We start from the raw sequence: 72,089 nt of genomic DNA, 5'->3' as shown, positions 1-72,089 counted from the left end.
CATCTGCCTCGCCCCGCCCTCGCTGTCGCCTGTTTGGCACGCTGAGGTAGTATTCTATAACTACTTGTGCAGCTTTTCAGAACGCCCCCCTGGTCACACACCCTTTTGAGTTACGTGCTAGTAGAGTTAGGTGCCAGGCCTTATATAATAGCATGCAGCCAGTTGTGCGAGGAAATTTTAATGAGTGCCAATTAACATCAATAAAGGTTGTTAGCACCCAATTATTGATAATTAGGGACTCATTACGCAATTAAGTTGTGCACGGGTCACGGCAGTGTGCCTAAATTTGGGGACCCTATATAGACTCTGGGGGGGGGGGGGGTACTGTGCAAGGATAGAGCATAAACGCTTTATATAACAAGGCTCTGGATTTTAGTGTGACTCACATGATAAGTTAGTCCTGGCAGTGTATCTTGTACTCTGTCAGATGCTAGCACTGATCAGTGCAAACAGAGCCCAGAGCCTGCAGTCTTTGTGCTGGTGTACAGAGAAAGGGAACGTCGATTTCCTGGGGTTCTTGCAGCCTTGCCAAAGGCACGGTACACTGTGACAGGATCTTAGATCTAACTGGAATGTTCCAGTTCTCTGGCAGCTGACTGCTGGCTCCTTCTAACTAGCCCTCCCCACCCCGCACTCATCGTGCTATTTTTCAAGACATTTATAATTTTACCTGCTCTCAGAATCTCAGGATCTTGCAGATACTCCTCAGCTTTATTTCTTTATTATCTTCCTACGAAGAAAAGAGTTCATACTATAGCCTAAAATAACACCGTCTTCCAAAATCATTTATAGTAAAGAGAATTGAAAGCCTGTTACAGGAGATAAGTCAACTTATTTAGATTAGTTACATGTGGTAAAGGCGGTTAGCTTAGCGGGGTTTTAAAAAACGTTTGGACGGCTTCCTAAAGGAAAAGTCCATAGACCATTATTAAAATGGACTTGGGGAAAATCCACTGCTTATTTCTGGGATAAGCAGCATAAAATGTGTTGACGTTTTTTGGGATCTTGCCAGGTATTTGTGACCTGGATTGGCCAGTGTTGGAAACAGGATGCTGGGCTTGATGGACCTTTGGTCTGTCCCAGTGTGGCAATACTTATGTACTATGTAAAGCACAGAATGCTTCCGAGAGTTTGAAAAAAAAAAAGTTGATTGAAAAGCATAACCTAGTGGTTAGAGCATTAGGCTGATCACCAGGCAAGCCAGAGTTCAAATCCCACTGAAGCTCATTGGGAAAGATTCTATACATGGCGTCTAAAAAATCCAAGGAGAAAACCATTGCAATGGTGGAAGTGCACTGAACCCCTACATAAGTCAGTCAAGCAAAAAAGGAGGGTTGATGTTCGCTTGTAAAAGATTGTAAATACAAAAATGAATCTAATGCTACAAATCCAGAGTTTCAATATACTTCTACGGTCCACTGAAGGGCTTTTCGTACTTCATTTGGTGGACCTTAAATCGAAACTCTGGATTCGCAGCATTAGATTCGTTTTTGTATTACAAGCGAACATGAATCCGCTATATTGTAAGACTCCTGAAGCAGGTGCTTAGGCGCCGAAAAACAGCAGCTGTGTTGAGTCGTTTTAATAAAGATTTTGGACCGCATATATGTCTCCTTTATTGTTTGGAAAGAGCCAGCTCACCCTACTCCTTCTTTTTCGCTCGTCTAAAAAAATCCATGCAGTAAAGATTTCCGCCTAAGCGTATTCTATAAGCGGTGCCTAGATTTAGGCGAGGAATATAGAATACGATTAGGTGGAATTCACTGGGCCATATTCTATAACTGTGCATGTAAATTTTGGAATGTCCCTGAAACACCCTTTTCCCCGCCCATAGCCACGCCCCTTTTGAACTGCATGCATTAGAATTTAGGCACACTGTGTTACGCACTGGCGTAACTGCTCGCAAGTAAATTTAGTCACATGGACGGGTGCTCAACATATTCTATTAACCGCACAAAAATTTAGGCTTAGTCGTATTCCGTTTCTGTGCCAATTTTTTAGGCGTGATATATAGAATCTAGCCCCATATGTAGAATCCACGGGTAAGAGATTACAGCAGTAAAAAAAAAATTTCAAATAACAGTACACATTATGACAATGTCAACACAATATATACTTAGGAAAACTCCATCTTTCGTAAGCACATAGGTGATAAGGATGAAAAAGCCTCGAGGAGCTCCTCTTCAATCCACAACTGTGTTAAGAGAGCTAGGACTTCTTCATCATGGGCAAAATACCACCTAATTGTTTATATATAATATATGGTCTCATTCACCGCATTATTAAAGTTCAAGTGAAACCAATTTCAATCGGCACTTAGCTTAAAGAGTTGAATCACAGCTCTGGATGCCTTTAAAAAATATCTAATTGAAATATTGAAATATTCTTCAGAGTCATTGCCTCCAGTTAATAAAATATATTATATAAGGAATAAAAGTTTTCCTGAAGGTGTGTCTACAACTGATAAACCTATAAATGAGGTGGGAAGAACAACTTTAAATCTATCCGAATTGCTGGAAGTGACATTATCAGAACACTCAGAAAGAATGACTTTAATGGTGCAGTTCGTATTTCAGCAAGATGTTGAAGCTATAAAAAGATTGTGTTTTCGGAAAATGAATGATTTATTCTATGGTAAAACAATACGTATATTTCAGGACGTTACAAAACAAACACAAGAGATTAGGAAAAAGTTTTTGACTATGAGAAAAGAGACCCAGGAGCTTGGAGCCTCTTTCTTTTTGAACTATCCAAGTAAATGTGTAGTGAAATATGAAGGGTTAAAATATATATTTTTCCATCCGGAACAGTTAAGAATGTTCATTGATTCAAGAAAGGTATAAAAGTCCACGCTCTAGCAATTGGTTCAAATTGAATATTATAGGATAGATATTGTGTGCGAAGCCTGTTCTTCGGTTATTTTTGCTTGATGTATTCCCCATATACTTTAGTAATGCCCCCCTCTTTTTTGTGATATAAAAAAGACATTAATGTTTTCTTAATTAATGTATCTAAGGGATGATGTAAATCCATTGAATTTTTCTGTCTGATTTTCTGAAACAAGATTTCTTGTATATGTTATGTTATTGGAAATTAATTTTAAAAAATAAATAAATAAAGAGTTGAATCACGCCGTTGTTCTGTCTCTTCTATCTCTTCTATTTTAATGACCGTGGTCAACGTTGGCCACCGTTTTGCCAATCTGCGTCAGAACCAGTAGTCAGATTGTTGAAGTCCGTTCAGTATGCCGATGGTCGCATTCTGAATGGACTTCGACAATTAGAAATGGTGGCCAACGTTGACCATGGTCATTAAAATAGAAGAGATAGAAGAGACAGAACAACGGCGTGATTCAACTCTTTATTTATTTATTTATTTTTAATTAATTTCCAATAACATAACATATACAAGAAATCTTGTTTCAGAAAATCAGACAGAAAAATTCAATGGATTTACATCATCCCTTAGATACATTAATTAAGAAAACATTAATGTCTTTTTTATATCACAAAAAAGAGGGGGGCATTACTAAAGTATATGGGGAATACATCAAGCAAAAATAACCGAAGAACAGGCTTCGCACACAATATCTATCCTATAATATTCAATTTGAACCAATTGCTAGAGCGTGGACTTTTATACCTTTCTTGAATCAATGAACATTCTTAACTGTTCCAGCTGGAAAAATATATATTTTAACCCTTCATATTTCACTACACATTTACTTGGATAGTTCAAAAAGAAAGAGGCTCCAAGCTCCTGGGTCTCTTTTCTCATAGTCAAAAACTTTTTCCTAATCTCTTGTGTTTGTTTTGTAACGTCCTGAAATATACGTATTGTTTTACCATAGAATAAATCATTCATTTTCCGAAAACACAATCTTTTTATAGCTTCAACATCTTGCTGAAATACGAACTGCACCATTAAAGTCATTCTTTCTGAGTGTTCTGATAATGTCACTTCCAGCAATTCGGATAGATTTAAAGTTGTTCTTCCCACCTCATTTATAGGTTTATCAGTTGTAGACACACCTTCAGGAAAACTTTTATTCCTTATATAATATATTTTATTAACTGGAGGCAATGACTCTGAAGAATATTTCAATATTTCAATTAGATATTTTTTAAAGGCATCCAGAGCTGTGATTCAACTCTTTAAGCTAAGTGCCTATTGAAATTGGTTTCACTTGAACTTTAATAATGCGGTGAATGAGACCATATATTATATATAAACAATTAGGAGGTGTTTTGCCCATGATGAAGAAGTCCTAGCTCTCTTAACACAGTTGTGGATTGAAGAGGAGCTTCTCCAGGCTTTTTCCCCCTTATCACCTATGTGCTTACGATAGATGGAGTTTTCCTAAGTATATATTTTGTGGTTACCTTTAGAGGATACTCAGCCCCCTAGTGAATATTTAATGTCAACACAATACACATTAAAACATGTTTTTGTGAAGTTTAGTGCTTTTGACGTCTCGCTTCAGCTTTCTTTCGCAGTCCTGTTTTTTCTTTGCTACCCCATTTGATGCATCAGTATTCTGTTCGGCTTAGTATATTGACCGTGGGCACCTGATACAGGCTACAATGCCGAAACACGAACCGTGCCGTGTCCTCCACAGCAACTGAATACCATTTATTTTAATAGCGGAAATTTTAAGAACTTCATTTGCACACTGTATTGTGTTGTTTAACGGTTGTCTCCATTGTTTGGTGCTTTTTGTGGAGATTGGTTCTTCTTTCTCTTTTCTGTTTGTGACAGAAAATAATATTATAGTGATACTAATAAGACCAAAAGACATTCAGTATCCATTGCTTTGCTACACTTGCTTAGTATGGAATGCTATTCCAAACTGAAGTAACACCACGTCTCTCCTTTTGGACTTACAAAAATGACGTATTTAACCTTAGTCATGTAAGAATAGCCCATGTGGAAATTATTTCATTTTTATGACACAGAAGACATTTCAACTTGATCAGTAATGAGCTTCCTTTACTTTATTTTCATTCTAAGTCTTCCTGGTTGTAGAATGGTTTTACTATAGCGACCATAAATCATTCAGGCAATTCGGAAGCATTTGATGGTTATTGTGGGTTAATGAGTCACTATCTGATGAGGTCTTAGCATCTGGCAGATTACATCAGAGCAGGAAGTCACCCGGAAAATGAGGGCTTTCTGAAAGTGTCCTATCAGCCTTGGATAGTCACAGATAAGTCAGGAAAGAGGAACCTGTGGTACAGGCAAACTAGAGAAATCAGAACTGCTCCTTGCTGCACATTTGTTAAAATAAGCTTCCCACAATAATTCAGGCATAATACAGAAGAAAAAACATGTAGGATAAACAGAACCGTGAACTACGTGGAGGGGCATAATCGAACGAAAACGTCTATCTCCATGGGCGTTTATCTCCGAGAATGGGTCCGTGAAGGGGCGGACCGAACCGTATTTTCGAAAAACATGGACGTTTATCTTTTTTTGAGCTGGGCGTTTTTGTTTTTCAGCGATAATGGAAACCGAAAGCGCCCAGCTCAAAAACGAATAACTCCAAGACATTTATTCGTGGGAGGGGCCAGGATTCGTAGTGCACTGGTCCCCCTCACATGCCAGGACACCAACCGGGCACCCTAGGGGGCACTTTTACAAAAACAAAAAAAAGGTAAAAGAGCTCCCAGGTGCATAGCACCCTACCCTTGTGTGTTGAGCTCCCCAAATCCCCCTCAAAACCCACTGCCCACAAGTCTACACCATTATTATAGCCCTAAGGGGTGAAGGGGGGCACCTACATGTGGGTACAGTGGGTTTGGGGGGGTTGGACGACTAATAAGCATTAAGCAGCACAATTGTAACAGGTCGGGGGGGATGGGCCTGGGTCCACCTGCCTGAAGTCCACTGCACCCCCTAACAACTGCTCCAGGGACCTGCATACTGCTGCCAGGGAGGTGGGTATGACATTTGAGGGTGAAAATAAAAAGTTGTGAAACGGCATATTTTGTGGTGGGAGGGGGTTTGTGACCACTGGGAGAGTCAGGGGAGGTCATCCCCCATTCCCTCCAGTGGTCATCTGGTCATTTAGGGCACTTTTTGGGGCCTTATTCGTGGAAAAACAGGGTCCAGGAAAAGTGCCCTAAATTCTCGCTAAAAACGCATATTGTTTTTCCATTATCGGCGAAAGGCGCCCATCTCTGATCGGCCAATAACCACGCCCCAGTTCCGCCTTCACCACGCTTTTGACACGCCCCCATCAACTTTGTCCGCATCCGCGACGGAGTGCAGTTGAAAACGTCCAAATTCGGCTTTTGATTATACCGCTTTATTCGTTTTTGTGAGATAAACGTCTATCTCCCGATTTGGGTCACAATATAGGCGTTTTTCTATTTTGATTATAAGCAGGATAGTGTTCTCTATAGTGCGACGTTTTTTCATATATAAATGAGCAATCCAGATTCAGGAAATTATATTGGCATGAAAACTTGTACTTGTGTTGATTAAAAAGAAAAAAAAAAAAGAATGCATTGGCTTTATATGTGGCCCATTATGTAAATTGTAGAACAAAACAGGTGAAAAAAAAAAAAACCAGAACGAAAAGTACAGTGAGATAAAAACAGGAAAAGCCAAGGAGTTGAATAGATTTATTTATTTATTTAACACATTTATATCCCACATTTTCCCACTTAGATGCAGGCTCAATGTGGCTTACACAATACCGGAGAGGCAGGCTCCGGTTTGATAAAATACAAATACACAATTAACAGGGGCGTAGCTACGGGTGGGCCTGGGTGGGCCCAGGCCCACCCAATCTTGGCTCAGGCCCGCCCGCCCGCCTGCCAAGTCTGCGATGATCCTCCGCTCTGCCGCTACCGCCACCGCTGCGTCTCTGTGAGCAGCCTCGGCAAAAGAAGAAAATGAAGCGCGGGGCCGCAGCAGCCTTCAGGCATGCGCTGTCGGCTCCGCCATTCTCTGCCCCCGCTGACGTCAATTTCCTGTTCCGAGGGCTGAGGACCGGCAGACCAACAGCGCATGCCTGAAGGCTGCTGCGGCGGCAGCCCTGCGCTTCACTTTCTTCTTTTGTTGAGGGCGGCTGCTCACAGTGGCAGCGTGTCGAAGGGATGCAGTTGAGCTCCCTGGTGAGCTCAGCAGCCGTTTGGGTGCCTGGGGAACTAAGGTAAAGCTTCTTTTTATCCACATTGGGTTGGGTGTGTTAATCTACAGCAGTATTCATGGATCTCTCAAGCACATGGCATTATTTTTCTGGGTGGAGGAGCATAGAAAAAATATTTTGTTTGGAAGGGGAGGAGGAAGAAAGTGTGTCAGGGTGTATGTTGCATGGTGGAGGGGTGGGGAGAGAGACCAAAGATGTTGGCTGGGGACAGAAAAAGGGGAGACACTGGATGAAAGGAGGAAGAGAAAGGAGATGGATGAAAGGAGGGAGACACTGGACAGAAGGTGGAGAGCGAGGGGAGATGTTGGTGGAAGGGAGAGAGAGAGAAAGGGGACATGCTGGATGGAGGTGAGAGGGGAGAAGCTGGATGGAAAGAAAGAAGAGTTGGGATGCTGGATAGAAGAGGGGTACAGAGAGAAAGATGGTGGGAGAAAGAGGGGACATGGAAAAGGGCAGGGGAGAGACAAGCTGTTGGGGAGAAGGAAGGGGAGCAAGGGGGAGACCCTGGTTGGTCAGATGGAGAGAGAAACAGGAGAAATGCTGGATGAAAGGAGGGAGAGAGAAGAAAAATGCTAGAAGTAGGGCACACTACTCATGCCTATATATATATATTAGTGCCCACCCATATTAGCTCTGGGCCCAGCCAAAATGTCAGGTCTGGCTACGCCACTGACACAATATAGTAATCAAAATGGAAGAAACATAAGCATAGAGCAACAAAGATATAGAGAGGGGGCTGTTGATAGAAGTCCAATACGGTGCATAGTTTTTCTGTGTCGCAGGAGTAGAAAGTTAATTTGGGTCAGGGGGATAGGCCTTCTTAAACAAGATGGTTTTCAGTAATTTCCTGAAGTTGTGATGGCTATGAATAGATCTCAAGGTTTTGGGTAGAGCGTTCCACAGTTGTGTACTTCTGTAATTAGTTACATTCATTTTATTCATCAGTCTAAGTCAGATGAAAAAAAAGTCCAGGCATCCAAAGGCATTTAAAGAAAACACAACAACTGGAGAACAAGACTCGACATGGCTGTGTTTCGGCGATGGTGCCTGCGTCAGGAGTCAATTATTCCCATTAGGTGTTACGTTAAGCATGGGTGGCGGAGCTGGTGGTTGGGAGACGGGGAGAGTGCTAGGCAGACTTGTACGGTCTGTGCCCTGAAAATGACAGTTACAAATCAAGGTGAGATATACACAAAAAGTAGCACATATGAGTTTGTTTTGTTGGGCAGACTGGATGGACCATGCAGGTTTTTTTCTGCCGTCATCTACTATGTTACAATATGTTACTATGTTACTATGTGCATGAATCTCAGTGTGAACAAATCAATGATGTTTCCTAATGTCATAGAGACAAATTTACTCCTCTACAGAGCATGTAACAAACTTGAGTCTAGCGATGTGAAAAAACAAAACAAAACACCATACCCATTCTGTTAGATCCTGGGATGCACAATTTTATAAATAAATACGTGTATGCATAAAATCGATAACAGGAAAATAAAAGCCTATTCTGTCTCCCCACGGTTGACTGGCTCAGCATCTGCAATTTCATGGAAACTCTTTGCTTTAGACCCTGTGCAAGGGGTATCCCACTTTCTCAAGGACTCCGTGTTTCCATTCCATAGTCTGTTCACTTCTGTACATTCGCTGAGTTGTTACAGAAAGTTGTGCAACGTGTGATTAGGAAAATATGTGAAACCACAGCCAGTGTTTCTGTGGAGAAATGACCTGTCTAATACAGAACATGGGGTGATGCAGAGGAGAAGTCTGTCTGCCTGGGAGATGATGGATTTCACAGAAGGATTAGGTTTTCTGTACAATTCACAGTATTCTTGTTTCCTGTGGATGTGCCCTAGTATTCAAGGAATGGTGAAGTAAATTATATTTATTACTGTTTGTATTATACTTTTTTATGTGTTATGCTCAGCTAAGGCACTCTCGCCGTACATCCTGTTTAGAAAAAACGGTGTCTATTGGGGATGGGCTGTCATTTGCATTGTCCAACAGAGTAGGGAAGGGACGCAGGACATCCAAACCAGGCAGGTCTCCAGAGATAGGTGGATAAAAATCTTTATTACCCAACACCAGATACAATGGACTCGACACGGTCCCGTGTTTCGGCAAAAATATGCCTGCTTCGGGAGTCAAGAGTACCTACATACACAAATACCTAAAAACATAAAAATGGATACATGATGTAGGAGTACAAACACTCTTAAAAAGAAACATGCTTAATAAATGAGCCAGTACGTTTACCGTAGCGAATCCTTCCTTGTTGTGTATTGCTGTCATTTGCAATGACATATCCCATATCATACATCATTAACAATGAAAACAAGCAGAAAAGCCTCCCAAAAACCCCACATTATGTATTTTTTCATTTGCCAATAATAATAATGTGAACTCTTTCTCAATAGTGTGCAAATGTGTGAATAGTCATGGACGCAAAAATAGCGCGTGAATGGACGCAATGCCGGGAAAGTGGTCACGGTGGACTGGAGAAGGGCGGATGTGGTTCCTTTGCACGAGTGGAAGTAAGGAGGAGGTTGGGAATTACAGACCTGTGTTATGTTCCTCCACCTGGTTCCAGGCCTGCGCGGCCGATTCGCCGGCGAGGTGCGGTCCGGCTGAGATAGCCGGCTAGTTTGGATGTGGTTTCTCCAGGATGGGTCTGTTTCTGTTTCCTGTTTCTGGCAGCCGTCATCTTGGTTGGATCAAGGACAGCAGCCATCTTGGCTAGCTCAGGAGGGGGCAGCCATCTTGGAGTAACGAGGTCAGGAAGGAAGCCCATATTTGGACGTAGGCACCTCTGCTGATGGGGGCAGCCATCTTGAATCAGCTGCACATGCTTGAGCCTAATTCCTCCACTACTTAAGGCCCTGCCTTCAGTCCTTCGTTGCTTTGGCCTCAATTGTGTTTGAGGTCCACGCTGATGCTCCTTGCTTTCAGTTCCAGTGTTCCAGACCTCGGCTTGTTTCCCAGACCTCGCTTGTTTTGCTGCCTGCCTTGACCTTGGACTGTTTTTGACTACTCTTTGCCATACAGATTTACCTGGCTTTTGGACTGTGTCTGTTTGCCTGCCTGTCTGGTCAGTGGTCGTGCAACCCCGCCTGTTCCAGAAGTCCTGGTGGCTGCCCATACCTGGGGGCTCAACTCCCAGGGAACGGCGGTCGCTCCCCAGGTGAAGCTAGGGGTTGTCTGGCTGCCTGACTGAGTGCGGTGTCACTCCATCCTAGCCGTGCTCAGTCAGGGCACAAGGGCTCACATTTCTCCAGTCATAACACCTGTCAGTCTGACCTCCGTGGTGAGTAAGCTAATGGAAATGCTTCTAAAGAGGAGGATTGTGACATTTCTTGAACTACATGGAATGCGGGACCCCAGGCAGCATGGCTTCACTAGTAGCAGGTCGTGTCAGACGAATCTGACTGTCTTCTTCGACTGGGTGACCAAACAGTTGGATGTGGGAGGGGCGCTTGATCTGGTATACTTGGATTTCAGCAAAGCCTTTGACACGGTTCCGCACAGGCGACTGATAAATAAATTGAGTGCCCTCGGTGCGGGACCTAGAGTAATTGATTGGGTTAAAAATTGGTTGAATGGTAGGAGACAGAGGGTAGTGGTAAATGGAGCTTGCTCTGAAGAAAAGGAGGTCGTCAGTGGGGAAATTAGTAAGCGGTCTTGAATGCAAAAATTATAGGGACAGGCTTATGAAATTCAACATGTATACGCTGGAAGAGAGGAGGGAGAGAGGAAACATGATAGAAACGTTTAAATATCTCAAGAGCATTTATGTACAGGAAGAGAGCCTTTTTCAAATGAAGGAGAGCTCTGGAATGAGGGGGCATATGACAAGGTTAAGAGGGAATAGGCTTAGGAGTAACCTAAGGAAGTATTATTTCACAGAAAGGGTGGTGGAGGCGTGGAATGGCCTCCCGGTGGAGGTGGTGGAGTTGAGGACTGTTCCAGAATTTAAAAAGGCATGGGATAAGCATGTGGGATCCCTTAGGAACAAGAAGAATTAGGGGTTAAAGAGGATGGGCAGACTGGATGGGTTATATGGCCTTTATCTGCCGTCATGTTTCTATGTTCTAAAGAGTGCACATTATTCTGCAAATAGCATACACTCTCGATGACATCGGTCCTGCAACAACATACAGGGGACGCAAGAAGGTATAAATCAATATTCCCGGAAACGACATGCGAAATAATACAAAACAAAGCCTCTCTAGCGTCCATGGGCTCCTTTTACGAAGCAGCGCTACCGATTATCATCGTGCTGAAAGCAAAAAAAAACTATTCAGTTCCCATGGGATTTGTCACATTCAGTGTCCACTAATCGGTAGCGTCACTTTGTAAAAGGAGCCCAATATGTTGTACACAGATTTATTCTGGGGGTGTTTTACTAAGCAGTGGTAGCGTTTTTAGCTCGTGGTAGAAATCAGTTGGCGGTAAATGCAGAGAGGACCATAGGGATATAATGGACATCTCGGCATTGACCACCAGCTGATTTCTACCAGGAGCTCAAAACGCTAACGCGGCTTAGTAAAAGATCCCCTCAGTTTTTCATTCTTTTTAATATTTTGCCTACAACCTCTCCACAATCCTTCATATCTTTTTGAAGGAAGAACAGCAGGCTGAGAAGCAGGGGAACCAGTGTTCAAATCCCACCGCTGTTCCTTCTGACCTTGGGCAAGTCACTTAACCCTCTATTTATTTATTTAGATTTTGCTCACACCTTTTTCAGTAGTAGCTGAAAGTCATTCAGGTGCACTGGATATTTCTTTGTCCCAGGAGGGCTCACAATCTAAGTTTGTACCTGAGGCAATGGAGGGTTAAGTGACTTGCCCAAGATCACAAGGAGCAGCAGTGGGATTTGAACTGGCCACCTCTGGATTGCAAGACCAGTGCTCTAACCACTAGGCCACTCCTCCATTGTCGCAGGTACAAAGTTAGGGGTTCTTTTATTAAGGTGCACTAATGAAATACTGTGCGTTAAGTGCCATGCATCCCACAGGTAAACAATGGACTGTGCAACATTTACAATGCACTAATTATTAACACGCACTAAATGCATTGATGCACCTTAGTAAAAGGACCCCTTAGATTATAAACCCTCTGAAGACAGTAAAACACCTCGTGTGCCTGAATGGAACTCACTTTGAGTTATCAATGGAAATAAGTGAGCTACTATTTGATTATGTCCTTAATCCAAATAAATAGTCTCAAAAATTATATTACATTCATATTTTTCCATAATTTATACTGAGTCACATTTCCCCAATGTATATTTCCTACACACCGAGGCCTCTAACCAGCCCTCTAACCCACATAACGTTAGGACAGAAAAAAAAGGCTGATCTGACTTTATGTGGTGAATATGAACGGGCAGGTGCTCCAAATAACAGCTGGTGCCTGGTTACCTTCCAGGTGGCAGCTCCAGCTGCCCTTCCTGATCCCTCCTCCTACCACCCCCCCCCCCCCCCCAGAATGGATACAATCCTCCACTGGCCCGATCCACCCCTCCCACCACCCCCTGAAGATACAAGAAGGTAAGCCTAGGCCCACCCTTGGGTCTACCTTGAAGAACCCCTGGTGGTCCAGTGTAGGGTTACCATATTTTGTCCTCCAAAAAGGAGGACCCATGCTCCGCCCCGTCACATTTTCCCCTCCCCCTGTCACATACCCCGTCGCCCCCCCCCCCCCCCCCGTCACTCCCCTCCCCTTACCTTACTACTGCCCTGGTGGTCTAGTGACCTCTTCGGGGCAGGAAAGAGCCCCCTCTTTCCTGCCCGGAGCGCTGCCCTGTATGCATCCTTCCTGTTGGTGATCTCGGCGCCGATTCAAAATGGCCGCCGAGAGTTGAAGTCTCTCAAGGCCACTTCAACTCTCGGCGGCCATTTTGAATCGGTGCCGAAGATCACCAACAGGAAGGATGCATGCAGGGCAGCGCTCCGGGCAGGAAAGAGGGGGCTCTTTCCTGCCCCGAAGGCAGAAGAGGTCACTAGACCACCAGGGCACTAGTAAGTAAGGGGAGGGGAGGTTAGCAATCCTATAGGACGGCCCACCCACCAGCCTGCCCATTTGTCCAGAAATCCGGACAAACGGGCAGATTGGCAAAATCCGCCCGGTTGCCCGGACAAATCCCTCAAAAGGAGGACATGTCCAGGTAAATACAGACAATGGCAGGAATGATGCCCACTCGATCTGACCCATATCCAAGGCCACTGCAAAATGGCTACCGCAACACCTAGTGGAAGTTATCCGGGAGCGAACTCATATTCAAACTCGTGCCTGGGTAAGAAAGCTAATAAAGGGACCATTTTACTAAAGGGTGTTATGTCCTTAATGCAGCATTAGCGCAGGAAAACAGGTCACCGCAACACGGGTTAAAGTGTTTTGCAGAATTTTGCCCTGTTTGCGTGCGCTACCTCATACATTATGTATTTGTTTAAAATATTTTTGGGAGTGGGTGTGTCATGGGCGGAGAGTGAACATTGCCACATTATCCAGCTAGCACATTAGGATTACCACACGCTAACTGGAAAATGCAGGGTTAACGTGGGAGTACTTAGCCCCTCCTAAATGGAAGGCGTTAAGGGTTCCCACATTATTTTTTTGTAGGAACCACATGCTAATGGGAACATTAGAACACAACCTTAAAAAAAATATATGAAAAGCCTAAATTTAATGCTGCCCAGATTTTACCACACCTTAGTGAAAGGCCTCCAAACTTAGGACAGTCTTTTTGCTGTCCTAACTTTTGCTGGCTTGCTGTCCAGTTAGTGGTCTGAATATGATGGCTAACCAAATAATCTCTGGCTCTGCCTGACTCTACCCATGAATCACCCCAGCACTGATGGACAGTGCCACAGTGGTCTCCCCAGATCTTCAGCGCTCCATTTTGTTATATGCTGCTGAAAATTCGGAGATAACCAGTTTGGAGTCTTCCTTCCCAGTTATTTCTCTCAGAATATTGGCCCAATAGGTTTTACTGATGTATCTGTCGCTTTAAGCATTGTTACAGATAATGAAAACGTCTTTTAGACTTGGGACATATCTATAAAAAAAAAAATACAAACATTTCTGAGCCAGGAATTGCCAAGCCAGCAGTTAACATTTTCAATTAGAATGATGCTTCTTTTTCTTCAAATGTCAAGTGTTTTATTCTAATGGAATTACCCTGCCGTGAAGTGGATGACATCACTAGTGACCTACCTTTGCCAAATGAGCGATTGCATACGACCTTTTCATCTACATCCAGATAACTAATGGCATGCTGAAGCAAACAAGGTCAAGACAGGACGTTGGGAGGTGCAGAAGTGCACATAGCCTAAAACTTAATTTAGTAATTCAATCTCTCCATGTTACGTTGGCACGAGGAAGGTCATCTTTGTGGCGAGATGACCCGTAAAGATCAACTTTATCAACCATATGCAGAAATCGAGCTAGGAGGCCATTTTTTTCTCTCTTCCTTATCTTACTCATCTAAGTCAAGTCAATTCTAAGGTCCTACTTGAGGGCCCATGTTGTAACATTATCTCTTTTATTACATTAGGGCATTGGTTTGGACTTCTGAAGATAAAATTATGGAAAGATGAAGTGCAGGCATTTCTCTGCCAAACGCTAGATTCTGTTCCTTGTTGTTTTGCTCACATATTTCCATGAGCTAACAGTTTGAACAGAAGAACATTTTTTCCATTCAGAGGATTGAGAGAATCAAAACAAAGGTAGATTCAGTGCTCTGTTTTAAGGGAATTATATACAAAATGTGGTTTACATTATTAAAAAAAAAAGCACAAAAATAAATTCTAATAAAGCCAGGACTCGGGAGAAAACAGGATGTAGCCTCAGTGTAATTTCAAAACCTGCTTCTGTACGAGAGTCAAGATATGTATTCCAGAATTATTCTGTAACTAAGGGGCCTTGTTTACTAAGGCGCAATAGCAATTTTAATGCGCCTACAATTAGCGCATGCCGTAACTGTGTAGGCACATATAGAGATATTGTAGGCGCGTACACAGTTAATGCACGTACATGGTTAACCCGCGTTAAAGATCCTAACGCGCCTATAACGCTGCTTCGTAAACAGGGCCCTGAAAATGTTCTTCAGAGGACACTATAAGAACTACAGTCGGAAGAGGCTGTTTTGGAGCACTGAAGGGGAAGGGAAATGGGACTTGATATACCGCCTTTCTGAGGTTTTTGCAACTACATTCAAAGCGGTTTACATATATTCAGGTACTTATTTTGTACCAGGGGCAATGGAGGGTTAAGTGACTTGCCCAGAGTCACAAGGAGCTGCGGTGGGATTTGAACCTAGTTCCCCAGGATCAAAGTCCACTGCACTAATCACTAGGCTACTCCTCCACTCATTCCACCAATAAGAGCCAACCTCATCAGTGATGTCACAATGGCTTGATTGCCCAATACTTGGCTCACTTCTGATATTGTGATGTCATAAGGGAAAGGGGGAAAGGGAAATGGGACTTGATATACCGCCTTTCTGAGGTTTTTGCAACTACATTCAAATCAGTTTACATACATTCAGGTACTTATTTTGTACCAGAGGCAATGGAGGGTTAAGTGACTTGCCCAGAGTCACAAGGAGCTGCAGTGGGAATCAAACTTAGTTCCCCAGGATCAAAGTCCACTGCACTAACCACTAGGCTATTCCTCCACTAGCAACAGTCCATGTAGAAGCCTGCCCTTGCAGATCACACACAATATAGTTCTTTTCCCTTTATATAGTGTAATAGTTAAGAACAAATATGTTATCTGTATACCTACTTGTGTAAAAAGTTATAAATTGAAGGTACATGAGCAATTACGGAAGAGAAGAGTAATTAAACAACGTCGTACAACATGATTAGATAAGAATGGGAATGAATGTTGTATGAATGAGGTCAGGTTTGGATTATTGCATTGTATAGATTGAATAGCTGATAATAGTGATTACGTGGTTCATATAATGAATATGCATGAGATACATCTGCATATAATGGAGGTAGTATCCATACAGCGCAAATTGGAACAGCTCGAAAATATAACTTGGACACAGTTTGCATTTTGTACATTTTCCTAGAGCTTCATTTGTTAATACATCACTTAATGTATTGAAGAATTTGTAGCAGAAATTTTTTTTTATTCCCTTCGGGTGATTCTTTAATGCTGTCTGCATTAATGTCTGCCTCATTTGCATTTCATTACCACCTGTCATTAATAAAGGGGTTAAACATAGCATCAAGTGCCAACGTTAGCACAGCTTAAGGCACGGATCCTGGCGCTAAGTATTATTCTATAAATGACCATCTTAGGGGGTCTTTTGCAAAGGTGCAGTAGTGTTTTTAGCGTACGCTAGACACTAGAGACACCCATAGGAATATATGGGCATCTGTAGCATTTAGCATACGCTTATTTTTAGCATGCGCTAAAAACGCACTCACCTTTGTAAAAGGACCACTGGGTTGAGTCCTATCTACTTCTACGTGCCTTTACAATCTAGGTGTCCCAATTTAAATAACCTTCCATATGGGATTAATTATTATTATTATTATTATTATTTATTACATTTGTACCCTGCGCTTTCCCACATATGGCAGGCTCAATGCGGCTTACATAGTAACAATAAAAATTACAAGTCATATGAAGTAGAAGGCATATGGCGGAGTTCTGAAGAGGTTGTAACTTTCTTAAACGTGAACGTGGACAGCCGAAATAGAATGATATTGAAATAATCCATTCTAGAAGTAAGGAGAGAAACGATAAGAGAGTGAAGGGAGTCATGGTCAAAATATTGTCTAATAGAGCGTAACGTGATAACATAGTAAATGACGGCAGATTTTAAAGACCTGAACGGTCCATCCAGTCTGCCCAAGAAGATAAACTCATTATACATGGTATCGAAACTTTAAATGTATACCCGAGTTTGATTTGCCAGGATAACACAATGAACGACGCTCAATTGCTCAGTAATATTTCCCTTGAGTTAGCTTCATTTAAAGTGCGGCTTCCTGCTAAAAGCGTTCAGAACCCATTTAATGCAACGACTTTATATTCCTAACAGCCTGTACCAGTCCATCAAAGCTTTATTGGTACATAGGATGCATTTAGTGGCTAAAAGGCAGCTTCAATAATGTGTCATGAAGGCTTTCATCCATTTACTAATTTATTTGCCTGTGGTCTCTTTGCAGGTTTTGCATTTTTCCAGAAAATAGAATGTCAGTATATTACAACAGGACACCTTTAAAAATGACCCAAAACAAGCTTATTTTATTAAAAAAAAACATCCAGAAACCAACTCCGCACACACAAAAAAATATAGATAGATAGATAGATCCTTGAGACAGCAGGGGTGAAACATTAATCAAGTCACGTAATCTTTCCCCGACCTGCTATTATACTAATGCATCATTCCGATAAGTAATTTATTGAAATATTATTGATGGTGTAAAGAAAGTTTGGAAGTATTGTTACTCTAGGAAGTTTGGTTTAAATATAAAAAGATTAAAAAAAAAGGGAAAAGAAATGATTTGTTCTGGCCAATGAAGAGGTGGATTTGTAGTTTATGTGATGGTTGAGATAACAGATCAGCAGCAAGTGTCACCACTGAGGTCAACAGAATGATATGTGTAATATTTACGGAGTTGGTTTCTGGATGTTTGCATAATTCCAAAGAGAGAGAGAGAGACTGCCAATAGTTATTATTTTATAAAAAAGCATCCATACCTATGTTTCTTTATAAAGTACATATCTACAGTGGTGTACAAATTGTCTCGCAAAATTTATACCTTGCCCTGAGGGGGGGGGGGGGGGTGGTACTATTCACATCATTATGCATATGCAATGAATCTCTCTGATATTACCCCTGAGGCCAGTGTACAATTGTGGAGGAGTGGCCTAGTGGTTAGAGTGGCGGACTTTGGTCCTGAGAAACTGAGTTCGATTCCCACTTCAGGCACAGGCAGCTCCTTGTGACTCTGGGCAAGTCACTTAACCCTCCATTGCCCCATGTAAGCTGCTTTGAGCCAGCCATGAGTGGGAAAGTGCGGGGTACAAATGTAACAAAAATAAAATAGATACTATTGGAGATTCTACATGGAATGTTGCTACTATTGGAGATTCTACATGGAATGTTGCTATTCCACTAGCAACATTCCATGTAGAAGGCTGCGCAGGCTTCTGTTTCTGTGAGTCTGACGTCCTGCACGTATGTGCAGGACGTCGGACTCACAGAAGCAGAAGCCTGCGCGGCCACATTGGTGATCTGCAAGGGCCAACTTCTACATGGAATGTTGCTAGTGGAATAGCAACATTCCATGTAGAATCTCAAATAGTAGCAACAGTGGAGGAGTGGCCTAGTGGTTAGGGTGGTGGAATCTGGTCCTGGGGAACTGAGGAACTGAGTTGGATTCCCACTTCAGGCACAGGCAGCTCCTTGTGACTCTGGGCAAGTCACTTAACCCTCCATTGCCCCATGCAAGCCGCATTGAGCCTGCCATGAGTGGGAAAGCGCAGGGTACAAATGTAACAAAAAAAAAATTTAGGGAGTCTTTTACAAAACGTAGTCTTGAAAACTACATACGATCACCTAAACTTCCGGAAAACACTAAAAACTAACCTGTTTAAAAAGGCATACCCTACCGATCCAACATAAATGCCTGATCTCTGCAACACAACAAAACTAAAGAACGTAATGGACATAACACAACTCTTCCGTTCTCCGATTCCCTAATGTGGCTGTGCCTCATGAACTTAATCTTACCACAACATCACCCTGTATTTGTTTACACCGGAATCTGCAGATGCCTCTCTGGTACTATGTAAGCCACATTGAGCCTACAAATAGGTGGGAAAATGTGGGATACAAATGTAACAAATAAATAAATAAATAAATAGCATGTTACCTGCCACAAGAGCCATTTTATTCCCATAAACCCTGTTGCAAATATACCTTACTTATTTATTTGTGACATTCATATCCCACATTATCCCAAACAAGTTTGAGTTCAATGTGGTTTACAATAAACAGTAGAGGATACATAACAAAGAATAATGCATAAGAAAGTAATTTGTTGTGAATCCAATTTTACAACAATATCATAAACGTATTGGGATAACTATGGAAGTTTAACGTTTAGAAAATCTATTATGAATGACACATTGTACATGAAGCAAAGAGAAATGTAATGCTAAATAGAGTAATAACCAATTCAGGTAATAATTAATTGTTTGAGATATGGTTGTTTTTTGTGAGGGTTTGTTTGAATAGGAACAATTTGAGGATTTTGTGGAATCTAGTAATCCACTCCAATTCACCCAAACTTCATTCGTCTGCACACAGTTTAATGCATTGGTTCCCAAACCTGGTCCTGAAGGCACCACAGCCAGTCAGGATTTTAGGATACCTACAATGAAGATTCATAAGAGAGATTTGCATTCAGATCTCTCTCATGAATATTCATTGTGGGTATCCTGAAAACCTGACTGGCTGGGGTTCCTTCAGGACCAGGTTTGGGAACCGCTGGATTAATGGCAGGTTTAAATGTAATATTAAGTTGGCACAGTATATCGAGGGCAACAATGATAAATGGGAGATGATTCTTAATTATAATAACATTTGCATTTATTGAGCTCTCCAATAATGTACAAAAATAGGGATAAGAAAACAATGAGGCAAATAATCCCTAAAAACGAAGTGAAGTAGAAGTGTTCATGGATTGGTAACCCTTTGGTCTCCTCTGAGCAGAGTTCTCTGCTTCAAACTCCTGCATCGTCTATGAGAAAGGAGGAAGATGTTGAACACCCTGTGCAGCGGCAAAGAGGATTTGGAAGTGATACAGGTGGTGGTGTCGGACCGTTTCCCAATCAAGATTTCTCAGTGGCTTTTGCACAGAAACTGTAGTCACTTCTCTGACTTCACAAGTTAGACTGCTCATGCTTCCCTCTGCAGGACCAGCACCCCTCCCTCTTCCTGGCACCTCTCTGCTTTCTTTTCCTTTCCTCCCCAAGTCCAGCACCTCTTTCCTTCTCCGTTGCCCCTCTCTTCGTCACCCCCCTCATTGGATCTCTCTTTTTTTTTCTACCTGACTCTCCTGTCCAGCACCTATCTCCCTCATTGGTCCCCCACAATGCAGCACCTCTCTCTCTCATTGCCCCCTCCCATGATGCAGCACTTTTCTCTCTCATTGCCCCCCTCCCATGATGCAGCATCTTTCTCCCTCATTCCCCTTCAACAATGCAGCACCTGTCTCGTTCCTTGCCCTCATCATGATGCAGAACCTCTCTCCCTCTTTGTCCTCCCCTCCCCCCCCCCAATCGATTCTCTTCTTGGTGCAATTAATCTGTGTCTGCAGTGCCAGCACCATCACCAATAGCCAACTGCTTCAGCCAAATCCGGGAGCCCTTCCTTCAACAAAGACGGGACACAGTACGTTTTTTGTTTTTTTTGTTACATTTGTACCCCGCGCTTTCCCACTCATGGCAGGCTCAATGCGGCTTACATGGGGCAATGGAGGGTTAAGTGACTTGCCCAGAGTCACAAGGAGCTGCCTGTGCCTGAAGTGGGAATCGAACTCAGTTCCTCAGTTCCCCAGGACCAAAGTCCACCACCCTAACCACTAGGCCACTCCTCCACTGTTGCTACTATTTGAGATTCTACATGGAATGTTGCTATTCCACTAGCAATAGAAGTCAGCCCTTGCAGATCACCAATGTGGCCGCGCAGGCTTCTGCTTCTGTGAGTCTGACGTCCTGTGCAGGACGTCAGACTCACAGAAACAGAAGCCTGCGCAGCCTTCTACATGGAATGTTGCTAGTGGAATAGCAACATTCCATGTAGAATCTCCAATAGTAGCAACATTCCATGTAGAATCTCCAATAGTAGCAACAGAATCTCCAATAGTAGCAACATTCCATGTAGAATCTCCAATAGTAGCAACATTCCATGTAGAATCTCCAATAGTATCTATTTTATTTTTGTTACATTTGTACCCTGCGCTTTCCCACTCATGGCAGGCTCAATGCGGCTTACATGGGGCAATGGAGGGTTAAGTGACTTGCCCAGAGTCACAAGGAGCTGCCTGTGCCTGAAGTGGGAATCGAACTCAGTTCCTCAGTTCCCCAGGACCAAAGTCCACCACCCTGACCACTAGGCCACTCCTCCATTCCAGCACCTTAGTGAGGAGTCTATTGACTTTTCCTCCAGGAATTTGTCCAAACTTTTTTTTTAACCTCAGCTACGTGAACTGTGCAGCTTAACTATGCATAGAATGGAAAAATAGCTTCTCAAATTGTCTCATTTTTGCATGGCTTTAACAATGCAGACTTATCACTGTGCAGTTCATATCAACTGATTTGATATTATTTTTGTACGGCTCAGGCATAATTGTGTGAGGTCCTAGGAATACGTTTTCCTGTTTTACTTACATACATTATCTAGAAACGTCAACATGAATATCTAGTTTTCAAGCATCCTGCCCAAAGCTACACAAAACCCAGTGCAGCAGAGTTTAATATATTAATAGAACAGGTGCTCACGGGATGGAATTTGTTTTTCTGTTGACCCAAGCAAAGGTCATCGCATGCTGTGAACAGACGATAATGATCCGTGGAAACTGGCATCTGTCTTCAAGTCTTGCTTTTTTTTTTTTTTTAGGTATAACAGGGTCCTTTTATTATTAAGAATAATATGTTCCTCACTAAGAAATTACCATCCTTATACTTAAAATAGTCACAAGTATTATAACCTGGGCAGCTGCTTCTAATTGTACTGTCAGAAGTCAGCATTACATGGTCTCTATTATTCTTGGAATTCAAGTATTTTGTTTGATCTAAATCGATTCGAGATAGGTGAGTGGGTTTTATAGCAGTTCTGATCCTGCCTCTGATGGACTTATTCCAGCTCAGACTCATCCTTGCCCGAGTTTCAAGTGCCATTTTCAAACAATGACAGTGGGTCTTGGCTACAGAGGCTGACAAATTTTAAGTTTCGGTTATAGCACCAGTAGAGTGGTGTGGTAGCCATATTAGTCCACTCTTAAGGTCATCAATAGAAATCAAACAAAATAAAACATGGAAAAGAAAATAAGATGATACCTTTTTTATTGGACATAACTTAATACATTTCTTGATTAGCTTTCGAAGGTTGCCCTTCTTCTACATGGAATCTTGCTAGTCTTTGAGATTCTACATGGAATCTTGCTACTCTTTGGGATTCTACATGGAATGTTGCTACTCTTTGGGGTTCTACATGTTAAATAGAGAGGTGTGGTAGCCGTGTTAGTCCACTCCTAAGGTTATCAATAGAAATCAAACAAAATAAAACATGGAAAAGAAAATAAGATGAGACCTTTTTTATTGGACATAACTTAATACATTTCTTGATTGGCTTTCGAAGGTTGCCCTTCTTCGTCAGATCGGGTTCTACATGGAACGTTGCTACTCTTTGAGATTCTGCCTGGAATCTTGTTACTCTTTAGGGTTCCAGAATCTTGCTATTCTTTGGAGTTCTACATGTAGAGAGGTGTGGTAGCCATGTTAGTCCACTCTTAAGGTTATCAATAGAAATCAAACAAAATAAAACATGGAAAAGAAAATAAGATGATACCTTTTTTATTGGACATAACTTAATACATTTCTTGATTAGCTTTCGAAGGTTGCCCTTCTTCGTCAGATCGGAAATAAGCAAATGTTGGTGATGACAGTATATATAAGAAAAACTTCCAAGCATTTCATTGACAGTCTAACAGGGTGGGGATGGGTAGGAGGTATGCATGGGAACATCAAAGCATTTCAGAGATAGTCTAACAGTCTGACAAAGAAGGGCAACCTTCGAAAGCTAATCAAGAAATGTATTATGTCCAATAAAAAAGGTATCATCTTATTTTCTTTTCCATGTTTTATTTTGTTTGGTTATAGCACCAAAAACCAGCCCAGAATCTTTTTTTTCTGCTCGGTTTCAATTTTGGCTAAAAGGTTACTTAAACTTTGGTCAAGAATGACCATTTTCAAAGCCCTTAGACTTACAAAGTTCTATAGGTTACTATTACGGAGCTCATTTTCAAAAGAGAAAAAAATGTCCAAAAATGACATATAAATCTGCATTTCGACGTTTTTCCTCACAAAACCAAGTTTTTCTATGAAGTCCGTCAGAAGCGCATTCAAATCAGAAGAGGGCGTATCTGGGCATTCTTATTATTTATTTATTTATTTGTTACATTTGTACCCCCGCACTTTCCCACTCATAGCAGGTTCAATGCGGCTTACATAGTAGCAGCATTACAAAGGAAAGTGTAGAGAGTACAGGCTAAGCTTAGCAGAGTAATGGAGATGTGTAGGTAGGTATTAATATGAGGGGAAGGCGGTAGGAGGCGGTGCTAGTTTTAGATAATCAGGGGATAGGGTCAGGGTAAGCATAGTGAAAATTGGAGGAGACGTGGTCTGAGTCATTACCGTTGTTGCAGGATCAGGTAACGACTAGATTGATTCGTAGAGCTAGGACGTGGCATTTGGGTAAGCTTCCTTGAATAGATGGGTTTTCAGAGATTCTTAACACTTGGATGGTTTTCTGCCATAATGAAATAAACCAAAAACATCCAGGGCTATAAGTTGGACGTCTAGACCTGCTTTATAAGCCACAAAACATGCCCTAAATGACCAGATGACCACTGCAGCAATAAAGGAATGAGAACCCCCTTACTAATTCAGTAGTCACTGACCCATTCCCTCCCCACAAAGATGTAAATGAAACAGTACATACCAGCCTCTATGACAGCTTCAGGTGTTATGGCCAGTCCAATTAGAGCAGTAAACAGGTCCCTGGCAGGGCCGCCAAGGGGGGAGGGGGCAGGGGGGACAACATTCCCTGGGCCCGGGTCTCCAAGGGGGGCCCGGCGCCGCTTCTACGGTCTCACCCGCCCGCAGCTCCGTCGACAGCCCCCCCTCCATCCGCCACCGGGCCCCCTGCATTCAAATCACAGCACCTCACCTCCGTGTGAAAGCGCAGCGGCAGATCGCCTCCCTTCGGGCCTTCCCTCCCTGTGTCCCGCCCTTGTCTGATGTAACTTCCTGTTTCCATTAGGGCGGGGCACAGGGAGGGAAGGCCCGAAGGGAGGCGATCTGCCACTGCGCTTTCACACGGAGGTGAGGCGCTGTGATTTGAATGCAGGGGGCATGATGGCAGACGGAGGGGGGCTGTCGGCGGGGCTGGGCGGGTGGAGACTGGGGACTGCAGCGGCTTCGGGGGTGGGCCCGTCCCAGTCTCTCGGCGGCCCTGGTCCCTGGAGTAGCCTAGTGGTCGATGCAGTGCACCATAGAGAAGGTTACCCAGGCCCATAATCCAATCTAACTATTACACTGTGGTGGAAAGTGTCAGCCCCCCCAAAACCTACTGTATCGACATAGAGGTGACATGTGACATCTGCAGCCATAAGGGCTACTGAAGTGGTGTATACTTGTGTACAGTAGTTTTTTCATGGGTTTTGAAGGGCTCTCTTTAGGCGCAGTTTATAAAATACTCTTAGGGTCCGTCCATGTAACTAAATATAGTCGTGGGAATTTACGCCAAGTAAAACTCTGGTGTAAATGCTGTGGACTAAGTTAGGCGCGGACCAGGTGTATTCTATAACAGCACGCATCATTTTAGAAACGTCCACGATCCGCCCATTCCACGCCCCCTTTTTAGGCAGCACGCATTAGAATTCACACGTACCAGTTTATAGAATGCGCTTAGCAAGTTGTACACGTAAATTCTAATTAAAGCTAATTAGTGCCGATAATTGCTTGTTAATTGGCAATTATCGGTGCTGATTGGCTTAAGATAATTAAGTTGAGCGCGCAATAGGAGCAGGTGGGGGAAGAGAGGTTGGTGGTTGGGAGGCGAGGATAGTGGAGGGCAGACTTATACGTCTGTGCCAGAGCCGGTGATGGGAGGCGGGACTGGTGGTTGGGAGGCGGGAAATACTGCTGGGCAGACTTTTGTACGGTCTGTGCCCTGAAAAGGACAGGTACAAATTCAAGGTAAGGTATACACATATGAGTTTGTCTTGGGCAGACTGGATGGACCATGCAGGTCTTTTTCTGCCGTCATCTACTATGTTACCATGTAATACAGAATATGACATGAATTGCAAGCGCAACTCAAGTCGCACTATACATCAGGGAGTGTTTGTGTTCCTATTTTGCTTCCAGAGCTGCAAACTATAATTGTTTCTTTCTTCCAGATAATGCTTTCTTGGCAGAGATTATTCTCGAATGCTGCCAAAAACGTGTCTAAGCAGAAACTAATATATAAAAAAGAAAAGACCTGAACCAATAAAGCCAACTTTCTGTGTGAGCTAAACCTGGCTTCTCAGAGTCGATGAGTGAGGTAATATAGAAACTTCTTCACAGTCAGTTACAGGATGTGATATATAGCAAGGCTCATATTTCTCTGCAAAGTACATGAGATAAAAATCTGTGATGTGTAGATTTGATTCAATTCTTGGACATCTGACCATTGTCTTACGCACGGTCTTGATTGAAGCAAACTTTTTATTCAATGTTCTCCTGCTTTGCTTTCTCTGACTTAGCTAATCTATTAATTGTTTCTACCTTCACAGGATCCTGCTAGTCTGTCTTCTCGAAGCCTATTGTAGCTTTGAAGAAGCTTCTACGATGCCTGGTTGTGCCTCATGAACTAATCTTGTTAGCCCAAGCTTTTCATTGTCTCTTCTCCCCTGACCTTCCTGTATCTCTAAGCTCTTTATATCTTTGAGGGTTTTTTTCTGCTAATAGTTACCCCCATCTTCACATGTTGTCTAGCCACTGTTACTTTATTACTACTACTACTATTTAGCATTTCTATAGCGCTACAAGGCGTACGCAGCGCTGCACAAACATAGAAGAAAGACAGTCCCTGCTCAAAGAGCTATGTAATAAAAGTGAGCCAAGTATAGGACAATCAAGCCATTGTGACATCACTGATGAGGTTGGCTCTTATTGGTGGCCTGAGGCATTATGACATCACAATATCACCTCTGATTACAAGAGACTACTACTACTACTATTTAGCATTTCTATAGCGCTACAAGGCGTACGCAGCGCTGCACAAACATAGAAGAAAGACAGTCCCTGCTCAAAGAGCTTACAATCTAATAGACAAAAAATAAATAAAGTAAGCAAATCAATTCAATTAATGTGAACGGGAAGGAAGAGAGGAGGGTAGGTGGAGGCGAGTGGTTACAAGTGGTTACGAGTCAAAAGCAATGTTAAAGAGGTGGGCTTTCAGTCTAGAATTAAAGGTGGCCAAGGATGGGGCAAGACGTAGGGGCTCAGGAAGTTTATTCCAGGCGTAGGGTGCAGCGAGACAGAAGGCGCGAAGTCTGGAGTTGGCAGTAGTGGAGAAGGGAACAGATAAGAAGGATTTATCCATGGAGCGGAGTGCACGGGAAGGGGTGTAGGGAAGGACGAGTGTGGAGAGATACTGGGGAGCAGCAGAGTGAATACATTTATAGGTTAGTAGAAGAAGTTTGAACAGGATGCGAAAACGGATAGGGAGCCAGTGAAGGGTCTTGAGGAGAGGGGTAGTATGAGTAAAGCGGCCCTGGCGGAAGATGAGACGGGCAGCAGAGTTTTGAACCGACTGGAGAGGGGAGAGGTGACTAAGTGGGAGGCCAGCAAGAAGCAGATTGCAGTAGTCTAAATGAGAGGTAACAAGGGTGTGGATGAGGGTTTTGGTAGAGTGCTCGGAAAGAAAGGGGCGGATTTTACGGATGTTGTAAAGAAAGAAATGACAGGTCTTGGCGGTCTGCTGGATATGAGCAGAGAAGGAGAGAGAAGAGTCAAAGTTGACCCCAAGGTTTCGAGCTGAGGAGACAGGGAGAATGAGAGAGCCATCAACAGAAATAGAAAACGGGGGGAGCGGGGAGGTGGGTTTGGGGGGGAAAATGAGAAGCTCGGTTTTGGTCATATTTAATTTCAGGTGGCGTTGAGACATCTAGGCAGCAATGTCAGACAAGCACGCTGAAACTTTGGTTTGGATGCAAGGTGAGATATCAGGGGTAGAAAGGTAGATTTGGGAGTCATCAGCATAGAGATGGTAGGAAAAGCCATGGGATGAGATTAATGAACCAAGGGAAGAAGTGTAGATAGAAAAGAGGAGGGGACCAAGAACAGAACCCTGAGGTACGCCGACAGGCAGAGGGATAGAAGTAGAAGAGGATCCACCAGAGTGAACACTAAAGGTGCGAAGGGAGAGGTAGGAAGAGAACCAGGAAAGGACAGAGCCCTGGAATCCAAGTGAGGACAGGGTATCGAGAAGTATGCTGTGATCGACAGTGTCAAAAGCAGCGGAAAGATCAAGAAGAATGAGGATGGAATATTGACCTCTGGATTTAGCCAGTAATAGGTCATTGGAGACTTTAGTAAGCGCAGTTTCGGTTGAGTGGAGAGGGCGTATTGCATTGGAGGAAGGATTTTATTAAGCAATATCTTTGGCGTTTGCTCTTATGTTATGTTAACATACAACATCTATTTGAATGCAAACGTGTACTCTACCAATCCGATAACTATGCTTGTTAAAGAGGAAAAGACTTCAGAATCTCGTTCTCAGCTGATAGTGCTTATAGCTAAACAGCTGACCGCAATGCACTGCGTGGCTTACCTTCAGCTCACGCTGGCGAGAATCCTCATTAGTCAAAAAACCTCTGAAATCCTAGCAATGATAGTGTTATAATAATATTTTATAACAACGATATTCAAAAGTACTTAGCTGCGGTTTGTGCTGGAGTTAGTATACATGTCCGTGCCCGACGGCAAGCTCCCGCTTCGCTCTTCGCTTCTTAAGGAGCCGGACTAAAACATCTCTTCACAGCACCTACAACTTCCACAACCACCAGCCTACTCCATTATCTGCTTGCCGTCGGGCACGGACATGTATACTAACTCCAGCACAAACCGCAGCTAAGTACTTTTGAATATCGTTGTTATAAAATATTATTATAACACTATCATTGCTAGGATTTCAGAGGTTTTTTGACTAATGAGGATTCTCGCCAGCGTGAGCTGAAGGTAAGCCACGCAGTGCATTGCGGTCAGCTGTTTAGCTATAAGCACTATCAGCTGAGACCGAGATTCTAAAGTCTTTTCCTCTTTAACAAGCATAGTCATCGGATTGGTAGAGTACACGTTTGCTTTAAAATAGATGTTGGAGGAAGGATGTAAGGGAGTTGTGTGTGTGTGTGTGTGGGGGGGGGGGGTTGGGGAGCTTTCGAGGAGTCTGTGGAAGCAAATGAGCTACTGCCCACATCACCGCTGTCACCAAGCTGGGCTGGGCTGCAGGGAGCCCTCATCCCTCTGCGGCCTGGCTCAGTGACATTGGTGGCATGGGCAGCAGCTTGTTTTCTTCCCCCCTCCCCTTACAGACCCCATGAACGATCCCCAACTCCTCTTACATCCCTTCCCCCCTCCCTTGATCCCCCCCTAACAGAAAGAATGCAAAATCTAGTTTGCTATTGTTTTGGACAAACTAAGATGGCTGCTGCTGGGGGAACCGGCTTCAACTTTCTGATGTCATGCCATCTTCTGTTAATCCAACCTCCTTGGGTAAGAAGCAGAGCCAAGACCTGCAGGAGTAATGCTTAGGTAAAGTAATAAGTTTTTGTTTAAAGATCTTGTGAATAGGCTCGTATCCAGTGTCCAAGGGTAGCTGATTCCATGGAGATTTGGCTTCTACTTTGAAACAAGAATTTTGGAGAGATTCAAATTTGACTATAGCAGAGCTACCAAGTTACCCTTCCCAGAAGGGAGACTTTTTGGCCAGTCCTGGTTTTAAATTTACATCCCAAAGCAGGTAGTATTTGTAGTCCATGATTCTATCCTTTGAAATCAGTGCTGTAGGTCCCATAATGCACCTGGATGAGATTGACAGAAATCCAGGACTGGCCAAAAAGTCTCCCTCCTGGAATGGGTAACTTGGCAGCTCTGCTATAATATATGACATGAGGAAATTACTAAAACATTCTGGTGGGCTGAACAGAGGGGGTGGAATGGTGTATATGGGCACTACTGAGAAAGAGGGAATACTTTTGTGAAAGACCTGTGTGCTATTCAGTGGTGTAGCTACGTGGGGCCATGGGGGCCTGGGCCCCCGTAGATTTGGCCCTGGACCCCCCTGCCGATGACCCTCTCGACCCCCCTCCCGTCGATGACCCTCTCCCGCCGCCGCCACCGCCGTGGGCTACCTTTGCTGGCGGGGGACCCCAATCCCCGCCAGCCAAGGTCCTCTTCTTCCGGCACAAGACTTCGTTCTGTTTCTGTGAGTCTGACGTCCTGCACGTACAACGTGCAGGACATCAGGAACAGAACGAATTCTTTGTGGGAAGAAGAGGACCTCAGCTGGTGGGGATTGGGGTCCCCCACCAGCAAAGGTAGCTCACGGCGACAGCGGGGGAGGGTCGGCGGCGGGAGGGGGGGTCGAGAGGGTCAGCGGCAGGAGAGGGGGTCGAGGTGGTCATTGGCAGGGGTTGTCAGAGTTGGTGGTGGCGGTCGGCAATGGCGGGGGGGGGGGGCTAAAATGTGCTCCCTCACCTCAGGCTCTGGACCCCCCTCCCGCCGAAGTCTGGCTACGCCCCTGGTGCTATTATGAGAATTTTGAAAGGAATTTGCTATGAAACTGGTAGTCAATGTTCATTGCAGAGCAGATTTGCTGCACAAACAATTTTTTTTAATAAGATGAGTTTCACAGCACTATTTCGGATCGATGCCATTGAAGTGTTGTGAGATCCAGTAATAGGGGATTACTGTAGTCTAGATTAGGGAGGATCAGAATGAGCAAGTAATCTTAGGGGTTCTTTTAGAAAGGCGCGCTGAAAAATGGCCAGCGGTAGTGTAGATGTGGGTTTTGGTGCATGTTGGGTGTGCGTAGACGCATACACAGCTTAGTAAAATGGCCCTTTAAAGCTTTAGTATCTGGTAGAGAGCAACCTGTTGCAGGGTGAAAAAAAAGACATTTCTTTACCAAGTTTGTGACATGTCAAACATGCTGGATTTCACCACTTTATGTAATAACTAGTAAATAAAGGCCCGTTTCTGACACAAATGAAAGGGGCGCTAGCAAGGTTTTCCTCACAGTGTGTATGTTTGAGAGAGTGTGTGTGAGAGTGAGTGTGAGAGAGAGAGAGTGAATGTGCGAGTGTGTGTGTGTGACAGAGAGAGAGTGAGTCTGGGTGCGAGTGTGTGACAGAGGGTGTGTGTGTGAGAGAGTGTGTTTCACACAGATACACTGTGTGAGAGAGAGAGTGTATGTGACACAGAGTGAGAGACTATCAAGCTCATTTTCAAAGCACTTAGCCTCCCAAAGTTCCATAGAAGCCTATGGAACTTAGCCTCCCAAAGTGCTTTGAAAATATGCCTCTCAATGTGTGCGATACACAGACTCTCTGTGAGAGCGAGTGTGTGAGATGGAGAGTGTGTGTGACACCGAGAGTGTGTGAGACTGACTGTGTGACACATAGAGAGTGAATGTGATACAGTGTGAGACATAGTGTGACTGTATGAGAGTGAGAGACAGAAACACACTGACTGTGAGAGAGTGTGTGTGTGTGACAGACATAGCTCCCCTTCCCTTTGTGGTCTGTGCACCCCCTGCTCTGCTGTCTGGATCCCCTCCCCCCTGTCAGGTCTGAGGACCCCCTCCTCTGTAGCAGAAGGTGGATTTTGAGCGTGGGTTAGTTATTGCTTTGTTGGGGAGTGTGTGAGTTGCATGAGCAATGAGTGCTGCCATTTTGGTGTTGGGAGTTTGTCTGGGGGAGGGTACTGTTGTTCCACATAATTGTATGTGTTTCTGTTGTTTGTGGAGGGGTTGGGGAGTTAGAGGGTGTGTGTGTGGGTGAGTGAGCTACATAGGTGTGTGTGTGAGTGAGAGAGATGCTGTCTGTGCATGGCACACTGTGTGTTAGTGTGTGTGTGAATGAGATAGATGCTTTTGAGCGGGAGGGAGGGAGTCTGGTGGAGCTGGGTAACTTGTGTGCTTTCGCTTTGGGGTCTGCCATTGGAACTCAGCCTGTCCTCCTTTAAAGCAAGATTTGTTTTGGTTCTTTTAAAAAGAAGGGGGGGGGGGGGGGAAGACACTATCATGTGCTATAATTGCTTGACACCCATGTATCTATATAAATAATTGTCACCTGCAAGGTTCTGCTTGCTGCGAAGCTCCGCCTTTCCTTCTTTGCGACTCGTGCCTTCTGCCTTCCCCGCCCCGCCCTCGACGTCATAACGTTGTGACTCGAGGGCGGGGCACACCCTCATGGGGGAACAGCGATCTACACCAGCACGGAAGTTGGAGAGTTTGCAGCTTCCGGCTTCATTAGAATGTTGGGGTTGTGAATTATGTGTGGATGGGGCGTGGCTGAGGGCGGGTCTATGAGTGAGAGTGAGTGGTGCTGACAGCCTAGTCTACCATTGCTACCAATAGTACAGGGCTTCAGTGTTTCCGTGCCACACAGTGAGCTTCAGAACGCTGGAGGTGAAAATTATTTATATAGATGATTTTCATAGCAAATCTTATTTGGAATACTGTTAAGTACAATTAGCACGTGAAAATAACTTCTATTAAACATATAAGTGGAAACATCAAACATATGGTGCATTTTCTTTCATAGTGTTAGTGATAAGGAAATGTGATCCTGTCTGGGAAAAGGTGACGAAAGTCTCTGGAAACATAAAATGAAGTTTTAATGAATTCTGTTAGAGCAAACAGTTTCTAATACAACAATCCAAACCCCATCCTTTTATATGAAAACAATTAAAAAGTTACAGAAGTTCAAACCTGTAACTTTTTCAGACTGATTACGGACCTGTGACAGGAAAAATCTGCCATTCTGTCATTCGGGATCTGCTACTTTAGTCAACGGATTATGGACCTGTGACATGAAAAATCGGCCTGTCATTCAGGATCTGCTATTTTAGTCAACGTTGCCCAGAAACAGTCAGAAATTGAGTGACCCTTTTATAAAAGGGTTGCCGTGCGGCAACCCGGAAGTACCGCCTGCCCAAATCAACTGCAGGCGGTAGTTCCCCCTCGAGCGTGTGCCATTTTCATTTTTACCGTGGCGCTATCCCAGCAGTAGTCGCTCCCCTTTCTGCCACCTCAGTGGGTGGTGGTAAGTGCTCCCCGCTGCATGGCCACACGGTAAGAGTAATACTAGCTTGTGGAAAAAATGACCCCCCCCCCCCCCCACTGCTACCGCAGGGCCCTTTCTACCACAGCTTGATAAAAGGACCCCTGAGTGCTTTCTGCCTGTGAGTACTAAACCGCCTACTACCTTTACCCAATGGTGTAGCTACGGGGGGCACAGGGGCCTGGGCCCCCCCCCCAAAACTGGATCTGTGCCCCTGGTTTGGCTGGCAGGGGTCCCCAACCCCCCGCCAGCTGAAGCGTTTTTTTTCCCAGTGCTGGTCTCCGGCGGCGCCGCATTTCCTGTCCTGCTCTCTCTTCCCTTCACATTTAGAACGCTTGTTTCAGTGAAACTGAGCATGCACGCATGCTTGATTTCATTAAAATGAGCATGACGGACATGACATAAGAGGAAGATAGAGCAGGGCAAGAATTGCGGCAGCTCCGGAGACCAGCGCTGGAAAAGGCACTTCAGCTGACGGGGGTTGGGGATCCCCGCAAGCCAAGGTTTGTGTAGCAGCAGCGGCGGTGGGTGGGCATAGGGCAGTGGGGGTGGCAGGGAGGGGAACCAAAATGTGCCCCTTCCCTTTGGGCTCTGGCCCCTCCCACCTGAAAGTCTGGCTACACCCCTGCCTTTACCCCTTGTTCTCTGCCCAATACCTGCTTTCCCCTCTCCCCAGTACATTATCTTTTTCATACATAATTAACGTCCGTGCCAGAATGAAACTCACAGAGCAGGTGATAATGCATTTCACTCCCCCATTACCCTCCCAGTTTTACTACTTAGTAAAAATAATAATCATTTAAAAAAAATATCCAACCAAACACCAGATCACCCTGATCAGAGCACCACATATCACAGATGTCTGGAAGACAAGAGGAAGAGGGAAAGGGTGAGGGCAAGGATCAGTGGAAAATCTCTAGAAATGATGTCAGAGAGAGGGAAGTTAGGGATTGGAGTTTGGAGCTGAAAGCCAGGGATATAAATCCCTGAATGTTGGCTGGGAGCATCGGGGCTCACTTAAGAGGAACCAACAGAGGGGGGAAAAAAAAGCCCTCCAGGTTGGATTTGTTTGCAGAAGGTGAGTGCAATGTGTTTAATTCCTTTTGTACGCCAGACTCACAGACATCCTGTCTTAATATTTGGGGGCAGTTTTACTCTTGCTTGAACTCAGAACCTATGAATGAAATTAAAGAGGAAAAATATACAAGGAAAGCGTTAAAGCAGAAAACAATGTGAGAAACAAAGGAAAAAGCTGGTAACTACAGAACCAAGTGTGTCAGACAGGTTTTGTCTCATTTCATTGGAAAGGAAATGTATTTTTTGTATGTACAGCTCACTGCTGAATCCACTTACTCTGAATTTTGCACCCTTTTGCAAACCTCTAAAAGTGAGTTATTTTCACTTGAGTGACAGGAAGGATATCTCGAACTTCTGATGATGCATGCTGAATGTACGATATTCTCTGAATGACAACATCTTCATTAGAAAAAGATATTTATGTTTTGTGAGATTCAGCTGAAATAGCTTACATGCAGTGCGGCTTTATACCGTCTCATGCGTGAACAATGTGGCTTCCTCTTCCACTGATCACAACAGCCCTTGGCAATGGGCTTTTTGCTAAGTCATTAAAAGTTGTGAGTGGAACTGGTGCTTTCTGCACTATCTTCCCTGTTCCAACAGTCTGTATTTATTTCACTTTCATTAGTCAGTTTGGAGACAGATGTGCTTAGAAATAGAGATAGACAGTGTCCTGCTCCTGTAACCAAATACACTGAGGAAATCCAGGAAAGTAAATGTTTGGGTTTGGATTTTAGATTTAATTGCTTCCTTTCCAGAGTCTAGTTCAGGGAGCGTTCTTATAGTCACTTCCCTGCCTCCAAGGGCTTACAGTGCCACAGTGGAGGGTGCAATGACTTCCTGGAGTCAGCGAGAGAAGCAGGACTTGAACCCCGGCTCCCCTGGTACTCAGCTCCACTGCTCTAATTTGTTCTGTGCTTCTATCATGTTTCACTAAAACCATTTCGAGACCATTGCACAAGTGAGTAGCTGTAGTCATTGAAAATTTGCTGGCAGTAGGTAATAGGATAGCTCAGTTTGTTTGTCGGGGGCGCATAGCAGAGTGATTGGTGAGTAGTTGTTTATTTTACTATGGTGGTAAGACCTACAGCACTTAGTGGCAGTGGGAAAGTACGTCAAGGGCCTCCTTCAATAACTTCCTTTTGATTTGGAATGACCACAAATAGCTGTTTGCTCTTCATTGGCCTTTGACTTCCAAGTCAGCTGTGCTAAGAAAGAACGTGTCCGTTTGCTCGGTGCCAGCCTGTGTTTGTGTTTTCAGGTAGATGTTGACTTGCAACGTGACATTTGTGTTTTCTTAACGTAAAGCCATGGCCGTTTGATGTGCCTTTTGCTTTCCGCCTGTTCTTGTTGGGCAGACCGGATGGACCGTGCAGGTCTTTTTCTGCCGTCATCTACTATGTTACTATCCTGCTTATAATCGAATGAGAAAAACGGCCAAGTTCCGACCTAAATCGGGAGATGGACGTTTATCTCACAAAAACGAATAAAGCGGTATAATCGAAAGCCGATTTTTGGACGTTTTCAACTGCAATCCGTCGCGGATGCGGACAAAGTTGATGGGGGCGTGTCAGAGGTGTGGCGAAGGCGGAACTGGGGCGTGGTTATCTGCCGAACAGAGATGGGCGCATTTCACCGATAATGGGAAAAAAGTATGCGTTTTTAGCTAGAATTTAGGACACTTTTCCTGGACCCTGTTTTTTCACGAATAAGGCCCCAAAAAGTGCCCTAAATGACCAGATGACCACTGGAGGGAATCGGGGATGACCTCCCCTGACTCCCCCAGTGGTCACTAACCCCCTCCCACCACAAAAAATGAAGTTTCTCAACTTTTTATTTTCACCCTCAAATGTCATACCCAGCTCCCTGACAGCAGTATGCAGGTCACTGGAGCAGTTGTTAGGGGGTGCAGTGGACTTCAGGCAGGTGGACCCAGGACCATCCCCCCTACCTGTTACAATTGTGCTGCTTAATGCTTATTAGTCGTCCAACCCCCCCAAACCCACTGTACCCACATGTAGGTGCCCCCCTTCACCCCTTAGGGCTATAGTAATGGTGTAGACTTGTGGGCAGTGGGTTTTGAGGGGGATTTGGGGGGCTCAACACACAAGGGAAGGGTGCTATGCACCTGGGAGCTCTTTTACCTTTTTTTTTGTTTTTGTAAAAGTGCCCCCTAGGGTGCCCGGTTGATGTCCTGGCATGTGAGGGGGACCAGTGCACTACGAATCCTGGCCCCTCCCACGAACAAATGCCTTGGATTTATTCGTTTTTGAGCTGGGCGCTTTCATTTTCCATTATCGCTGAAAAACAAAAACGCCCAGCTCACACATTGTTGAATAAAACATGGGCGTCTATTTTTTCCCAAAATACGGTTCGGTCCGCCCCTTCACGGACCCGTTCTTGGAGATAAACGCCCATGGAGATAGGCGTTTTCGTTCAATTATGCCCCTCTATGTTCCCAGGTTGCCGGAGCGTTCCTTGGGAGGCTGCAAAGTCTGGGTGCTGCTGCTGCTACAGGAGTCTCTTGAATTGGCTGAATACGGACAGGAAGGAACTGCGCTAGCAGAGACCAAGGTAACGAGGCTACGGTGGTTATTTTAGAAGCTCTGTTCGTGTTTTGGATGTTTGAAAAAGAACATTTAGATGTCCATAGTATATGAGCGTCTAAATTCCAATTTTATAAAATGGCAGTACATAAGTATTGCCATACTGGGAAAGACCAAAGGTCCATCGAGCCCACCATCCTGTTTCCAACAGTGGCCAATCCAGGTCACAGATACCCGGCAAGATCCCAAAAATGTACAAAACATTTTATACTGCTTATCCCAGAAATAGTGGATTTTCCCCAAGTCAATTTAATAACGTTCTATGGACTTTTCCTTTAGGAAACTGTCCAAACCTTTTTTTTAAACTCTGCTAAGCTAACCGCCTTTACCACATTCTCTAGCAATGAATTCCAGAGTTTAATTACACGTTGAATGAAGAAAACTTTTCTCCGATTCTTTTTAACTTTATTACATTGTAGCTTCATCACATGCCCCCTAGTCCTAGTATTTTTGGAAAGCGTGAACAGACGCTTCACATCTACCTGTTCAACTCCACTCATTATTTTTTCCACTCATCCATATGGCAAGGGGGTGTGATCTGGGTGCGTTTTGGACGGGACAAGGGGAGGCCAAAATATAGATTTCCAACTCCAATTTCAGAAGGGGAAGGGATGACCATGTCCAAACAGATGGATGTCTGTATTTAGGCCCATCCAGGTTACAGAAAGGTGCTCCAACTGAGCATTTATTCAGTGAATGGAGTAAGGGAAGCCACAGTGTGTATTTTTCTGTCCCTGGAAGGCTCATACTTAAAAAGGAGAAAGAAAAAAAGAAAATTAGAATCAGTTACCGTGAGATTTGAACCAGTGTCCTCTACTTCTCTGCAGTTTTATGCTGGACATAACCATCGTTTGGAGGCCATTTCTTGGTAGATCCTGTTCTAAAATGCATGAGAAATGGATGTTCATATATGATTTGCCCATAACTAGGACATCCTTTTTATGAGATGGGCATCATTTCTAAAATCTGCCTTCTTGTGTTATGAAGAACAAGGAGGTGAGAAACTGGGACAAGGGAGAAAGAAATATGAGAACCAGCCACAGACAGTATAATGGTACCAGGGGCGTAGCCAAACTTCAGAGGGAGGGGGGTCCAGAGCTCGAGGTGAGGGGCACATTTTAGCCCCCCCCCCCCAGCACTGCCGCCGACCCCCTGCCATTGCCAACACCCCCCACCGCCACCACCACCACCAACAACAACTTTGACCCCCCCCCCCCCTGCCGACGACCCTCTCGACCCCCCCCCCCTCCCACCACCAACCCTCCTCCGCCATCGCCGTCGCCTACCTTTTGCTGGCGGGGGACCCCAACCCCCGCCAGCCGAGGTCCTCTTCTTCCTTTGTTCTGTTTCTGAGTCTGACGTCCTGCACATCTTTATAAAATATAGTCATATACTCAAACCATATCATCTGAAAATCATTCTACAAGCAAGCACTTAAGAGGCTGATTTTCAATGCACATAGACTTACAAAGTTTCATAGGTTTCAATGTAACTTTGTAAGCCTATGTGCTTTGAAAATAAGCACCTATTAGTCATTTAATTAATTCTTCCCATTCAAAATCAATGTATAGATGGTTAATTAACTATATGTTTACCATTAAAGAGCTTCACAAAATAAAAAAAAAGCTTTCAACAACTTTTGGAACTGGAGAAAACCCATTCATCGTAACTCCTGTGGAATAGAATTCCAACAAGCTTGCACCTGCAACATAAAATACGCTCAACCAGTAGTCATCCAATCTAACGTCAGTAACATAGTAGATGACGGCAGAAAAAGACCTGCACGGTCCATCCAGTCTGCCCAACAAGATAAACTCATATGTGCTACTTTTTGTTTATACCTTACCTTGATTTGTACCTGCCATTTTCAGGGCACAGACCGTAGAAGTCTTGCCCCGCCTCCCCCCCTCCCTACTGGCTCTGCCACCCAATCTCGGCTAAGCTTCTGAGGATCCATTCCTTCTGAACAGGATTCCTTTATGTTTATCCCGCGCATGTTTCCGTTACCGTTTTCATCTCCACCATCTCCCGCGGGAGGGCATTCCAAGTATCCACCATTCTCTCTGTGAAAAAAATACTTCTTGACATTTTTCTTGAGTCTGCCCCCCTTCAACCTCGTTTCATGTCCTCTAGTTCTACCACCTTCCCATCTCCGGAAAAGGTTCGTTTGCGGATTAATACCTTTCAAATATTTGAACGTCTGTATCATATCACCCATATCTAATATGCTGAAAGGAAGGCATATCCAATAGTAACTTATTTGATTAGTGCGGTAAAAGCAGTTATCTTAGCAGGGATTTAAAAATATTTGGATCATTTCCTTAAAGAAAAGTCCATAAGCCATTATTAAGATGGACTTGGGAAAATCCGCTGTTTATTCCTGGGAGAAGCGGCATAAAATCTTGCCAGGTATTTGTGACCCAGATTTAAGTACATAAGTAATGCCATACTAGGAAAAGACCAAGGGTCCATTGAGCCCAGCATCCTGTCCACGACAGCGGCCAATCCAGGCCAAGGGCACCTGGCAAGCTTCCCAAACGTACAAACATTCTATACATGTTACTCCTGGAATTGCGGATTTTTCCCAAGTCTATTTAGTAGCGGTTTATGGACTTGTCCTTTAGGAAAACGTCCAACCCCTTTTTAAACTCTGCTACGCTAACCGCCTTCACCACTTTCTCCGGCAACGAATTCCAGAGTTTAATTATACGTTGGGTGAAGAAAAATTTTCTCTGATTTGTTTTAAATTTACTACACTGTAGTTTCATCGCATGCCCCCTAATCCTAGTATTTTTGGAAAGCGTGAACAGATGCTTCACATCCACCTGTTCCACTCCACTCATTATATTTACATACCTTTGTCACTGTTGGAAATAAGATACTAGGCTTGATGGACCTTAGGTCTGTCCCAGTATGGTAACGATTATGTTCTTATGTTCGGATCGAACAATAAATGTGCTAGGTTGTGTCCAGTGATGAAGGAACATCAGTAGTAATCACTTTAAATACTAGTGTCAGAACTTTAAATTGCACTCCGCTTTTAACTGGGAGCAGGACTGGCTCATCCTATGGAGCAGGTGAAGCATTGGCGTAGGGATCCCAGTCTGGCATCTCTCCTTTGCCTCTGCAGGCAGAGAGGGAGAGATGCCGGATTGGGATTTGGGTGCCCATAATCACCAGCAGTGGGGGCGGGGGAGGGGCGCTGACGCAAACGTCGGCTCATGGTGCCACACTCCCTTTAGCCAGCCATGGGAGCCGGTGCAATTCATGCAAAATAAGAGTGATACGATCAGATCTTGTAAGACCATATAGCTATCTAGCAGTTGCATTTTGTACAATTTGTAAAGGTCACATGGCACAAGTTGGTAAATCCTGGGTCTTGGCTGGCTACTTTGAGCCCAAAAAGAATGAAATACTTTAATCAATTGATCTAAATTTTCAGGCACTTGACTGTGGTACTCGTATCTTGACCCTTACCTCCAGCGAGACGGTAAAAAAAAACGAACATAGCCTGTGCTTCTATCACTCACATGCTTGTTCCAATTGCCAATTCAGCCTTGTAAACATAGGCGTAGTTTGACTGTTTCATTTGGGGGGGGGGGGGCAAAGAATGGGCGGAGCATATTAGCATATCATTTGCATATATACATATGCAAATGAATATGCTAATATGGAGGAAGGAATTGAAATTTATAGGCAAAATATCACAGATGCACATTTCAATTAATAAATTATGAATAAAATACTTTTATCTACCTTTGTTGTCTGATCATTTAGTTTTTCTATTCGCTTTGGTCCCAGTGTCTTCTGTTTTATTCAGTGTCTTCTTTCCAGTAGGCTTCCCTCTGCTCCCCACCCTCCCAGTCCCAACCATCTCTTGCTCCTTCCCTCTGCTCCCCACCCCTCCCAGTCCCAACCATCTCTTGCTCCTTCCCTCTGCTCCCCACCAGTGTTGCCAGGTGGGCGGTTTTACCGCCCAATTGGGCGGTTTTCCGCGACCCGCCGTGGGAAATTTTTGCCCGCGGCGGGTCGCGATTTTTTGGGCTTCTTTTTTTTTTCTTTTCCGCGGTTTTCGGGCGGTTTTTTCGGCCGCGGGGGGCAGGGTTAGTGATGTTTTGGGCGGGGTTAGTGACGTTCTGTGCGGGGCCGATGACGGGGGAGGCGGGGTCGATGACGGGGGAGGCGGGGCCGATGACGGCGGGGGCGGGGTTGATGGGGGCGGGGGTGATGACGCGGGGGTGGGAGTGTCAGGGGCGGGGTTTGAGTTTGGGCGGGTTTTGGGCTGTTTTTAGGCTGGATTGGGTGGGAAAAAATTTTTCCACCTGGCAACCCTGCTCCCCACCCCTCCCAGTCCCAACCATCTCTTGCTCCTTCCCTCTGCTCCCCACCCCTCCCAGTCCCAACCATCTCTTGCTCCTTCCCTCTGCTCCCCACCCCTCCCAGTCCCAACCATCTCTTGCTCCTTCCCTCTGCTCCCCACCCCTCCCAGTACCATCCATCTTCTGTTCCTTCCCTCTGCTCACCATCCCTCCGTCCCATCCATCTTCTGCTCCTTCCCTCTGCTGTGCCTGACCTCTCCAAATCCCATCCATCTCCTGGTCCATCCCTCTGCTCCCCACCCCTCCCAGTCCCATCCATCTCTTGCTCCTTCCCTCTGCTCCCCACCCCTCCCAGTACCATCCATCTTCCCTCTGCTCCCCACCCCTCCCAGTTCCATCCATCTTCCTTCTACTGCTCCCCCACCGCGAGGTCCAAGATTGTGACTCCGTTTACCCCCTCTCTTCCTCCCTCCCTCCGACGCAGGCAACAGTCTTCAGCTTTTTCAGCGTTCCTGGCAGCGGTAGCGATGTACACGCTGCCTTCGGTCTGCCCCGGAAGCCTTCTCTTCAAGTTCCTGTTCCCACCTATGCGGGAACAGGAACTTGAAGAGAAGGCTTTGGGGCAGAGCCGAAGGCAGCGTGTACATCGCTACCGCTGCTAGGAACGCTGAAAAAGACTGCTGCCTGCGCCGGAGGGAGGGAGGAAGAGAGAGGGGTAGATGGACATGCTCCTCTCCGTCCGCTTGGCTTCCCTGCCCTCTCTGTCTGCGTCCTAGAGGAAGGCGGGACGCAGACAGAGAGGGCAGGGAAGCCAAGCGGATGGAGAGGAGCGCGTGCCTGCATGTGTTTGTTTTTTTTTTAAACTAATGGCGCGGCGGCGCCTCGTCGTCATTTGGGGGGGCATTGCCCCCCCTCGCCCCCCCCCCAGTCTACGCCTATGCTTGTAGATTTCATGTGTTCTCTGCTGCCTCCTTGCTGCTCTGCTACAAATCAATGCACAGGCAGCAGAACAGGGTGGACCACCATGGACAAAGCCCATGCACTACATGGCATGGACGTTTGCCAGGAGCAGGACCAGAGGTTGTTTTGTTTGCATGTCCACCCTCCCCATTAAAAAAATAGTGTTCTCATGCCTCTAACCCAATGCCATAAGGAATACTCTTTAAGCTGTGGTTGTCTGCAAGTTGAGTACTTCTGCCACATACTTCACTGAATAAGAGATGGGCTCCTTCCTAATTGTTAGAGCTGTTTTAAAAATTACGCACAAGAACAGCTTTCAGGCGCTGGATAATCTGAGACCAGGCGTCCGCTTCTCTCCTGCTGACAGGATTAGAAGGGCCTGCTTGCTAATTCATTTCACAGGCACCCAAAACATGAAGGTCTGTCTCCTGCACATAGACAGAAATGGAATATGCTCTGAGGTTGCAAATTCAGACAGGCCACTTTACAGTTCAATTAAGACATTCCAAAATGGCCGCCTTTCTTGGCTTTTCTTGCCTCAGAGAGAAAAGCCAGAGACAGATGGAGAGCCCTTGACAACTTCCCGGCAGAGGAAATGAAGCTCTTTTGGTTTATTAATTGATATTTAATAAAGTTAAATAATTTATACATTGATGTCTCTGGAGAAAGATTGTTACATATCACAGTATATTAGTTCTCTAGTTAGGAATAGTGTGCCCCTTGTATAGAGATTATTATTCACACTAAGCCATTACCTCAAAATAATTTGGAACCTGATAGCATGAGGGAGACATCAGAGATTTTGCATGGCCCACACCCTATCCAATCACCTGTTCTTCGGTTCAAGTGAACATGCTCACATTTTCCCTACAAGCTGGGCTCATAGGTCACAGAGGGGCCCTTTTACTAAGCCGTGTAGACGCATACTCGCATCCTATGCACGTCAAATTTCAAACTAGCGCCCGGCTACCACGTGGCCCAGGCAGTAATTTCATTTTTTATGCGCGTCCGCTACGTGCGCGGGAAAATAAAAAAAACATTTTCTGGCGCGTGTCGCTAAACAGGTGGTAATTGGCATTGTACGTGCACTGACGATTACCACCTGGTTAACGTATGAGACCTTACCGCTAACTCAATGGGCAGCGGTAAAGTCTCAGGCCCAAAATGGACGAGCACTAATTTTCATTTCGCCGCATGTCCATTTTCAGCCCCCCCCCCCAAAAGGCCTTTTTTTGCAGACGCGCTGAAAAATGGACCTGGCGCGTCCAATACATGCATCTACACTAATGCAGGCCATTTTTCTTTGCACCATGTTGCCTCAGTTGTGGGATGAGCGATGTTCCCTGAAGAAGCCCCTGGAGGGTGACACTGGTTGAAGCAGAGCTGATATGGCGTTTTGATAGCTGGAAAAGTTATTTTAAATGTGAGACTTCTCATCATTTCACTTTTTTGCAGTGCATTTTTTCTAGAATAAAGGTGCCGGTACTCAAATGCCAGGCCACCCTTCAGGGGTGGGGTGATAGCCGAGGGACCCACCCCACAATAGCCAGGCCCCCTGCAACCAGTTACAGAATCTATGACAAGGCAGAATTGGTGTGTAGAGCCTGAGCTCTTTCATTAAAACTTGGGTCGATTTTAGCAGACAATGGAAAAGGTGGCGGTACTCAGTACCCCCTCAAAAAAAGCCCTGCTTTTTTGTGAAATTGAGCATGAGGACTTTTCCTTGCTGGAGAGTCTTATTATTCTCAGAGAACTCTGAGATATGGATGATATGATGGATTAATTTTTATTACATTTGTACCCCGCGCTTTCCCACTCATGGCAGGCTCAATGCGGCTTACATGGGGCAATGGAGGGTTACGTGACTTGCCCAGAGTCACAAGGAGCTGCCTGTGCCGGGAATCCAACTCAGTTCCTCAGGACCAAAGTCCACCACCCTAACCACTAGGCCACTCCTCCACTGTTGCCACTCCTCCACTGTTGCTACTATTTGAGATTCTACATGGAATGTTGCTATTCCACTAGCAACATTCCATGTAGAAGTCGGCCCTTGCAGATCACCAATGTGGCCACACAGGCTTCTGCTTCTGTGAGTGTGACGTCCTGCACATACGTGCAGGACGGCAGGACGTCAGACTCACAGAAACAGAAGCCTGCGCAGCCTTCTACATGGAATGTTGCTAGTGGAATAGCAACATTCCATGTAGAATCTCCAATAGTATCTATTTTATTTTTGTTACATTTGTACCCTGCGCTTTCCCACTCATGGCAGGCTCAATGCGGCTTACATGGGGCAATGGAGGGTTAAGTGACTTGCCCAGAGTCACAAGGAGCTGCCTGTGCCTAAGTGGGAATCAAACTCAGTTCCTCAGGACCAAAGTCCACCACCCTAACCACTAGGCCACTCCTCCACAAGAAAGAGTTGTTTGTAGTTTTCTAAAAAATATATAATAAAATCAAGTTTTTTTTAAGGAGTATAGTAAGAATACCAGCTTTTTGGGGAAATCATTTGATTCCTTTTGGGTTGGTGCCGTCTCTCTTTTTATTTTTTTTAACCATATTATAGTGTACAGTAGAACTTCATTATAAGGGACTTCTGGGGACTGATAAAAATTATTTACCAGGTCCCTTGTATTCAAACTGTGCATTAACGAACTTGTTTACTCAATCACATCTCACAGCCTACTGTTGTTTCATCCTCGGTTTATTGTTAACAACAAAACGTACAGTATATGTAAAGGAAAAGGTTCAATGAAGCCTTGGGGCTGTGCAAAATGTCTCTTATAACCAGAAGACCACTATAACCAAGTCCACTATAATTGAACTGAAATACATGGGATGTCCTATCCTTTCAGCCGGGACTAAAAATTTAGTCCACTGTATCAGAACATCCCTTATATCAGGGTCCCTTATAAAAAAAATTCTAATGTACTTGGAATTAAATCAATAAGGGTCATGGGCCCCTAAACACCAATCAAAAGTGATTAAATTACATGGAAGCTAGGGGAGAGTGGGCCCCTTGCCACTGTGGAAAAGTCCATAGTCTGCTACTCAGACAGACGGGGGGGGGGGGGGGGGGCAACTGCTTGCCCTGGAATTTGTAGTATGGAATGTTGCTACTCTTTGAGATTCTGCATGGAATCTTGTCATGCTTTAGGATTCCAGAATCTTGCTATTCTTTGGGGTTCTATATGGAATCTTGTCACTCTTTAGGATTCCAGAATCTTGCAATTCTTTGGGGTTCTACATGGAATGTTGCTACTCTTTGAGATTCTGCATGGAATCTTGTCACTCTTTAGGATTCCAGAATCTTGCTATTCTTTGGGGTTCTACATGGAATGTTGCCACGATTTGGGTTTCTGCCAGGTACTTGTGACCTGGCTTGGCCACTGTTTGGACAACAGGATACTGGGCTAGATGGACCATTGGTCTGACCCAGTATGGCTACTCTTATGTTCCTATGTGCAACATTGGCAGTTGTGGAGCTGACAGCAGTGGCATCACTTAGGCAGGGGCACTGATAGACCATCCTGTCATTAACAACACACCATCACCAATCTGGGATGTAAGAAACGTTCAACCAACTCAGCCCATAATTGGACTGCCCATGCAGACATTTGCCAGAGTTCCTAGATTGCAGAGAGCAGGCCTTGATTCTTCTCAGTTCTACATCTAAGACTGAAAAAGGCCAACCTATTTTTAACCTGAGTTATTTATTTTAACAAAATTGCTTTTTCAGTTAATTACCCTGCCTTAGACCTCTTCCGTATACCAAAATCATATAAATATTATTGAGGTTTGATATAATACAGCCTGGACAGCACGTCAAGCTAGAATTAAGCTCAACGTTTTTTTTTTTCGGAAGTGGAAGGGAAGGAAAATGGAGGGTAGGCTATTACATTCCTTCAAAACCTGAACCCCATTTTTAGACAAGTCTATTTTCAACCGGTTAATCAAGTATCTTCTGTGTGACCAGATTCATAATGTTTGTTTTTGTTAGTATACCGGGGCCTATTTTTGACTGTTTGGTCTTTTCGATGAATAAGCACTAGCCAGATGAAATGTGTGTATTTAAGCTGTGCATTTTATTTTTGTACCCTCCTATCCAAATAAGCAGGATGTGGTCGTTGGAGAAGTAATAGGCTGGCACGCTTTTCCGTTTCTCCACCCATGCAAGCACGCAAACGCACCCCTCGGGGACTACAAAAGGAGAGCTATTTCAAATTGCTGTCCTGTCTCATCCCGTCTCCTTGCGGATGACAATGGTCAGCAAAACGTAACATTGGAAGACTTCTAAAGTTAAGTCTAAGAAAAGAAACTGAGATGTGCAGGTTGGCATGTGCGGCCCAGTTTAAAATGTCAGGGGAGCAAACTCGACAACTTAGATGTTTAAGTTACATGTTTAAGTTGGTATTTCAGAACCTAGATATTTGGTAGCAGCACGTAAACATGTATGTTTATCAGTTTGGAAACCTACATGTCTAACTGCTCCCAACTAAATGCAGAGGCCAGTGGCGTTCCTAGGGGGGCTGACACCCGGGGCGGATCGCCAATGCACCCCGCCCCCCGGATGCAGCGTGACCCCCCCACCCCCGGCGAAAGGACACCCCCCCCCACGAAAGAACCTCCCCCTGGTGCACGCCGCTGGGGGGGTGCTGTGCGCACCTGTCCTCCGTTTGTTCCATGCTTCTTCTCTGCGCCTGTTCCGGGGCAGAGAAGAAGCATGGAACGAACAGAGGACAGGCGCGCGCGGCACCCCCCCAACGGCGTGCACCTGGGGCGGACCGCACCCACTGCCCCCCCCTAGGAACGCCACTGGCAGAGGCTACAATCATTCAGCGCTATCAATTTGGGGGGAAGAGGTAAAAGACCCCCTAGAGAATCTTATTGAAGAGCTAATTTTAACAAACTTCTTAAAAAGATAGGTTTTTGCTTTTTTCTTGAATAAGAAAAAAAGGTAACCGGGCAGCAAAACAAATATTAAAATCACTCCAGGACCTCGATGTTTCAACTGCAAGAAGTCTAACAAACATTTTAAATCTCTTTACGCCCTTAATAGATGGAAGGACAAAAAGTGAATTGAGAAATGACCTTCTATTCCTATCAAATTCCATATGATCCATTATATAAATTGGGCACTCGCCGTTTAGGATCTTATATAGAAAGCAAAAGAATTTGAACATAATCTTCGCCTCTATAGGCCACCAATGTAATTCAACAAAATATGAAGAAATTGTATAATGCTTTTGTGTGAAAAAATGAATCGGATTGCAGCGTTACATAAGTACATAAGTAGTGCCATACTGGGATAGATCCAAGGTCCATCAAGTCCAGCATCCTGTTTCCAACAATGGCCAATCCAGGTCACAAATACCTGGCAAGATCCCCCCCAAAAGTACAAAACATTTTATGCTGCTTATCCCAGAAATAAGCAGTGGATTTTCCCCAAGTTCATTTTAATAATGGTCTATGGACTTTTCCTTTAAGAAACTGTCCAAATTTTATTTTAAACCCCGCTAAGCTAACCGCCTTTACCACATTCTCTAGCAACGAATTCCAGAGTTCAATTTCACATTGAGTGGATTGTTATAACTTTGCTCCCTGTTACTCCAGGTTCTGTTGTCTTAGACTGTAACCACATCTGCAGAAGACAGTGTTTCTCAATGGCAGATCTATGAGTCCCCTAAAAAGTTCAGCATCCCACCATGTACCACTGGTTGTGGTCCAGTCATACAGTACTGTGGACTAAATAGTCTTTTTTTTTTTTTTTTTTTGCAAAATGTACTTTAAAAATAATCTTGCCTAAGAAAGCCTCATTCGAGTCTTTCATATTTCTTTTATTGTTATGGATTTGGGCCATGTGTGACATTTCCAGTGCTTGTCCTTTATTCCAGATGCTTGGGTGTCACCTTGCAATCCTAAACGTCATCTTTGCTCTGGCTCTGACACAATGGAGTGTGAACAGGGCTCTGCTGGCTGATGCAGCTCCACAGGTAAGAGAAACGTTGCCTGAAAGTGATTCTCCAATTCACTGAGGGTTGCCATTACTGCATTGTGAGAGTAATGTAACATTGGAGCATAAAATCATAGGGGTCCTTTTACTAAGGCACACTGAAAAATGGCTTGCGGTAGTGTAGGCGCGGGTTTTGGGCGTGCCTGTAAAAAAAGGCCGTTTTGTTTTTTGCCGAAAATGGGCGTGCGGCAAAATCAAAATTGCCGCGTGTCCATTTTGGGTCTGACTCCTTACCGCCAGCCGTTGACCTAGCGGTAAAGAATCCGGGCGGTAATGACCTACATGTGTCAAATGCCACTTGGCATGCGTCCGTTATGCACGCCCGAAAGTAAAACATATTTTTCAGACGTGCGTATCGGACGAGTGCCAAAAATGAAATTACCACAAGAGCCACGCGGTAGTCGGGCGGTAACTCCATTTTGGCGCATGTTGGGCATGCATAGACGCTTACGTGGCTTAGTAAAAGGGCTCCATAGATTGTGAACGTCTTCTTTTGAAAGACAGGTTCTATAACTAGGCACCTGCGGATAGGCGTCTTTTTGTGTGCATAAATGCACCAAAAAATAGCACTAGTCTTTAAGGTGGGATTCTGTAAGGGCATGTGTAAATGCTAAAGTATGCAAATGCAAGAGGAATGTGGGAGGGGCATGGGCAGGCTCCCAGGACTCCCTGTTCCCTCTGAGCTGATCAGGAGTCCTCCAACCAGGGGCATAGCCAGATCTCGGTGGGAGGGGGGCCAGAGCCCGAGGTGGGGGGCACTGTTTAGCTGCCTCCCCCGCCACTTTGGACTCCCCGCTGCCGCAACCACAACCCCCTGCCCACACCCACGCCCGCCCACCCCCTGCCCCACTGCCGCATCAGATACCTTGTTTGCTGGCGGGGGTCCCCAATCCCCGCCAGCCGAAGAGTCTTCTTCAGTGCCGGTCGACTCCGGCACCTTCGTTCTGTGATCATCTGTTTCTGATGCCTTACGTCCTGCACGAGGCTATATACAGGACGTGCACGGTGCAGGACGTAAGGTGTCAGAAACAGATGATCACAGAACTGAGGATCTGAGTTTGATTCCCACTTCAGGCACAGGCAGCTCCTTGTGACTCTGGGCAAGTCACTTAACCCTCCATTGCCCTATGTAAGCCGCATTGAGCCTGCCATGAGTGGGAAAGTGCGGGGTACAAAATGTAACAAAAAAAATTGTCTTTAAAAACTTTTCTGTTTGCTGAAGTTTATAACAAATGAGATGTTGAAATTGGGTTGAGGAGCTAACTGTTATGCTGATTTTTGATGGTATATGTTCATTGTATACCTCCAAGAACCAATGCAAATTGGGCAGTTCATACATTAATTTAATTAATTTAAATAAATAAAACCAGATTTGGATAGTGGCGGTCAAGCTCGTTCAGCTGAGAGTTGGGAGCTATCCTTACCCAGAGCAACATAGATGGGAACAACTGGGGGCAGATTGGGTGGACCTGTCGGCCATCTGCTTCTGGATTACGTGTTAAACCTCTTTCTGGAAGATGCCTCAATTAACCAAGTTCCAGAGCCTTATCCTGAAGGCAGTGCAAGAAATCTGTTGTTGTTTTGTAAATAATTTCGCAGGAAATCAGCACGTTCTGCCTTTCATCATAATATTGAATGACACATTTTTGTGTACAAGCTGTCAGTCTTACAAGTCTGAGCCATCTTCCCTCAACGCCAGCAACTAGTGTGGTAGAGATCTCAGACAATAAACCATACCTTCAGCCTAGAGAAACTCTACTCAGAAGCTTGCATGACTGCTGGAAATGCATCTGAATACCAGCCTCACTGTAGGTCTACAAATGTTAGGTACCCCAGCAGTTCAAAGTGTAAAAGTACGACGACGCAACTTCCGCAAGTGTGACAACTTGCATCCACACCCTTGAAAAAGGAGAAGAATAGATTTCGGAGTTACCAAACTACAGTGGCCTTAGCGCATCCTTACACGGGTCATTTCCGCACGCTAAGGCCATTTTTCCTGCAGTCGATTTTTCTCTTTTTAGTATTAATGGCCATGGACTAATTTTCCTATTAGCATCTTAAGCTTCTACCAAACCCATTATGTAGGTGATAAGGACTCGTGCGCTGAGCTTGCGCTACTTGGTTAGCGTGTGGCAGTGTACGTGTGCTGTTTAGCACAGAGCACGCCCACTCTCCACCCTCAGACCTGCTCAGCTTGTGGATAGCGCACACACATCCAAAAATTACCGCAGGACGCCTCAGACCGCCCCACTGTAATTCATTTTTTGTTGCGGTAAACACACACGAGTGCTTACTACAGCTTAGTTAAAGGACTTCTTAGTGATTGTACAATCCTTCTACTATCCACAGGTTATGTTCCAGAACTAGAAGCTTAAGTTTAAATTAAGGCCCCCCCCCCCCACAAGCAACATGGGGCATAGAAACATAGAAACATGACGGCAGATAAAGGCCAAATGGCCCATCCAGTCTGCCCATCCTCTGTAACCTCTAACTCTTCCTTTTGCTAAACGATCCCATGTGCTTATCCCATGCCTTTTTAAATTCTGACACAGTCCTCGACTCCACTACCTCCACCAGGAGGTCATTCCACGCCTCCACCACCCTTTCCGTGAAATAGTACTTTCTTAGATTCCTCCTAAGCTCATTCCCTCATAACTTCATCATGTGCCCCCTTGTTCCAAAGCTTTCCTTCAGTTGAAAAAGGCTCACTTCCTGCTCTTAAATGTCCTTGAGATATTTAAATGTCTGTATCATCTCTCCCTCCTCTCTTCCAGCGTATACATGTTGACATAGGAGCCGACTCTGTGGGTGCCATGGGTGCTTGAGCACCCCAAATATTGAGAAAATTCACTGTGTGTGTCCAAGGAAGGGTTATTTCCACTGGGCTTAGCACCCCCAATAATTTTGAAAAGTTGGCTCCTATGCTTGAGGTTCATAAGCCTGTCCTTATATTTTTTGTGTTCAAGACCACTTACTAATTTCGTAGCCGCCCTCTGGACCGACTCCATCCTGTTTATATCTTTCCGTAGGTGCGGTCTCCAGAACTGCACACAGAACTCTAAATGGGGCCTCACCAGAGATTTATACATGGGCACTATCACCTCCTTTCTCCTGCTGGTCATCCCTCTTTTTATGCACCCAACAAGTATCCTTCTGGCTTTGACTGTCGCTTTTTCTACCTGTTTGGAAGGTTTAAGGTCATCCGACACAATCACCCCCAAGTCCCTCTCTTCCTTCATACACTGAAGCACTTCACCCCCTACACTGTACCGTTCCCTCGGATTTTTGCGACCCAAGTGCATGGCCCTGCATTTTTTAGCATTAAATCTGGGTGCAGAAGATTCAAACACAGCTGTAAACAGACCACCATCTTTCTTTCTCCCCCACCCTCACGCCTCATACACACACTGCAGGGATGCTTGATGGAAGGTATGCCACTCTGTGGACTCAATTATTTGAATTTTATTCAGAATGTAAGATAATTTCATTTGGTAAACTAAAACAAAATGTATTCATAGTAGATGACGGCAGAAAAAGACCTGCACGGTCCATCCAGTCTGCCCAACAAGATAACTCATATGTGCTACTTTTTGTGTATACCCTACTTTGATTTGTACCTGTGCTCTTCAGGGCACAGACCGTATAAGTCTGCCCAGCACTATCCCCGCCTCCCAACCACCTGCCCCTCCTCCCAACCACCGGCTCTGGCACAGACCGTACAAGTCTGTCCAGCACAATCCCCACCTCCCAACCACCAGCCCCGCATCCCGATCTTGACTAAGCTCCTGAGGATCAATGCAGATACATAAATCAGCATATAAAATTTTCCTCTAACTGCCCAACTTGGCCATGCTTCACCCTCTCACGAGCTGCGTCAGGGGCTTAGCATGAAGCCATCAGGAACAGTCCAATGTTTTCCCTGTTTGGTTAGTGCGATAGATCACTGCTTGGGAGACTTATTCTTCGTGCTATGTCTTTCATGTTAAGCCCCTGATGGAGCCCTTGAGAGGTTAGTGGAAAGTTATTTGCTGATTTTACGTATCTGTGTTGAATACATTTTGTTTTATTTTACCACGTGGGTCTGCTTTTCTTTTTCTGCTGTTTTGGATCTAGCAGACCACTTGCCTGTGTGCTTTTTGAGAGAATTTAATTTTACAGATCACAGACTCATGGCTTGTTTAGTGACCTTTGTGAAATGTCTTTACTGGACAAATGTTCCTGACCAGTAAAATAAAAGGTCTGCTACTGTAAACCTGGGTAAGTTTGTCCAAGTTGTATTAGACCTGCAAGTCTCAAGGGACCTCAGTCCAGTTCTTGGGATATCTACAATGAATATGCATGAGGTAGATTTGCATACAAAGGAGGCAGTGCATTACAATTAATCTCATGCATATTCTTTGTGGGTATCCTGAAAATCTGTCTGACTTGGGGTGGCCCAAGAACTGGGTTGAGATTTCCTTCTGTAAGTTGTTGGAGGAAACCATCTTGAGTGTCTTCATGCTGATATCTTGACCAAAGAAAGAAGACCTGGTCTGTGGCTTGAGTTGTCCGTCTTCTCCCATAATAGCGGATTGTTTATTTCAGTCATTTGACCCCTCCATTGTCTTGGATATGGAGTCTCAATCGCTAACCAGTGAGGAGAAATTGGCCTCTGATCTGGCAACCAAGCTCTTACTCCTGGATGAACTGGTGTCTCTGGAAAACGATGTGATGGAAACCAAAAAGAAAAGAAGTTTCTCCAGCTTCGGGTCTCCCCTTGACAGGCTTTCGGTGGGCTCCACAGAACTCAGGGGCAAGCAGAGGTGAGTTTTGTTTTTCAAAGAGTAAACGGATGTTGTACTGCAGTCGGAGCAGGTCCCTTTCATTCACATTCCTGGAAGGGAGCTGATACAGCTCAGTACCAAGTCAGAGAGGTCGACTCTTTGCTGAGGGTCTTCTCCACCCTGTAATTTTCTCAGAGATGCAAGAGTTGGGATTACATGATAATAGAGAGGGCTCGGAAAATCATGATCTATGATGTTGATCCCAAATCAACCTATAGATCAAGAAATTTCCCATACAGCATATGATTCCTGGAACAGATATATTGGAACGAGGAGGGTAGATGGTCAAGAATTCTTAAGCTTAAGTTTCCCTCCTTTAAAGGTGTCCAGTTAAAGAGAACGTTGGAGAATTCCTTTTCTTACAAGGTGGCTTCAACTTGGGAATACTCTTCCTGAGGTTATTAGATTGTTGACTCATATTGTATAAACTAGAAAATGCTTAAAGATTTTCTATTTCACTGATACCTTTCTCTCTATTCATTCTGGTTCTTTAGGTATTGTATCCTGTAGTCTATTTCTTTTGTAAACCACTTTGGGACCTTTATTAAGGGTAGAAGTGGTATAAAAGACTAATGAGTAGAATAGAATAGATGTATTCGTGGAAGTCTTTGTGATTTGTAAATTCAACATTTGGTTATAAAGGAAACCAGTCTGTGAGATCTGCAGGCTACAGACTCCAGTTACTGGTGTGAAGGAAAGGGTGTCATTTACATAGGCTTCCACAAGATGGCTCGCTAGAACAGCACAATCCTTGGTTTGAGTAAAGTAGTGTGGTAGCCGTGTTAGTCCACTTTTAAAAGTAATAAATAGAAATAAAACATAACAAAGAAAATAAGATGATACATTTTTTGGATTAGCTTTCGAAGGTAACCCTTCTTCTTCAGATCAGAAATGAGCAAATGTTGATAAATATCAGAATACATAAGTGAAACACAAAAGCATTCCAGTGACAGTCTCGCAGGAAGAGGGTGGAAAGGGATAGGTGAGGAACAGGGAGAGCTGGGTGATAAGAGGGTGAGAAAGCAGTATCCTTCTGATTTTCAGCCCGTGACGCTCAGCGTTTTTTTAAACACTTACTGTTGCCGGCGAAATTAGCCCCCAGTATTCAGTACCGAGCCATGTCCGTGAACTGGTACTGAATATTGAGGGTTAACTATGGGCAGGCTGGGCTCTGGAGCTTATGCAGGTTCAGCCGATATTCAGCCGGGGTCCACAAAAGGGGGCCTCTGGCTAAATATTGGCTGAGGCCCGCATAACTTTTTTTTTCTAACCCCTGACCCCCCAAAAAGCCTCCTCTCCGATCTCCCCTGCCCGTGAGTCAGCCAACCTGGAAACCCGCCGACCCTCCCGCCACTTTGGAACCCCCTGCAACCGCAACCCCCCCCCCCCCCCCCGCCGCCGCCACCGCAAAAATCCTCCCCCGTCGCCGCCAGGTACCTTGTTTGCTGGCGGGGGTCCCCAACCCCCGGCAGCCGAAGAGTCTTCTTCAGCACCAGTCGACATCGGCGCCTTCGCTGTGTGATTATCTGTTTTGGACGCCTGATGTCCTGCACCGTGCACATCCTTTATGTAGCCCCGTGCAGGACGTAAGGCGTCAGAAACAGATTATCACCCAACGAAGGCGCCGGAGTCGACCGGCGCTGAAGAAGACTCTTCGGCTGGTGGGGGTTGGGGACCCCCGCCAGCAAACAAGGTACCTGATGCAGAGGCGGGTCGGCAGCTGGAGTGGCGGCAATTGTAGAGGGGGCCAGGGCTTAATCTATGGGGGCCCATGCCCCCGTGGCCCCACGTAGCTATATCCCTGATGTGAACATTACATGTGATGCCAAAGTATGTGCATTTGCACAAGCTGTGTATAGGCACGATCTGAGCAAAGCGAAGGCAGTCCCAGTTTGCATGTGTATATTATAAATGTTTTGCATCTACAATTATTTATGCTTGCTCATGAACAGACGTTCATGTCCGCAGCTTAGCACGTTGCTCCAAGTGCTTTTTGCACTTTGTACATAGGCAGTCTTTCCCTCCACATGCTTCCTTCTAAGACATCCGTTTCCTTCTTCGCAGGAAAGTGGTGGAGCTACCAAAAAGGCGATTTGGGGTCCTTCCGCTAGACAGGATTGGAATGAATCGCCTGTCTAACAGTAGAGGCTAACAGGCTGGATGGGTGAGTTTTTCCCTAGGCAACGTTCTGTGTTGTGAGTCTGGCAGTTCCCAGCGGTTCAAAATGGTTCTATCTCACAATTATTTAATGCCATTACAGCCTGGTCATTTCTAAAATGCATTTATTTATTTGGATTTTGCTCACATCTTTTTTCAGTAGTAGCTCAAGGTGAGTTACATTCAGGTGCACTGGATATTTCTCCGTCCCAGGTGGGCTCACAATCTAAGGGGTCCTTTTATTTAGGCGCACCTAAAAGTTGCCTGACTGCTGGTGTAGGCGCTTGTTTTGGACACGCGCTGGTCCATTTCCTCAGCGCACCTGGAAAAAAGGCATTTTTTTGTGCCAGAAAATGGACGTGCGGCAAAATTAAAACCAGCGCACATCCATTTTTGGCCTGAGACCTTACCGCCACCCATGGACTTAGCGGTAAGGTCTCACGTGCTAACCGGGTGGTAAGCGTTCAACGGGGGTCAACGTCCGATTACCGCTGGGTAAGAACCATGCGGTAGAAAATTCAAAATGTTTTCAGGACTGAGTGTGGATACTTCTGCTTTGTAATGCAGTAGGTACCATTGAGGTAAGTTTTAAGGCAGGAGGGCCAAGACAGTGCCCTGGGTGGGGGGGGGGGGGGGTCAATTTTGAACTGTAATCAAGGCAAGGTATCGCAGTGGTAGAAAAGCTTTCTTGGACCCTTTTTGTAAGACACTGAGCCCCAGAACAAGGCTTCAAGTAGGCTTTGGGGTCACTGGCTCACCAAGGATTTCAGAATTCCTGAGGATCATGGCAGCCAGTAGCCCTTTAATCAAGTGATACCATATCACAAAGGGAACCCATACGTTTTTAGATACTGAGCCCCGAAACAGGACTGAGGGTTGAGCTTCAAGGCCATTGGTCCACTGTGGATTTGATGCCTGCTGGGGGGGGGGGGGGGGCTCAGATATGCACCTTTTAACCATATGACACCTCCACATGAAAACATAGTAACATAGTAGACGATGGCAGAAAAAGACCTGCACGGTCCATCCAGTCTGCCCAACAAGATAAACTCATATGTGCTACTTTTTGTGTATACCTTACCTTGATTTGTACCTGTCCTTTTCAGGGCACAGACCGTATAAGTCTGCCCAGCATTATCCCCGCCTCCCAACCATTAGCCTTGCCTCCCACCACCGATTCTGGGACAGACCGTATAAGTCTGCCCAGCACTATCCCCGCCTCCCAACCACCAGTCCCGCCTCCCACCACCAGCTCTGGCACAGACCGTATAAGTCTGCCCATATGTTCTGAAATTTATATGTTCCCAACATGCAATCAAGTTCCCAGTCCTGGCAATGCTCTAAACATGTCTTGTGAAATTTAGTCTTACATAATAAATCCAGTACTATACAGGAGTCTAGCAGAGTTTGCATCTCTGGGAAAAGGGCAGCTTTTTCTTACACCCAATATTTTTATTAAGGCATTTTAATAACTTTATTAACTAGCTCCACCTGGCCAAATTATAGACTTTATTTCTTTTTCTTTCAGGCTCTTCTCGCCTGGATGATCCATAATAGATTTGAAATGTCACAGAAATGTAGAAGAGACACTTCAGAGAACCTTCCTTGTTGACTAATGATTTGACGTCTGAGTTGACCTGATGTAAATGTCTTTCTGGTTGTCTTTTCCAACAATAAGGAATTCTGTTCATCAGTCCGATCCTTCTTTCGCTAGGCCTGTTCATTCCATTACAAAGAGCACAGAGATACATATGTTACACTGCATGGAAATTAATATTTCTTAAAGGCTTATCTGGAAGATGGAAGAATTTAGGAACAAAATGTAATTCCTGTCAGCAGAAACTGAGGGGCCCTTTTACTAAGCCATGCAGGCGTCTACGCACGCCCAATGCACGCCAAATTGGAGTGTGGCCCCTGTGGTAATTTCAATTTTGGCGTGCGTCCGCTACGCGCATCTGAAAAATATGTTTTATTTTCTGGCGCGCAGCAGCTATGCAAGTGAAGTGGCATTTGACGCACGTAGACCATTTCCACCCGGTTACCGCGTGAGACCTTACCAATAGGTCATTGGCTTGCAGTAAGGTCTCAGACCCAAAATGGACGCGCGGCAATTTTCATTTTGCTGCATGTCCATTTTCGGCCAAAAAAAAAAGGCAATTTTTGTAGGTGTGCTAAAAAATAATTCTGCGTGCGCCCAAAACACACGTCTACACTACCGCAGGCCATTTCTCAGCGCACCTTAGTAAAAGGACTCCTGAATACCTGTTATATTGTGGTGTGAATGGGCAGAGGCAAAAAAGCAAAATCCTAAATAGCCTTTTCCCTGCTTTATCTCACCGAGACAATATCCCCATTTGGTGAATGTTGACTAAAATTAGGGTCAGCTCCAGTGACCTAGATCTGATCTGCATCCATGGTCCAGGGGCTTTTTAAACCAGTACAGAATTTATCCAGTTCCTCCGCTTCCTTACCTGAAACTCTTAACATTGATTAACAGTTTTGGAAAGTTGTAGTGGTTAACCTGAAAATCATTCTCACTGGTTTAACTATCACTGTAGGAAATCTTAGGGGTCCCTTTACAAAGACGTGCTGAAAAATGGCTTGCGGTAGAGTAGGCGCAGGTTCGGGGCGTGCGCCGATCCTTTTTTTTAGCGCGCCTGTAAAAAATGCTCTTTTTTTTTTGCCAAAAATGGACGTGTGGCAAAAATCAAAATTGCCGCGCGTCCATTTTGGGTCTGAGACCTAACCACCAGCCATTGACCTAGCGGTAAAGAATCTAGGCGGTAATGGCCTAAGCGCATCAAATGCCACTTGGCGTGCGTCCGTTACGCTCGCCGGAAAATAAACATATTTTTTAGACGCGCATATCGGACACGTGCCAAAAATGACATTACCGCAAGAGCCACGCAGTAGTCGGGCGGTAACTCCATTTTGGCGCACATTGGGCATGCGTAGACACTTACGGGTCATTCCATGTCAAGTGGTCTGGTGACCCCTGCGCGAAGGCTGCAGTATGGGGTCAAACAGATTACTATATCTCAGCAAGTATTGCATCGGCGAACGTAAAACTTTACCAATGTTCATTGGGGACATGTATGAATGTTCACAGAAAATTTCATCGAAATCCGTGATGGTCGCGCAGGGACCACCAGACCACTTGACATGGAATGACCCAACGCAACTTAGTAAAAGGGCCCCCCAAGTGTCTGTATTCCCCAGCCTGATGATGCAGTCCTTGGCCCCAGATCACTGAAAGTGGCTGCTTCATCAGCTCTGGTAGGAATATTTTTGGTAGCCCTGGAGTTTGAGAAGCCCAGTTTCTGAGGAAAGGACTTTGAGACTGGCGGTATTCTTAGGGGGTCCATTTTACTAAGGTGCGCTGAAAAATGGTCTGCGGTAGTGTGGGCGCGCGCAGGTCCGTTTTTCAGCGCACCTGTAAAAAAAAAAGGCCTTTTTAAAAATGTTTGCCGAAAATGGACGTGCGGCAAAATCAAAATTGGCGCACGTCCATTTTGGGTCTGAGAACTTACTCCAGCCATTGACCTAGTGGTAAAGTCTCATGCAGTAACCGTGTGGGAATGACCTATGCGTGTAGAATGCCACTTGGTACATGTCCGATACACACGTCCAAAAATAAAATATATTTCTCAGATGTGCGTATTGGACACATGCCAAAATTGAAATTACCACAAGAACCACGTGGCAGCAGGGCGTTAACTCCATTTTGGCGCATGTTGGGCGCACATAGATGCTTACGTGGCTTAGTAAAAGGGCCCCTTAATTTTTTACTCAAAATTTTGGGTTTTTGGATAGTAATATTCTGGCACCAGAGATCTCTCCTCACCTTTAGGTAAAATATTTGCTTTGATGAGACCTTTAAGAGTACATTCATCCTCTCCTTACGGCGAACGCGACGTGACAACAGTCACAAACCTCAGCTATGTTTTGGGAGTAGGAAGGTTACTTGTGAAGACCAGTTGTTATGCAGATTTGTAATAGATTCAATTGCAGTTGGTTGGAAGGTAGACCAGTGAAGACCACGATCTCAGTGGGGTCACATCTATCTTGCCCATCCATCTCTTTCACAAATAGCAGCAAACCTTTGTCTGTGGCACCCAAGTCTTTCATGTCCTTGTTCTTGGTGGCTGAACAATTGGAAAAATAAGCCGTCGAACTACTGGGCTGGCTTCTGGTCATACCAGTTCTGGTCATGCCTCTTTTCTTTTTGCAGAAAAATATTATTATAATCTTGTTTTCCTGAGGTGTTGAAACCTGATGGGTACTTTCAAAAGGTGTATGTGTTCCTTCTCATTTCTGGACTAAAATATGAGTTTTAAAATCTCCAGACTGTACATTGGCACAACCTCTTTTTCTGTAAGATGTATAGAAATAGTTTCTTCTTTGAGCAGCTAGAAAAAGGGGTCCCTTTCTTTCCTAGTCATCCTTCTTTCACTGTTTACAGGGCCGGTCTTAGGCAGAGGCGACCAAGGCAACCGCATAGGGCCCCGCGCCTAAGGGGGCCCCGCACGGCACGCCTAAGGGGGCCCCGCGCAGCGCCTCAACTCTGCCTCACTCGTGCCTCCGCTCCGACCTCCGCCGCTGCTCGCCTTAGTCGCCTGAGATGATCCCCATTCCCGCGGCTCGGCCACTCCGTTCACGCCACCACCGGCGCAGCATCCACCCCCGGCTTGGGCCCGCTACTAATTGTAGTGGACTTGAACTGAATAATTTCTGGGGAGGGGAGGTTTCATGATAGCATTGTGCTTATTATTTCAATCAGGTTTTTTTTGTACAAGTTTAGCTTCATTTGTCTTTATTTGAAATTTCGTAAATAAAAAAATGTTCTAAAAATGGAATAATCTTATCAATGGGGTGGAGCTAGGGTAGGGGCGGGGCTAGGGTAGGCGGGGCTAGGATGGGGCCCCACCAAATTGGTCTGCATAGGGCCCCGCACTTGTTAAGACCGGCCCTGACTGTTTATATTCCAGTTTCTAACCACTACAGGACTGTGCCTCAAAACGTCAAGTTCAAAGACCCCCCCCCCCCCCCCCCCCTAGAATAGCTGGATGCTATAGTTGTACAGATTGCTTGTAGACATGAATTGCTCTGAATTGTACATTTGTACTCCAAAAGCTCTTTCATCTGGCATTGTTCTGTATATACGCCATACCCAAGGCGGCAAGAAAGAGTGAAGTCTGTGAGATACTGTATCGGGCTGTATGTCTGGATGCAAAATACCTGTCCAATAAATTGACTTTTACTGGCACTTTGTATAGATTTGATTCCTACTTGTCAATGTGCTTTCTTACAAGTAGTAGCAGATGGCATTACGTTATCAGAGAAAAACTAATTTAGCCTTTACTTAAAGGGGAGGGAGGGAACTTTGCTTCATTGTGATGGAGGAAGTGTGATTTTGTTTCCTTTGTACAAGCCTGAATCACACATCTGTGCAGCCAACACAGTTAAAATTTATAAAATAAGCACCTAATTCGGCACCTAACCTTTATACCTTTCAGGAAATCTAGACTGCCCCTATTTGACTGACTGTACATTTGTCCTTTAGATTGTAAGCTCCTTTGAGCAGGGACTGTCCTTCTATGTTCAATTGTACAGCGCTGCGTAACCATAGTAGCGCTCTAGAAATGTTAAATACTAGTAGTAAATGGTAGCAACATTCCATGTAGAATCCCAAACAGTAGCAACAGAACCTCAAATAGTAGCAACATTCCATGGAGAATCTCAAATAGTAGCAACAGAACCACTGCCCGTTCTTGACTGACTGTACTACTACTACTACTACTTAACATTTCTAGAGCGCTACTAGGGTTACGCAGCGCTGTACAATTTAACAAAGAGAGACAGTCCCTGCTCAAAGAGCTTACAATCTAATAGACAAGTGAACGGTCGGTCCGATAGGGGCAGTCAAATTGGGGCAGTTTGGACTGTACATTTGTCCTTTAGATTGTAAGCTCCTTTGAGCAGGGACTGTCCTTCTATGTTAAATTGTACAGCGCTGCGTAACCCTAGTAGCGCTTTAGAAATGTCAAGTAGTAGTAAAATTTATAAAATAGAACTGATTCAGCCTGTCCCTGAAGGACAAGCCAGAAGGTGGGCTGAGGGAATGCTGCAACCAATGGAAGTCATTTTTTACGATTCCCAACGCAGCATAAGTACTCACACCGATACAACAGGGTGTAATTGTTAGCCAGTCTACAGTGTTAGGTGTTACATTACATAGTAGCAACATAGTAGATGACGGCAGAAAAAGACCTGCACAGTCCATCCAGTCTGCCCAACAAGATAACACATATGTGCTACTTTTTGTGTATACCCTACCTTGATTTGTACCTGTGCTCTTCAGGGCACAGACCGTATAAGTCTGCCCAGCACTAGCCCCGCCTCCCAACCACCGGCTCTGGCATAGACCGTATAAGTCTGCCCAGCACTATCCCCGCCTCCCAACCACCAGCCCCGCCTCCCACTACTGGCTCTGACACAGACCGTATAAGTCTGCCCAGCACTATCCCCGCCTCCCAACCACCAGCCCCGCCTCCCACTACCGGCTCTGGCACAGACCGTATAAGTCTGCCCAGCACTATTCCCACCTCCCAACCACCAGTCCCGCCTCCCACCACCGGCTCTGGCACAGACCGTATAAGTCTGCCCAGCACTATCCCCGCCTCCCAACCACCAGCTCCACCTCCCACTACCGGCTCTGCTACCCAATCTCGGCTAAGCTCCCGAGGATCCATTTTTGGTAGTGTAGGCACAGGTTTTGGATGCACGCTGACCCATTTTTTTAGCTCGCCTGTACAAAAGGCCCTTTTAAATTTTTTACCGAAAATGGATGTGCGGCAAAATGAAAATTGTTGCGCGTCCATTTTGGGTCTGAGACCTTACCGTCAGCCATTGACCTAGCAGTAAAGACTCACGTGGTAATGACCTACGCACGCTAAATGCCACTTGGTGTGCATCCGTTTGGCTCATCCTGCAGATGCAGTGCCGACCTGTCCACATTAGATTCAAAATTACCATTTGATGCTCATATAGCTATCTTAGTAAAGAAATTTAAATTTCAATTGCATCAATTAAGAGCGATTCAATCTAATCTGAGAGCCCTGTTTACTAAGCCGCGCTATAGGCGTGCTAGCAATTTTAGCATGCGCTAACATTAAGAGACACCCTTAGGAATATTACCTATGTGTCAGAATTTCACAATCACTGTGAATGCTCAAAGTGTCCATCCCCCAGTCGCTTTGGGAAGTTCTTCACAGCCTTATCTATGGGTCCCTGAGGCACAGGGCCATGCCAACGCGGTAAGCGAGGTAAGCGTGGCAGGGGGGCGCCGTCCTCTGGGGGGCGCCCCGCCACGCCATGCTTGCCTCGCCCTCCCGCTCCCATGTCCCAACTGCCCGCCCTCTTCTTCCCCCAACAAAATCTCTTTTAAATTTACCTCCGTCCGGCTGGCAGGGCAGCGAACGGCGCAGCGTCATTGAAGGAGGTGGCGCTCCCGACGTCTCTACTGGTCTTCCCTTCGCTCAATGTCCCGCCTTCTTCTGACATCATTTCCTTGACGTCCGAAGAAGGCGGGACATTGAGCGAAGGGAAGACCAGTAGACACGTCGGGAGCGCCGCCTCCTTCACTGACGCTACGCCGTTCGCTGCCCTGCCAGCCGGACGGAGGTAAATTTAAAAGAGATTTTGTTGGGGGAAGAAGAGGGCGGGCAGTTGGGACATGGGAGCGGGAGGGCAGGGGAGAGAGGACAGCGATCATCTACACAGGGGGGGCGGCGGTGGCACCCGATCCCTTGCAGGAGGGCACCACAGACCCTTGGCACGGTCCTGCTGAGGCAGGCTGTCCCAGATCATCTGCAGCACTTCCTTGAATTTGGCAATTGTTTGCAGTTTTGGGTGGTGCTTGTGACTGGCCTCCAACATTGCACCCCAGACAAAAATCTACATCACTATGACATCATTAACAATAAGCTGGTACCTTGTTTTGTTTTTCCAAATAATGATAGCTTACCTTTTGAAGCGCGGGGGGGGGGGGGGGGGGTCCTTTTTACAAAGGCCTGCTGAAAAATGGCTTGTGGTAGTGTAGGCACAGGCCTTTTAAAAATTTTTGCCAAAAATGGACGTGCGGCAAAATGAAAATCGTTGCGCATCCATTTTGGGTCTGAGACCTTACCGTCAGCCATTGACCTAGCGATAAAGTCTCATGCGGTAACCGGGCGGTAATGACCTAAGTGAGCCAAATGCCACTTGGCGCGCGTCCGTTATGCGCACCCAAAAATAAAAAATATTTTCCAGATGCGCATATCACAACAGCCACGCGGTAGTCAGGGTAACTCCATTTTGGCATACGTTGGGCGCGTGTAGACGCTTACGCAGCTTAGTAAAAGGACCCCTGGGTGATCATGCTAAAAAGTCTGTAACTTCACCATATTTAAAGATAATCTCATTCCATCCAGCACATAAATGTAGACAGTAACTCCAAATAAAGCTGTAAAATTTCACGTTGAAATTCCAAGTGGTTGCTGAGAAAACAGCAAAAAACTAGGGGGTTACTTTTTTGGGGGGGGGGGGCTCATCCTGCAGATGCAGTGCCCTGCCTGTCCACTAGGTGGACTAGGTGGGTCAGTTCAGGAGCTGGGTTTCCACAATGTTGCTCTGTATAGAAACAGAGAAAAATGAGGGCAGTTAAAGACTGTAACAGAAAACGTAAAATCGCCTCTCTTCCAAAGTATACATATTGAGATCTTTAAATCTGTCCCCTTACACTTTAAGACGAAGACCATTGACCATTTTAATAGCCATCCTCTGGACCAACTCCATCTTGTTTATGTCTTTTTGAAGGTGCGGTTTCCAGAACTGTACACAATATTCTAAATAAGGTCTCACCAGAGACTTATAAAAAGACATCATCACCTATTTTTTCCTAATGGTCGCTCCTCTTCCTATGCACCCAAGCATCCTTCAAGGTTTCACCATCACCTTTTCTAACTGCTTGGCGACCTTAAGATCATCACATAGAATCACACGCAAATCCCGATTCTCTTCATCACCATTTGGTGTCCTGCTACATTAGGGTGCAAATATTTTTTTTAATTTGGATTTTGCTCACACCTTTTTCAGTAGTAGCTCAAGGTGAGTTACATTCAGGTATACTGGGTATGAGTTTACCAGTTGAGTTGGACTCACTCCAAGGTATTTGCAGTGGCGTTCCGACCCTAGCTGACACCCAGGGCGGAACGCCGATGCGCCCCCCCCCCCCCCGGCGAAATGACACCTCTTCCCCCCCCCCTACGAAATGACACCCCCCCCTGGGTGCACGCCGCTGGGGGGGGGGGTGCCGCGGCGCGCACCTGTTGCCCTGTCTCCCAGTTCGCAATTCGCATGTGTTCACTGCTCCCTCTGAGTCTGCCCCTGTTCCGGGGCAGACTCAGAGGGAGCAGTGAACACATGCGAATTGCGAACTCGGACTGAGACAGGACAACAGCCGCGCGCCGCGCACCACAGCACCCCCCCAGCGGCGTGCACCCGGGGCGGACCGCCCCCCCCCCCTTGGTACGCCACTGGATGTTTGTGTAATGTATGGGAAATGTCTGGGTCATTGACTTGTCGATAACAAGCTCACGAAGTAGATAACAGGACACCACACAGATACTATTGTCCTGGACACTTCAAAAACTGAATAAAGGAGCCTGAGACCTGTTAACAGTCAGATGCAATTTCTGACCAGTTCAGCTTCCGCTACTTTCCTTTTCAAGCTCCTGTACTGTAACAAAGATAAAATTCAAAGAAAGGGCTGTACCACGCCTACAGAACATTGATGGAAATTGTTTTAAGGCTCGGCCTACAAATAAGAGCAGCAGGATATCCCTTCTCCCAACAATTCCAGGAACTTACAGCCATTAAACAGTGAGGAGTATTTAAAACGACTGAAAAATTCCACAAAACTGTAAATATTTCAATTGGTGGAATTCTGTTTGGTAAAGTCAAGTGTTTTTACTTGACTTTTAGTCTAGTAAAGCTTTTCCACCTAACAAAAAAAAATCTATACTTACCTTCCTATCCACCTACAAACAAAGGGCCCTGTTTACAAAGGCACGCTGGCGTCTTTAGCACGCGCTAACCATGCACATGCTCATAATATTCCTATGAGCGTCTACACAGTTACTGCGTGCTCATTTTTTGCGTGCCTGCGTGAACAGGGCCCAAAAGGTCTCTAATCCTATTGTTTTAGGGATGGGCAACTGCTTCCTATTAAGGCTGAATTCATTATAATTGTGAGGGGACCAGAGCAGGATTGAACTGAGCTACACAAACATAGTAGATGACGGCAGAAAAAGACCTGCACGGTTCATCCAGTCTGCCCAACAAGATAAACTCACAATATGGTGAAGAGTGTTTGGTTTGTAATGTGGATTTTATGATAAGTAAATGAATAATGAAGTGAAATGTTTAAGTGCAATATTTGAATAAAGATTTAATAGTAAATGAACAACGGTTGTTTTGGATTGTGTGTGTGTGTGTATATATATATATATACAGTAAGACAAAGACTTCACAGGAAAGTCACAGAAGAGTCTATGGCAGTGATGGAGGCATTAAAAAACAGTATACAAGGTATGGAAAAGTAAGACTCAAAAAATATATCAAAATACTACACTTTCCTTGCACTAGAATGATACAGAAAAATCAGCGGTTTTCATAAAATTAGCGCTACCTAAGCCCTGAAGCAGTTTTTTACGAAACGCTGGCCACGTTGGCTTGGAGCGCCTTAAGAAGAGTGTTTGAAGTCTTCTAGAGTTATAGATAAGTGTTTATTTTACACTTAGTTCCAATATTTTGTGGGGCAACAATTGAATGGAACCATTATATTTGTCACTATTGTGGTAGTACTAATTTGGAGGTTTTTTCAGAGCCAATGATGAACAGAGGATCAATTTAAGATCCGTTTTAGCTCCAATAGACAGCTATATTGTCCAGGAGCTCTGTGAGGCTCTTTTTCCTCCATTTTATAATCCCAGTGATGGAGGCATCCCAGCCAGTCAGGTTTTCGGGATATCCACAATGAATATTCATGAGAGATTTGCATGCAATGGTGACAGTACATGCAAAAATCTCTCATGAATATTCATTGTGGATATCCCCAAATCCTGACTGGCTAGGATGCCTCCAGGACCAGGTTTGGGAACCACTGGTCTATGGAGTCTACGGGGTCCTTTTACTAAGCCACGGTATAAAGTGGCCTGCGGCAGTGTAGGCGTAAGTATTAGGCGTGCGCCGGGCCTAATACTTACAATCAAAATTGTCGCACGTCCATTTTAGCTCTGAGACCTTACCACCAGCCATTGACCTAGCGGTAAAGAGTCCGGGTGGTAATGATCCATTCAAAGGGTCTCTCACACTCTTCCCTCACTCATTAGAGCCTCGGTGTCAGTGCACCGATCCTGATCACTACATTCACGAGAGAGAAGTCTAATAGAAGAAAACGTCAAGTGGCCCGACCAGTAGAAAGAAATCTGGGCACACTGTCCTGTTACTGCCTCCCCCTTTCCGCTCTCTATTCCCTACATCTACGAACGCACGTGCTCTGAAAACTATTAGTCACTGAGTCAAGGTCACTTTATAGCTCAAGGAATTTTCCCATATTGCTTTCACCCTGTCTGTATCCTTTCAGAGGCTCCACAGAAAAGCAATTATCATTTTACGCTCTGTGTTTTCTTCATTTGCAAATACTACTACCCTTAAGTCTTTCTCATAGATTTATACCCTGGATGCACCATTTGAAAAATCTTATTCTTTGGCCTTCAATTTCTGTCTTTGTTATAGTTCACCCTTGGCATCTCTGAGAGCCATTTGGTAATGTATATTAATTACAGTTAGGCTTGTGTACTTTTCATTTAACACAATCAATCAATTCAGACTTGTGTTTGAGGAAGGAAGACATTTAATCGACGTGTTTCTTGGCCATTTCATAGGAGCTATTATCTTCAGCCTGCAGAGCCTCTGGGACATTGTCTCATTTCCTAAATGCAATAATAATACAACTGCCACTGATTCATATTTATTATATTCATTTCATTGATAACATGTGGATTTGGGAGGAAATGTGATGTTGATGTTATCATATTAGTTTTTGATGTGCATTGTCTTTTAGCTCCTTAGTGAGATCAGGCAAAGAGATGATCGGCATGTAATAGGGATTTTTTTTGCCACCCCGGTGTCTCTTTGTGGTGGCAACCAGGGTGTCTTAGCAGGAAATCGTTGGAACACGGATCTCCTTACTTCAAGGCACATGTTGGGTGGGGATTAGGCAAACTTCAGACTTTACCTCTGACGATTAGGGATTGGCTGTTGTTTCCTACAATACTGATTTCGACAATAGCCACCTTAGGACTGAACACAATGGGACTAATTCCCAAAAGGTCACCTAAGTTTAGGTGACTGGGGTTAGATTCCATATATGGCGCCAGAAAATTCTGCATGGAAAAAATATACGCCTAGGCATATTCTGTAAGTTATGCCTAAATTTTATAGAATAGGCTTTAATTTCTGTGCGGTATGTAGAATAATGTCGAGCGCCTCTCCACATGACCAAAAAGTAGTTTTACTTGGCGTAAATCTCAACACCTAAATTAGGTGCAGAGGGTCAGATTCTATAAAGGCCGCCAAAACATCTGCACAGTAAACATTTCTACCTAAGTGTATTCTAATTTTTTAAATTTTTTATTTATATCCATTTAAATTTTTACAAGTGATACAACAACTTGCTGGAAATACAGAGAAAGTAATATGTAGGAATTATTTCAGTCAGGTAATTCTATTCTCTTCCTTAGACCACTAAATAGGGAGAGTGAAACAAGACAAGGAGATCAATTAAACAGTAAACAGAAAAAAAACCCCTGTGGTATTAACCTGTTTATCCCCAGATATTACTAATCTAATTCATTATTCCACATTGATCATCTGGTTGGCTTCTTCAAGGCCAATATGGTGTATAGTCAAATCATTTCATTGAGAACATACTTATTGTCCAATATTAGTTAGAAGTAATACATCTGATTACATTCTTTCTCTTTTAAAAAACCAGAAGTTATTTAACAATACATATACTTAAGTCTCTAATTCAAATCCCACTGATTAAAGTAATCCCAGTTTTCACAGGCTTCACTCCTTTTAAAGTAATAATTTACCTGTGTATTCTGTAAGTGATGCCTAGATTTAGACAGAATACACAAAGTTTATTTATTATTTAGATTTTGCTCACACCTTTTTCAGTAGTAGCTCAAGGTGAGTTACATTCAGGTACTCTGTATATTTCTCTGTCCCAGGAGGGCTCACAATCTAAGTTTGTACCTGAGGCAATGGAGGGTTAAGTGACTTGCCCAAGATCACAAGGAGCAGCAGTGGGATTTGAACCAGCCACCTCTGGATTGCAAGACTGGTGTTCTAACCACTAGGCCACTCCTCCACCCCAAAGAATCTTGTTACTCTTTGGAGTTCTACATGGAATGTTGCTACACTTTGAAATTCTTCATGGAATCTTGTTATTCTTTAGAATTCTAGAATCTTTATTTATTTAGATTTGGCTAACACCTTTTTCAGTAGTAGCTCAAGGTGAGTTACATTCAGGTACTCTGGATATTTCTCTGTCCCAAGAGGACTCACAATCTAAGTTTGTACCTGAGGCAATGGAGGGTTAAGTGACTTGCCCAAGATCACAAGGAGCAGCAGCGGGATTTGAACCGGCCACCTCTGGATGGCAAAACCCGTGCTCTAACCACTAGGCCACTCTGATACCTCAGTGCCTCCATTTACACCAATGAAAATGTGGCATAAATCCCTGCACATAGATTTATGTGCTCTGGGCCATATTCTATAATTATGCGCATAAATTTTGGAATGCCCATGAAATGCCCCTTTCCCCGTCCATAGCCATGCCCCTTTTGAACTGCATGCATTAGAATTTAGGCGCAGTTCATTACAAAATGCACTTAGCGAGTTATGCGTGTAAATTCTAATTATTACTAATTAGTGCTCATTATTGCTTGTTAAGAGCTATTAATAACACTCCCCTGACACACACCCCTTGTGATTTGAACACACATCTACTACTACTACTTAACATTTCTAAAGCGCTACTAGGGTTACGCAGCGCTGTACAGTTTAACATAGAAGGACAGTCCCTGCTCAAGGAGCTTACAATCTAAGGGACAAATGTACAGTCAGTCAAATAGGGGCAGTCAAATTGGGGCAGTCTAGATTTCCTGTATAGAGGTATAAAGGTTAGGTGCCGAAGGCGACAATGAAGAGGTGGGCTTTGAGCAAGGATTTGAAGATGGGCAGGGAGGGGGCCTGGCGTATGGGCTCAGGGAATTTATTCCAAGCATAGGGTAAGGCGAGGCAGATGGACTGCATAGAAAAACACCTAAAATTTGGTCGCAAAAATACCAATTTGGACTTTTTTGTGAGAAAAACGTCCAAATCCAGATTTATGCCACTTTTTTTTAGACGTTTTTCTCTTTTGAAAATGAGCCCCAAAGTTTGACAACTAAATTGAGTTGATTTCATTATGGATGTTACTTGTGAAATACACCTATTAGGTGGGGATAACATCAAACTCCTTTTTCCTTTCTTGTTTTCAGTCTCTACGGCGCTTTTCTCTGATCTTACTTCAATACGTCCAACAGAAAGTTCACTTCATATATTGGAATCATAGAGTAATTACATCCCATAAATAAGTTTTAATTAGCACAGATCTGAAACCTAAGAGCTTTAATAGCGTCTCACAGCATCAAATCTTGGCACTTTTTCTGGCAGCAACGTTACTGTTTCTCTGACTCTGTCCTTTATCTACGCAACCTGGCTTGTAAAAATCTCTAAGGAGAATTTTCAGCTCAGCTCTGCAATTACCTTGCCAGTGACGGCACAGGATCACATATTCAGCGAGTCTAATTATTTTTATTTATTGGAATATCTTGGTACCATACCTTCAGGACCTGAAATTTATGGAAAATATAATTTGTTATCTTGCCACTGGCAAAATAAGAACTTCAGACAAACTGGTATTCTGAGGATCCGACTTATCATTTGCAAAATAGAAAAAGGATTTTCCAGTCAACCCTTGAGATTTCTGCAGCAATTCTACTACTACTACTACTATTTATCATTTCTAAAGCGCTACTAGATGTACGCAGCGCTGTACACTTGAACACGAAGAGACAGTCCCTGCTCTACACAGTTTACAATCTAATCAAGACGGACAAACAGGACAAATAAGGGATAAGGACAAAAAGTAGCAAGATTCCGGAATCCCAAAGAGTAGCAAGATTCTAGAATCCCAAAGAATAGCAAGATTCCGGAATCCCAATGTAGCAATATTCTGTGCAGAATCCCAAAGAGTAGCAAGATTCCGGAATCCCAAAGACTACTATTACTACTTATCATTTCTAAAGCACTACTAGACGTACGCAGCACTGTACACTTGAACATGAAGAGACAGTCCCTGCTCGACAGAGCTTACAATCTAATCAGGACAAACAGAACAAATAAGAGATAAAGACAAAGAGTAGCAAGATTCCGGAATCCCAAAGAGTAGCAAGATTCCGGAAACCCAAAGAGTAGCAAGATTCCGGAATCCCAAAGAGTAACAAGATTCCGGAATCCCAAAGACTACTACTACTTATCATTTCTGTAGTGCTACTAGACGTACGCAGCGCTGTACACCTGAACATGAAGAGACAGTCCCTGCTCGACAGAGCTTACAATCTAATTAGGACAGACAAACAGGACAAATAAGGGATAAGGACAAAGAGTAGAATGATTCTAGAATCCCAAAGAATAGGAAGATTCCATGCAGAATCCCAAAGAGTAGCAAGATTCCGGAATCTCAAACAGTAGCAAGATTCCGGTATCCCAAAGACTACCACTACTAGTATTTATCATTTCTATAGTGCTACTAGATATACACAGCACTGTACACTTGAACATGAAGAGACAGTCCCTGCTCGACAGAGCTTACAATCTAATTCTGTGCCCTATCTGCACTACCAGGTCTGAAACTGTGAGAAATCAGCATACATAGGAAAAAAAATTATTTTCAAAAGGGCTAAAATTTGTTAAAATGTGCAACTGCATTATAGAATACTAATAGCATTAGTATAAAATGAGACCTCTGGTAAATAACACACATTCCTTTCCTTTTGTGCCAGCCTAAACTTCCTGCAACTTTTTTTCATGCTTCACTGCCTCCGTCAGCCAGCTAGATAGAAGAAGAGATGATGAGAAGTAGAAAGAGAAAAGGGAAACAACAAAGACCAAGACAATGAGGTAGAAGAAAGGAGATGAGAGCGGGACTGGGAAGCCCAGGCTCAGCCATCATCAGATAGTCCCACAGGCAGCCATCCATTATCCAGAGGTGCAATGAGAGGAGATGTCATTGGATTAAAAAAAAAAATATATATATATATATATATATACTAGTAAAACAGGCCCGTTTCTGACACAAATGAAACGGGTGCTAGCAAGGTTTTCCTCGGAGTGTGTATGTTAGAGAGAGAGAGAGAGTGTGTGCATGAGAGAGAAAGTGTGTGTGACAGATGGAGTGTGTGTGTGAGTGAGAGAGAGAATGAGTGAGAGAGAGACAGAGTGTGTGTGTGTCAGAGAGAGAGTGTGTGAGAGACAGAGTGTGTGTGTGTGTGTGAGAGAGAGAGAGAGTGAGTGAGAGAGTGTATGTGAGAGACAGAGAGTGTGTGTGTGTGGGGGGGGGGGGCTCCGAGTTCCATGACCCCCTCCTTCCTTCCCTCCCTCTCCTCCCCTCTGAGTTCCAGGCCCCCCTTCTGTCCGAAGTGCAGGCCCCCTCCCCTCCCTCTCCTTTCCTCCCTCTCTCTCCTCCCCTCCGAGTTCTTGGCCTCCTCTTCCCTCCGTGTTCCATGTCCCCCTTTCCTCGGAGTGTGTATGTTTGAGAGAGAGTGTGTGGGTGAGAGACGGTTTTGCAACAGACAAGGCTAACACAGGAGTTCTTTACATCGCGGCTGTCCTTTTCGACAGGCAAGCTTGGCTTTAAAGATTTTCCCCGTCCATTTCCGGAGGCATTGGACACATATACATTATAAACAATTTACATCTAAACCCTGACCCCTGAGGCAGGCGTTGCTTAACGCCAAAACACGGCCCATGTCGGGTCATTTTTCAATAAAATACTCCTGTTGTCTCAGTCTTGAAGGCCCAGTGTTGCTTTATTTGTGTGTGTACTTTCTATGTATGCTGTTTTACCCTCTCTGTTCGGTATGAGGCTAAACTACAAAAGGATGACATCAAATCATGTTAAAAAAAACCCCAAACAAACAGAAAGCTTGAAGCAGTATACCCAACAGAGTAATTAGCATTGATGCTGCATGGTATAGCGGCAGTAAAATCAATGAAAAGTGAGCAAATCAGTATTCCCATCATCAAAACTGTTAGCCTAGTTAAAATAAAGAACCAAGGACATCCCAGTAGCCCCTTCAAGCATTTGGAAGCTTAAACAGCTCTCAATCGCTATACGAATAAAATTCACCCGTCAACCCAGAAAAAGAGAGAAAAAAAAGTAGACAGTAATGTTATATAGGTAAACCATAAAGCGAATCTACATTTTGGAAGAGCATAAATGTAATCAGAAACATAGCATATGCGAGATGATTTAGGGGCTCATTTTCAAATGAGAAAACTTCTCAAAAACGGCATAAAGTGGCATTGGGATGTTTTTCTCTGAAAAAATGTCCAATTGCAAATTTTTAACATTCGTATTTGAAATGTTATTCTCTGCAGTGCATGCAAA

The 72,089-nt window shown here is 44.6% G+C and overlaps 1 protein-coding gene across 1 annotated transcript; it reads left to right on the top strand.

The window, feature by feature from the left end:
• The first annotated feature begins 35,880 nt into the window (after nt 1-35,880).
• On the top strand, nt 35,881-55,927 carry LOC115479079 (osteocrin-like). The gene is made up of 5 exons (XM_030216820.1): nt 35,881-35,958; nt 47,164-47,262; nt 51,867-52,084; nt 54,170-54,269; nt 55,791-55,927. The coding sequence occupies exons 2-4, from the start codon at nt 47,164-47,166 to the stop codon at nt 54,255-54,257; spliced, it is 405 nt and encodes a 134-aa protein (XP_030072680.1). The 5' UTR covers nt 35,881-35,958; the 3' UTR covers nt 54,258-54,269; nt 55,791-55,927.
• Nucleotides 55,928-72,089: the final 16,162 nt, after the last annotated feature.

Source organism: Microcaecilia unicolor, chromosome 10 (assembly GCF_901765095.1).
Source record: "Microcaecilia unicolor chromosome 10, aMicUni1.1, whole genome shotgun sequence".
In the NCBI taxonomy this organism is placed as follows: Eukaryota; Metazoa; Chordata; class Amphibia; order Gymnophiona; family Siphonopidae; genus Microcaecilia; species Microcaecilia unicolor.
This window is presented reverse-complemented; position numbering and strand designations above follow the sequence as displayed.

Coding starts and splice junctions, on each gene's coding strand:
- LOC115479079 (XM_030216820.1), top strand. CDS start 47,164: ATGCTTGGGTGTCACCTTGCAATCCTAAACGTCATCTTTGCTCTGGCT. Junction 47,263..51,866: donor TGGCTGATGCAGCTCCACAG/GTAAGAGAAACG, acceptor TGTTTATTTCAG/TCATTTGACCCCTCCATTGT. Junction 52,085..54,169: donor GAACTCAGGGGCAAGCAGAG/GTGAGTTTTGTT, acceptor CCTTCTTCGCAG/GAAAGTGGTGGAGCTACCAA.